Source organism: Solea senegalensis, linkage group LG20 (genome assembly GCF_019176455.1).
Source record: "Solea senegalensis isolate Sse05_10M linkage group LG20, IFAPA_SoseM_1, whole genome shotgun sequence".
NCBI classification, from domain to species: Eukaryota; Metazoa; Chordata; class Actinopteri; order Pleuronectiformes; family Soleidae; genus Solea; species Solea senegalensis.
In genome coordinates, this window is record NC_058039.1 from 12,771,296 (window position 1) to 12,840,620 (window position 69,325).

Genomic DNA, 69,325 nt, shown 5'->3' on the forward strand with positions numbered 1-69,325 from the left:
TGCATTTATGGAATTGAAGGCTGAAAAAGCTGCAAAATCTATAACTTTGGAAAAGGCACTGGGGGTGCTGGTGTGTTTTATTCTAAAGTGTGTTTTGTTGTCAGTGTGTGCTGAGATGTAGCAGCACTGACCACACGCAGTCGACAGTGGAGAGGATGAGCTTGTTGTGTCCCAGGCCGCTGTAGAACTTGCTGCAGCCTTTCCTCAGGAAGTGAAGAGTCATCTCAACTCCGTCTGAACCAAAGAGCTCCTGAGGCACAACATCGCAGACGGTAAGAGCATGACATCAAAAATGATTAAACAACACTGTAACTTTATCCTATTAGTTATTATTATAACATACATACACACATACATACATTATTAGTTTTTACCTTTCTGTGCATGTCGTTCTCACACAGCACAGATAGGATCAGCTGAATGTCTGACTTTATCTCCAGCGTGACAACGTCCTCCTCATCAGGACTAGCTTCCATCTGCATTAAAATTCCTGACACAGATTAAAAAAAAGAAAATAAACAAGTTTATTATAACGTGAACTCATGACTTTCTGAAATGATATCCATTACGTAATCTTAACTGAATGTACCCAGGAGCTGACTGATGGTTCCCTGATCGCAGAGATCCTGGTTGACGGACTCTTCACCCACAAACGTCACAGCTCTCAGAAGTCTGATACAGTGACGCATCTGTGGCTTCTTGTTGCCTCTGCGTCCAGAGTCGTGGCCCTGACCAAACAAAGGATCTGAAATATACATTTTACAAAATAAAATGAGTATACTTTCTGACTGTGTACTGAGTGTTTGACCCTTTTTATGACAAATAACAGTATGTAATTGTTGGTTATTTCTGCCTCTACTTGGACTTTGGGCTCTGTCAAGCAAAACTATCAGACCTGACTGAGGGAGCGTTTGGTTGTACACAGCAGCTGTGCAGGGGCGGGCGGGAACAAGAATTGTTAATCACATCAAACAACTAAACGAGTAGGTTTATTTTTTTACTTCAATTCTGAAACTTTTCTCTGTGTTTTTTAGCCAAACTCCAACCTCTTTGCAACCATCTCACTTCAGGAACTCAATGCTGCTGTCCTGACCAAGTGGCAACCTGTCATAACGCAGAATAAGAACTCTTATTTTGAAGCCCAGAGACTTATGATTTAATCTGTGTCAGAAGTTCACCTGCAAACAGGCTCCTACTGGATGATATCTGCTGTCAATCACACTGGTGTCCAGTCACAGGTGCCATGCTTTAACATCTATTTACCTCTAAGCGGGAATATGATTTACAGAACTGATATCATGTTCAAATTACAAATTAATATAAATAAACTTAGATTTAAATGTAAATCAAAACATCAGTGGTAGCTGACTGTAGCAACTAGTTTGACAAAGGTGGCCGATCCCGCACATCTTCCAGTGGGCAAGAAGCAGCAACATTTCATGAATGTTGGCGACTTTTCAGACACATCGTTTACCTCACCTTGCTTCACGCACCAGTCGAGCAGGAGCAGCAGGTGTGTGTTTCCCTGGCACACCATGTAGTCGTCCAGAATGAGTGGGGCAATGGTGGCGAGGGTGGCCAGCGCCTGCAGCTGTAGCTCCTCCTGCTGGACGGGGGACCAGTGGCGGGAAGCCGAGCGTCGCTCAGTTCTGGTGGCAGGCGGCTTCACAAGCACCAGCAGAGCCCGCATCACCTGTGCCTCTCTGTAGAGCTATGAGGGGAGAGGACAGAGGGAAAGTACAGAGGGTTAGATCGCCATGTTTCTGCAGCACACTAGGCAAACAAAGAATACAGCCGATAAGGAGAATATCAGCCGATACTGGTGTACGGCTGATAAATCGGTACATTCCGACTATAGACTGTGTCTGACCTGTAAGGCGGCGAAATCTCTCGACATTAAAACCAACAGGTTCAACATCAGCTTCTTCATTTTCAAGTCCTCGTTGTTGTAGCTGAGCTTGAGGTTGCGAACCAGAGGATTGTGACTTTTCACTGTAATATGAAACAAAGAAAGGTTGGCATTGAGAAAAATGCAACTGTCCCATATCGCAAATAAAATGAACAAACTGTGGATTTATGGGAAAAGAGTTGACTCACACTCTGGATATGTGATGAAAACCATGAGCTCTATGAGAAATAAACTCTCCTAAAAATTAAAAAACACCATATCAGAGTGTGGCAGCACATTTACAGTATTCACTCTTTATGTACTCACGAGGAGCTGAGAGTTTGGGTTTTCAGCGATGAGAGTTGTGATCACGAGCAGATCGTTTCTAAGTTGGAGGTCGGGCGGGAGGGAACTGTTCATCAGCTTGTGGAAAAAGGCGTCTTTTAGAGATCTAGGGCACAAAAATGAAATAGATATCTATTTGTGCAAAAACAGGAGCACAGACTTTTTAACGTCGATAAATGGCCGCCCACATTTAAATCTGTAGCACCTAACATTTGAATTGATAGGCGATGTCACACAGTGGTAATCAAGCCGATCAGCTCCACATGGGTCTGTCTATGTTTCTCAGTATTGCAGGGTTTAGATCTCATGTCTTCCCGTGACATTCCCACGCTGCACACGGCAACCATAGACATGTATACATAGCTGCTTCTTTGACTGTTTTTGCATGATGCAGCAATGCATCATCACATCCGACATCTTAGTTGTGGTTTTTCAGAACAAAATGTTGTCATTTTGATTGCTTTTATATTTAATGATTAATATTATACTTCATGTAAAGTATAACATGCTACTAATTTCCCAGGGTCTTGCTTGAAAAGTGCAGTGATGTGTTTGGCACCAGGCAGCACAGTAGTAAGACATTCAGCAGTCAGCACGGCGTCTGCTGCTGCATTCCGTTTACATCGGAACTCGGAACTGGGAGTTCACCACGTTCCATTTGAGAATAAGACAAACAACGTGGAACCTACATGACACACTCCATGCGGCTGAGCTGAGCAGTGACCTCGGCCTTGCTGCCGCTCTCCAGCAGGTTCCAGAGTATTTCTGACGAGTGGAACAGCACCTGACCCGACAGGTCGGGTTGGTTCATGCGAAGACATATGGCCTCTGCACCCCGCACATCCAGTATCAAGGCACAATTCAGATCTGTGGATGTAAAAATAAAGAAATAAGACGTGATTAATGACAGAACAGCTCGCTCACTCACTGACCTCCTGACTTTCATACAAGGACTCCTTAAATCACTGTTTTGAGTGTTTTGCCTTTTGTTATTTGGTAATGAGATGATTTGTGCTCTTGAGGTCTGGCTACTTCATCTAATGAAGGTTTGTTGAGTTTGACATGTCTGTCCTCCTCCTCCTCCTCTTTCTCAGAAGGTCCATAATAATAATAAAAACTAAACAAACAATGACTGACCAGAGGAGCCTGAGAGGAGCTGAAGTGTCTTCAAGAGCTGCACGTTGACGGCTGGCTGGTCCTCCAACAGGGTGATGGAGAGAAGGAGTGACCGTGTCAGGTCGCTGTGCTCCAGCAGCTGCAGCCTGTAACCGGGAGAAGTCGGCTGAAGACCTGCAGCGACAGAGAGGGAAATATTTACTGGTATATGAAACTGGAATTACTGGATATGACGTGAAAACAGTGATAAAGAAACAAACGAAAGACTGACTAAAAAAATAAAGGAAACGGAATTCCCTAATATTCACACATTATTCAACACTATCAAGAACATAAATAAGAACACCAATAACTAAGTGATAGAAAATTAATAAATATAGTGAGAAGCAATTTAAGAAGAAAATAACTCTCAATTTAGTTTCTTAACTCATTAACCCACTTCTTCTCCTTGATGTTCCCTGACTATCTTATTTATCTTGTATTGCATTTTGCTTCTAACGCTTGTATCAATCTTATCTTATCTTAAGCACCATTCAAGCTGAACATAAGAATATTGTAGTTTTGTCACCGTATAGTTTTATACTTCTGACTGATGTACTTTGGTTTTAACTGGTGAACATTCACATTAGGGACGGACATGAAAATTAGGAAAGAGATTATAATAAAAAAATAGACAAAACTGAAAATTCTTTAACTGCTACCAAATTTGCAGGGCATCTACTACCACAAGGTGGCAGCAGCAGTGAACATTTGGTTTGCGGACTGCATGTATGTTTGCAGAAGTAAGAGAATTTATGAGGTTTCTTGAATGCATCTTGAAGCTGCTCTTTTAAACTCAGCATGCTGTGAACTCCTCTGTAGGGATAACATTTACCAGGGTCATTGAATGCACCTTGAAGAATGAAGAATTGCCTTCTGAGGTACAGATATAATTTAGAGTCCGTCATGTAAGTTTGGTTCGAGCACTGAATATTATTTTTTTAAAAATGCTGCCTAAAATCTCTAATTTACATACATGAGCTGTGATTTTTCATCAGATTATAGCTGTTTGTCTAACAGTCAAATGAAGACTTTTACAATTACATTAACCATTAATTAGAAGCCAATATTGATAAATATTCAACCAGATTCTTCAAAAGAAAGAGAAGAAAAGAAACAGTGGAGAAAACAAAGAAGAAAAATCACAAGCATGCCACCACAGAAGCCATGAGAGAGCCTCACTTAGTGAAAGTATAGAAAATCTGTAAGGGGGTAAAGTCCGAGGCTTTGGCTTGGTGGCACAGTCCATACCGTCGCGCGGCTGTCCAGCTACATTGCTGAAGAATGACCTCACAGTTTCAAGAAGCTGCAGTCTCACATCAGCCTCGGAGACCCTCATGAGACAACCTGTCAACAGAGACACGTCAGTCACAGTCAGAGAACAATGCCCTCCAGAGCTTGTGGAGCCAAAATCTGACATATCTTACTATTATTATGCTAGCCCAAGAATGCTAACGGCAGCAACAGACATAAGGTTGGTTTAAGCAGCTTTAATTTTCAAGACTTCAAATTATGCTTTTGAAAGTTATCAGTATAGCAGTTTTTTCCCACCCAGGTGGGAGATGAACGCGATGACGTCCTGAGCATAGTTCAGCTCGTCCGATGCTCTCTCCTTCAGGAAGGGAAGCCTGAGGTGAAGCAGAGCGACATTCATTTGTTTTTTTTAACGTTCATATGTTCTCATTGGAGACAAATAGATTTAAGGTTGAAACATTTGTGATATCTCTCTTACCTACAAATTCTAAGTGCTTCACATACAATGGGCACGTACTCCGGATGATCTGCCACTTTCTCTGCGCAGATGTCGAGTATTCTGGCTATGCCCGTAAGCTCCCTCAGCAGCTTCAAATTAGCTCAATTAAGGGGTTTAACAGCGTCGTAACGTGACAAAGTACAAATACTGTACTTAAGTACAAAATTCACATATCAGTACTTTACTTTGTTATTTATATTTTTTAGCAACTTTTACTTTTACTCCACTACATTTCCTCTAACTATCTTTGTTACTCATTACTACAAAATAAAATCAGAAGAAGAATAGTTGGTAATAGTCTGTATTTATATAGAGTTTTTCTAGTCTTGTTGAGCTGCTTTACACTTTTTACTTTAGTTTTGCCATTCACCCATTCACACATCTTTCGTGTCTTGCTCATGGACACGTATAGACTAGCAGAACCATTAACCCACAGCCTTCCAGTTGAAAGAAAACTCGCCCTACCACTGAGCCACCATGGCATATCAGAAAATTACTTTTGATACTTAAGTACAGTAAATGCCATATACTTTAAGCCTTTTACTTACTGTAAGTAATATAATAAAACGTGACTTGAACTTCTACCAAAGTCATTTTCTTCAGTATCCCTACATTATACAATACTGGGTTTGGACATTTTGGCAGAGAGTTTCATCAAGCACAGAGGTAAAGAACAAGAAGTGATGGAGGCGGAAAAAAGAGAGTAATCGTGATAGCTGAGGTCATTTCTGAACAGGGAAAATGCTGACAGACTCAGTGTGTAAATGAGAGCCATGGGAACAATGTTTGGCTCCATGTTCAGGCAGCATGAGCGCAATTCATGCCAGCACCGGGGAGCATTAATGAGGAACATTTGACAATCTGCTGCAGTGTGTCACACCTGAGATAGAGGATATTATAAGACAGGGTCCCACTGTAGAGAGAAGTATGCGTAATCACATCAATTCACAGCGGTAAAAGGATACAAAGCCGATCTGGTTTCTCTTCAGCAGTTTCTTCAGGACAAAAATGTGCCTCTCCTTCAAGTTTGCCTTTAGTCAGAACAGAATGTTTGGTAAGATTTCACAGAGACAGACACTGCTGTCACATAATTGGAATGTCCAGTCTGGTTATAAGGAGAAAAACATTCAACTAAGGGCGAAATTTGAGATATGATGATGATGTTAAAAGTCTTTGTTATGATATAGAATTATTATTATTATTACAAGAATATTGCTCACTGTTTATGACAATAGCTAACAATCATGTTTAGTACTATATTCCGTCTATAATCTAGCTACAGGTTGTCATATACTCATATATTATGGGTGGGACGCATAGAATCGAGTGTGTGTGTGTGGGGCCATTTTGAGACCTCTTGTTTACAGATTATATCAATGGACACAATGATTAAGAAGAGCAACTATTAGATTTTCTTTTAACTTTAACATTAAAGTGACAATTCAGAGATTTAGAACTGGACTACAGAGTTCACCGAAAGGTCATGTGCTCATGTAGGCCCTTTAGTGGTCACGTGACACTGAATACTGCTCACTGCCGTGACATTCAGGGAACATGTGGAGTTTCAGTTTGTGTTTTGTCATTTAAAATTCTGGATAATGTCAATTTGTATATCAAGACAACATCTTAGATGTGAAGCATTTCATATTATTACAAGATATTTTCATGTTAAAATGATAGAAAACCTTTTGACAAATAATGACATAATTAATCTCATGGCATGGCAGCAATATGCTTCCATAAAGATGAAATAAAACAGCATTTAAGAGTTTTAACTTACCGTCAGAGGATCTTCAAGAAGATGAAGCACCTTAGTGACGTCAAGACTTTTACTCTGGACCTGTTGAGAAAGGAGAGTTTACATTGTCTGTCAAAGGCATCACTGTGTTTATAGTGATACTTTAAATTTAAACCATATTATGGAATCATTACTTTGTCAGTCTCCCTCTACAAACTCCCCCAATAAAACTGAGAATAAATAAATATAAATTACATAATATTAAACATGACAAAAACTGAGGTTAGAAAAAGTATCAAAACATACTTTTCCTAAAGTAAATGTTTAGTTAATTTCCAGTCCCGTGGTCCATTATATAAATGTAGCCCATAGGGTTATTAAATAATAAATGTGTATCTACAACAAAGTCCAATCTAATACTTTGCATTATTATAACTCTATTCATAGAATTACAATAATCTGCTCCATGTTGCCAGTTAGGGTTGATTTTAAATTCCTGTCATGTACAGTGGATGCCTCAGAGAAGATGTTTCATCTAACGATACAAAACCACAGTCCTGGTCATGTTTTTACTGAGGATAAACTAGTTTTATTTGAAGAAATATGATTAACTCTCATGCTAAAATCTGATTTTGATAAACTCCTTGTTTGATCCAAATATCGTTGCATAACATATGTAACATATTTGTTATTGTTAAATCCTTTAATGCCTGACTGAAATGTTGAGACAATTTCTTTTATGACATCTGTAATGTTTTTTTGTTCTACAATTTAACTCCTATGTATTTTGTAAAGACATTGACCTCGTCTCCCTCCTCCTCCTGAACCTCCTCGTTCTCTGCTGCTGTTTCTAAATTTGGAATATCCATTTTCCAACTTTGAACAAAAGATGGCGAACTTTAAACTCTTGTTCTTTTTCTTCTTTCGTGTTTTACAGCAGAGGGCATCTGTAATCTTACATTACTGCCCTCATCTGGATTTAATCATCCATGAGCTTCTCCCTCTCAAATAAAGATAAAAGGATAAAAGGTAAAACTTGCTGTTGACCTTGTATCATTTGACCTAAAAAGAACATGCATTTGCTTTTACTCCACATTCCCCTTGTTTCTGTCCCTGGGCTTCAAAATATAGGAAGCCACAAACTCCTCACTTGGTAACATTGTTTAGATACAGTAAATAATATAGAATTAGAATAGTGCTATTATTCTTTTTTATTAAACACAAATCTGTGCTGTGATGTAATGCTTGATGTTTTGTTCATACAGTATAAAATATGTGAGTCCAGATTTTGAAATGTATAATTTATCAGGTTTTTTCAGCAAAAGAAAAATAGAAAAACAGCCAAACAAATCTAAATAAATAAATTAGGATCATATTTGAGACATCAGCTCCCCTGATTTCCACATTATAATCATTATTATTGTTACAAAAAGCAGAAACTGTGTGTTTTACCTGTGGGACGTGTTGACTCTTTTCTGGAGCTCTTGGTCCAACAACATAAAAGTCCGGTTTCTTTCTCTGTAAAACTGCGGCTGAGTCCATTTGCAAGCAACAATCAGAGAACTTTGTTTGACTTTGCTTTTCACTTCGGCATCTTCCTTTCTCTCTTTTCTCTTAATAAACGTTTAAAACTGGCCCCAATTCACTTCACTACCTCCAAGGAATGACAACAAAAGGACTTCACAACGACGTTGACACGAGCCAAAGTTGTTTTTACGTCACGAAAGTCCGAATAAAACAATGAAATGACACATTATCACCGACAATCTCCCGTGTTTAGCCCAGAATCTGACAGCGTACACCTGTTGCTATGGCCACTGTGTAGTACGGCGAGCGGCGCGGCTCGAAATTCACCCCCACCACGGACACGCCCATTTCCTCTTTAAAACAGGAAGTGGTGTTCTGCTAACAACAACAGCGATTGACCACCTCCTCCTCCTCCTCCTCATTCTTCCTCTTGTTCTACAACAATAATAGGGATTGAAGTGTTTTTTAAAAATTCACATGAACGTGGAAATATCCCCGGGGTTTTAAATCCACACGCACCGTGGACAGCCATGCTGTCGGACGCAGGTCAGTGTTTATTAGATCGCGCTGCTGTTGCTCTGTGCTACATGCTAAACGTGACAGATTGACCCTGATTGTTTGGTTTAAAGGGCTCGAGAAGAATTCACGCGCTTGTTCCTGCGTGTCTTTTGCGTCCACGCACTCATTCACCTCACTGTTCCTTCCTTAGTTAGTGGCGTGAAACCAGAGAACATGTCCATAGCATGTTGTCCACACTGACGGTATCCACACACGATAATATCGCGCTTCTTGATAAAAGCACTCAAAATATATTTATGTCGTTATGTATTATTTTACATGAGTTGAGGAAGTAATCATTAAAGTATTCACATCTCACGCAATCAATTTGAAATGAATGTCCATTTCTTAAACATACATACAGCCTTTTGTTTTTTCAGGACCTTTCCCCAAAACTCATGTTTCTTGTTTTTCACTTAAATGTGTTTTGTTTTTTAAGATTAAAGCCAGAATTCTGAGAAAAATTTCTTTTTTATTTTTAAAATTTGATTTCATATGTGGCCTTAATTGGTAATAAGTTAGTCAGTAGTGAACCCACAGTCACTTCATTATCACTGTACACTCACTCCTTAGGGAATGCCTTGCCATAACTATATATAAAGAAACTATAAACTATAAAGAAAGTCTCCTTTTGTTATGGTTGTATTTTTGTTAATGATTAGACTATTCGGGGAACGCCTCCGGTTCTCGGCGAGCCAGGAAGAGAAGCTCTGGTGAGTCACCGGGCGACAGCCAGACCCTGCGTTCCTCTGGGCGGCAGATCAACGTCCGGGTGAAGCGCACCAACAATCCTCCACCTGGACAGGTAAACATGCACTGTGCACTTTCAACATCTGCTGATCACTGGATATTGTTTTTCAGTATATTTTGTTTTCCGTAAAAATACTTTTTGTCCCTCAGACTAACTCACGGTTTTACTTTATGTGAAAGGGAATGAAGAGGGGCAGCAGCTAGGTTATGATATTTTTTTTTATAATTGATTAATCTGGTGATTATTTTCAAGGTTAATTAATGAGTTCTGTGGTCCATCCTTTATATTCACATTTAAGAAGCTAAAGGAATATCAGAGAATTCAATTACTTGTGTTATTTGTTACTCTACATCCGATATTGCAATATTGATTTATATAAATAGATCAGTTGTGGTCTGTTGGGTCAAGATTTGAGGCTTTTACTACCGAGACTGAGAAAAATGTATCCAAATATGTCCAATTCTAAAATTTAATCGTCATCTCTTTCTTCCAGAGCAAAAGAAAAGCCACAGATACGGAGGAGGAAGACGATCAGTCTGAGAAGAAGTACAGGAAGTGTGAGAAGGCTGGGTGCTCGGCCACTTATCCCGTTTGTTTTGCAAGTGCATCAGAAAGGTAGCGGGGTCTCTTCGGTAAAACAGAATTAAGGACCCAGCTGTTGAACTATACAGTACATCACTGTATATATACTGATGGATTGACTGACAGATGGTTGTTCTCCTGATTCCTCTCAGGTGTGCTAAAAATGGATACACGTCTAGATGGTATCATCTGTCATGTGGCGAACATTTTTGCAACGAATGCTTTGACCATTATTACAGAAGGTAATGTTGACACTGAAGACAACTTGAATACAATATTGGCTATGTTTTCATCATAAAATAAAAGTTACATTTGCCATTACAGTTATGCTAGCCTCAAATGTAGCTAGCCTATCCTAGTATGTCACTACTACTAAACATGCTAACTCTAATAGCTGGTCACAAACGTCCATTTTAAGACAATGTTGTAATGTAAATGTTACTTTGAATTTGGAAAAAGGTGAAGATGTTAAATCATCCTCCCAAAACACTTCACACACAGCTGACTGACTGCTTGCACCACCTGCAAGGGGAGCTGTTGTATCGATTATGTGCTGTCACTGCCTAATAAATGACCATACTCTGTATATACTCATTGCTTTGTCCCCCCCTATTTCAGTCACAAAGATGGTTATGAGACTTTTGCATCATGGAAGAAAGTGTGGACTAGTAACGGGAAAAGTGAGCCCAGTCTCAAAGCATTCATGGCCGATCAGCAGCTGCCATTCTGGGTCAGTGTGAGCAGTTTTCCCGCTTCCTGTTTAACAGCTGATTGTGGTTGTTTTTTGCTTTACTATGTCATAAACACACGTGTTCATCTTTACAGGTTCAATGCACCAAACCGGAGTGTAGGAAGTGGCGTCAACTGACCAAGGAGATCCAGCTCACGGCTAACCTCGCAGCAACGTATCGCTGTGGAATGAAGTTCAACAACATCAAGGTAAAAACAACGACAACAACTGGAAGCTGCAAAACAGGACTTTTACTGAGTTATTTATTTTTTGGTTGTAATGTTATTGTGTGTTTGTCTACAGAGTGAGGGACCGGACCACTGCTCCCAACCAGAAGACCTGGTAAGATGGTGATGTTTGCTATAATCTGTCCCTGTAGTTATCGCAACACAACAAGGATTAACCATACATAACCATATGATTACACTTCAGCTTACTCAGACAAAGAAAATATAGAAAGTTTATTGGGTTTGGGTCGGGTTTGGTCAATATCGTCTCAGGTTCTCAGGTCCGGACATAAAAATGGATCCTGAGCTGCGCTCTAATCCATTAGAGGGGGTGGGATCAGCACATTCTTCCAGTTACTCACTGTGAGTCATCTGGATTTTGTCCTGCTGTGTTCTCATATGAGTTTACTTTGACTTTAACTGCAGCAATTTAATTAGGGAGCAGGTAGAAGCACAAAATGTCCAGAGCAAACCTCTGTGGACATTTTGTGTTCTCATATAGAGCCCCTCCAGACAAATTCAAGAAGAGTCTCCAGATCTCAGATTCTCAAATTAAACCAATCTGCATGTCTTTGGACTGTGGGAGGAAGCTGGAGAACATGGAGAACAACAAATGGACATGTGTAGTAGTTCTGGAACAGTCTAAAGTAAAACACAAATGATCACTGAACATCTTTTTCATTCTCACAGAGAGTGGCTGAGGTGTCCGACAGCTGGTGGCATTCAATGCTGATTTTGCCGCCTCTGTTTAAAGAAAGTCCGGCCGGCCCTTTCCTCGCAGCCTATTATCCCGACTGTGTGGGCATGAGTCCGTCAGGTTCACTCAGCAACATGGCCCAGTCTGACCTGAGGGCAGATCACTGTCGAGCCGTACCGCCACAAAGTAAGTCTGTGAGTACAGGAGAGTCAGCACAGTTCTTCAGCCTCTCTTTACTGTGCTGTCACTTACAGATACTGTTTATGTTTTTTTTCCTGTCTCGTCCTCTTGTTCAGATGAATGTGGTTTACTAACCATTACTCCATTCCTCAGTTCCAGGTCTGTGTCCGTACTTCCAGCCCTTCTACCAGCCTAACGAATGCGGCAAGGCTCTGTGTGTGCGGCCGGACATGATGGAGCTGGATGAGCTGTATGAGTTTCCAGAGTTTTCCCGTGATCCCACCATGTATTTGGCTTTGAGGAACCTTATTCTGGCTTCCTGGCACAAGAACTGCAAGGTACACTGTATATTGTGTATATGTAAATTACAGGGAGGCTGATTAATTGGGCCACTATTATTATACTATAATTGGCATGGCCAATTATTGTTTATTCATCTACAAATTATTACAAATTATGTATTTTTGTTTTCAGAAACATAATAAAAGTTGCTAAATCACTAAAACTTTATTTTGTCTTCTGTAAGTTTTTTTTTTAAGTATTCTTTATTTATTTTATACATTATTTTTTATGGAAAATACTGCATATAATTTCACTGCAGTACAGACTTAAAATGAAGATTGGAAAGACAGACCATTGGTGTTGTTCAATAACCACAGTAAGCACAGTAATATTATTTGTTATTAAAGGGAAAAAAATCTGCTAAATATGGGGGCCAAAAACAAATCAGCATCAAATATCAATATATTCTTATTTTAATCCCTTTTTATTGATACTTCTATCCCTATATTGTATTTTCTATGTTTAAATTCTTAATTCTATATTATTATGTTGACAGATCTATTCCAATTTTGTGCTTAATTTTTTTTTTCCTTGCTTATTTTTCATCCTTTTTCTATTGAATTTCCCAGGTGTGAGATCAATAAATTCTAGTCTAATCCAATAACATTTAAACCCCTTTTCCATGTTAAATCTGGAAGAAAAACACACCTTTTAGAATATAATCATAACTCAATGAAATGACACATATATTGAAGTATTAATCTATTTATTTTTTTCCCTAAAGGAGATGCTGACTCCTCAGAAATGTGCGGAGCACATCATTGTCCGTGGTTTGGTGCGTGTGCGCTGCGTGCAGGAGATGGAGCGTGTGCTCAACTTCATGACCAGGAAGGGTTTGATCAACACAGGTGTGCTAGCAGTCAAGCAGCCTCTCCTACCTGAGAGACTTCGCTCTGTGAGTTTCCTCAGTGCACATGTAGATGTTTCTGATCAGTTTAAATAATTAAAGCTCACAGTTTTGTAGCATTTTCTTGTTTTTTGTTGTTTATTTTTAATAGAAAAACGTCATCGTCATCGGAGCAGGAGCCTCAGGTCTGGCTGCTGCTCGACAGCTGCAGAACTTTGGCACTCAGGTTAAAAAATACTTCACTTAATCTGGCACCTTCTTCCCCAAAATTATACTTAAATTTGTGCTGCTTTCTGGTGGCAGAGCTACAGTCTTCTTTTCCATTGGTTCACAGGTGGTGGTGCTTGAAGCAAGGGAGAGAATCGGAGGTCGAGTGTGGGACGATGCGTCTCTGGGTGTCACTGTGGGTCGAGGAGCTCAAATTGTCAACGGCTGTGTCAACAACCCCATCGGCCTGATGTGTGAACAGGTCAGGATTTTACCGTACTTCCGTCTTTTTCTGTCTTTTTTCCATTTTCAGGGTCCATCAAATCCTTGTTTTCAAGGACCTTGAAAGTTTTTGAAAATTTTCCTCAATAGGCATGGGTCATTAAAAGTCCACTGTCTCTCTCCTCTGCTGCTGACGTGAGATTCCATGCAGAACAATGAGTAACATTAAACAAGAGAGAGCAAATTATGTCATTCCGGGGAAATAGAAATTCCAAGATCTCTGTCTCACCAAAGAAAATTACAAGGACTGACTTTGACCAAGATTACAGGACAATCACTTGTCCAGATGCAGAGCGTGCTGCAAATCAATAAAATCGGACAACATGGGAGAAGTGGCTCTTACAAGTTGCCCCATCTTTTAAGCCATGTCTGCACATTTGGTCCTTGAATTTGAGGAAGTTGGTCCTGGAAAGTCATTGAAAAGGTCATTGAATTTGATGTAAATCAAGGTGTGGGAACCCTGGTTTATTATTTTGTTGTTGGTTTTTAAAGCTTTTAAAGGCCTGGCACCATCTTATTTGTATGAGCTCCTCTATATTCACACCTCGTCTAGAGCACTAAGGTCAAATCATCCACTGATCTTTAGATTTGCTCAAACCTCGTGGCGATGGAGCTTTCTCAGTAGCTGCCCTCAAGTTATGGAACGGCTTACTCTTTTATATTAAACCTGCCTCCACTAGTGGACATTTTAAATTGCCTTTAAAGACCCATCTCTTCTCTCTGGACAGATCTTACTTAATTTTACCACTTTACTTCTTTACTGTTTTCCCATCCATCCATCTTGTACTGCTTGCAGCTTACATAGGGCCAGCATACAGAGAAAACTATTTACATTCACACTTACGCACAATTAACAGTTTCCAATTAACTGGGTTATTTAACAATTAACAAAATTTCCAAAGTGTGTTCATGTTTTTGGACTGTGGGAGGAAGCCGGGATCTGAACCTTCTTGCTATGAGGCAATAATCTTTGGTGGACCTATTTTAGTGTTTTAATATATTATATACTATTTGAATTTTTAATTTAATGATTAACTGTGTTCTTACTGTAGCATTTTACCATTTAAAGTACTTTTGGTCAATCCTGGTTTGTTTTAAAACATGCGACAAAGAACCTAACCTCTGCTTTTTTTTCTTTTTCTGGAATCTCTAATCCGTCTTCCGTCTTCACTCGTCGTTGTTGCAGATGAGCATCAAGATGCACAAGCTGGGAGAGCGGTGTGACCTCTTTCAGGAGGGAGGACAAGTCACAGACACTGCCATTGACAAGCGCATGGACTTCCATTTCAACGCCATCCTGGACGTGGTCTCAGAGTGGAGGAAGGACAAGTCACAGAACCAGGACATACCACTGGGAGGTGCTCAACCGTGATCATCCAATGCACTGCAACTGTTATATTCTAAAACAAAATTCCATCATGGAACTGTGTATTAGAACATTTAATGGTGAGACTGCAGCTTGCAACAAATGGAGGACTACTCCGCTGTGAACTACTGTGGCCTTCACATACCACAGACGTTGTTGCTGTACTTTGTTTGCAAAGTAGTTTCTGCTTTAAGATGTGACATTCTGGCTGTTTTTTCTGTTCAGCCACCATAAAGCAAGTCTAATTCTAATTTTAAATAAACCAAAAGATCTTTATTTTAATGTGGTTATATACTTATTCAAACATGCTTTCAAGTTTTACACCTTTAAGTCAGAGAAGATTTATTCCTGTTTCTTCCACGACCTTTGGACCTCAGTCATATGTTTGTATTTTTCTACAGAAAAAGTCCAGGAAGTGAAGAAGAACTTTCTGCAGGAGTCTGGGATCCAGTTCAGTGAGTTGGAGGAAAAAGTGCTTCAGTTTCATCTCAGCAACTTGGAATTTGCCTGCGGGAGCACGTTAGAACAGGTGTGGAAAACAATGATCAGTCATTTATTTATTACTAACAGTCTGGTGACACCAGATTTGTAGGTTTAAACATGATTTGTCTTTGTACTCGAACAAACTGTGTTTGACTTGTGAGAAAAAAAGAAACATTTTTGTGCACATGATTTTTGCAATTTTCTTCCTTTTTTTGATAATTTTATGTGTGGGCTAAAATACACTGTATACAAACAAGTGTTACACTCATACCGTTAAGCGAAATGAAATGTTTTGAAACATATGTGTCTGTAGGTATCAGCAAGATCCTGGGACCACAATGAGTTTTTTGCCCAGTTCTCAGGAGACCACACGTTACTCACTAAGGGCTACTCTGTTTTACTCCACAAACTGGCCGAGGGCCTCGACATCCGCACAAAGTGTCCGGTTTGTTTCCAGTTCCTTTTTTTTATCTCCTGTATACAAGTTGCATTTTGCCGTTACTTTCACTGAGTGACGTTGTAGGCAAATCTCACTATCATGGACTTTCTTTTATTTAAGATTCAGGCCATTGACTACTCAGGAGACGTTGTCAGAGTTACCTCCTCCAATGGAACCCAGTGGACAGCACAGAAGGTGATATTATTTATTTCTATTAATCTCTGGTAAAGCAACATTATGTGACCTTTACTGGACAATGAAAGCAAATGTTTGAAGTGTTTTTTAATCTGACATGACTTCAGCATTACTCTTGACTTGTCTTAAGGTGTGAGGGAGTGTGAGACTGTAGTCCACTGGTCAGCAACTGGCTGTGTCTTTTTTTCCTGAACCTCTTTTAGGTTCTCGTTACCATCCCGCTGACATTACTGCAGAAGAACATGATTCAGTTCAACCCTCCACTTTCTGAGAGGAAACTAAAAGCTATCCACAGTCTGGGAACTGGTATCATAGAAAAGGTAATGACTGAGCATCTATAAGTGCAGCCTTCACTTCTCTGTCAGATACTTGAGATGTGAAAATGTGTATCTTGGATGTGCAGATCGCTCTTCAGTTCCCGTACAAATTCTGGGACAAAAAAATCCAAGGGGCAGATTACTTTGGTCACATCCCGCCAAGTCCTGACAAGAGAGGCATGTTCAGTGTCTTTTATGACATGAATCCACAGGTTTGATTTTTCTTTTTTCTTCTCCTTCCACAAACAGTCCTACACTGATGATAAATACATTGTTACACTGTAATGTTAAAGACTTTTGAACTGCAACTATGATATAAACATACAAACAAAGCTTCAGTGTGTAATTTCTCTCACCACAGCACTGCTAGTGTCGCTAACGCCCCACAATTCTGGTTGAAAGGACGACTCCAGGTCCACGTTCTAACTGTTCTCTTGTAACCTTTGTTTCTGTACTTCACAGTCTCACTCATGCGTCAGAGAACTGGGGGTTAATTCCTTCACCTAAAGCTCACTGCCATCTACTAGCATAGCTGTTAGGTTTCCGCATTCTTTTTGGCATCACTCTGTGTCACCACAGACACAAGAACAAAACACTTACCGATGTTTTTGACTTACAGTCATGTGGAGCTGATAGGCTTCATGGTTTAAATGTAATTTGTTGATCGTGTCATTAAAGTCGGAAGTGGGAACTGGGAGTGACCGTCGGACCCACATGTCCGTGGCTTAAAATTGAACAGTGCTATGTGTACGACTGACTTAATGCGAGACAAAAGTAGCAACAAAAGTGTTTTTACTATTGACATTCCATCTTGGAATCGTGTGTTGGGATTTGTGGCGTTGCTCTGATTTTAAACATTTTACTTGAAGTTGAAAGTTGGAATTTTTTACTTGGAATTCGGAAATTCTTACTTCCAACTAAAACTGTAACACATATTATATTAAAAAGTTACATACTACAGCTTTAATCATTTTCTGATTTTACACTTTATTCATATATTACTTTTACATGTACAGTGTGATGTATGTTTTGTGTGTATATATTTGCAGGGAAAGCAAGCCGTCCTCATGTCCGTCATCACTGGTGATGCTGTGCGTGCTGTCCGGGACATGGAGGACAAGGAGGTGGTGGACGAGTGCATGAAGGTTCTTCGAGAACTCTTCAAAGAACAGGTAATGCTGTCACATTCTAGTATTAACAGTAACACATTTACATGCTGATGTTGCTGGAAACAAAAAACAACAACATGATTTTAATGCACTTTTAATTAAACGGAGAAAATCAAAACCTCAATCTATAAATATTGATGAATAATGGTGTTAGATATTCTTCTATAGATAATCTATATTGATTTAAGCTGCTGTTGTGTGTAGTGAAGACCATTAACTATAGATTAGGACTGAAACAATTACTCGATTATTAATCAACTGCTAAATTAATCAACTAAGCATTTGCCAGAAACACCATGTTCATTACTCTGATGTTCAGGAGGTCCCGGAGCCGGTGCATTTCTTTGTCACACATTGGAGCAAAGATATGTGGTCTCAGATGTCCTACAGCTTTGTAAAGACAGGGGGCAGCGGTGAGGCTTACGATATTCTCGCTGAAGACATACAAGGCAAAGTTTTCTTTGCAGGAGAGGTAACATCACCTTTTTTTTATTTTTTTTCATTTATTTTTTTAACATAACATGAAATTTCTCTGTGTATAGTTTATGGTGCTTTTCTGTTATACAGTTCTAGCACAACTCCACAAAATTACTGTGCAAAACTGCTGTCATTTTACATGCGACAAACACATAAACTAGTAACTTGTAAAGCAGTTGTATCATTAGAATCAGTTAATTAAAAAGATTCAATCAGTACTTCCTGCATGACCGGAACACAGACTCTGTCTCACATGGGTTGTGATTTGACTCACGATCGCCAACTTTTGGCAGTGCTGTCGATAAATACACCAATCTCTGTTGCATATTGAGACATTTCCTGTGCTTTCACTTTTTAACTGATCTACAGTTTGGCATTGTTCGCTTTGATTCTTGTGTTGGACGTCACGCTCATGACTCTTTCTGTGAAGATGCTCTCTGTGGCTGGCAGTCTGTCCACGTCACATTTTAGTATCAGCTCAGCTCGCTTGGAACCTCGCCAGAGCAGGTACTAAAAAGTATCAGGTACTCCCTTATGGAAAAAGAAGTCGCGTCGAGCCGAGCTGAGTAGTTCTAGAACTGTATAATGGAAAAGCACCAATAGAAAGTTTTGGGAAATAATTGTTTACTGGGTAAAATAATAATATCCCATTCTTCTTTTATTTTTAACCAGGCCACCAACAGGCACTTCCCCCAGACTGTGACAGGCGCATACCTCAGCGGGGTCCGAGAGGCCAGCAAGATGGCTGCTATGTAAACTGTCACTAACCACAGAACACTCAAAAACACCAGCATGGACGACACACAGAGGGGTCACAGGGAGAGACAGACCGTTCATATACTGTAACTCTTGACTGTGTTACCATCGTTCACTTAAAGTTCCACCACACTGTGATACTGTACGTCTGATCGCCACGATGCCCAGAGTCATTTTCCTAAAGGCAAAGTCATCACATAGCTGGCATCACATATTTAACAAAAGTGCGTTTATTTATTTGAGAGAGAAAAACAAAAATCCAGCCCCTGAAATGTTTTTTTGTTAAGAAGAGAAAAATAAATCCTTGTATCATGGGTTGTTTTGGAAAGCAGAATTAAGTTATCGTGCATTAGTTATGAGTTTAATGTTTGTTGTACTTGGAGGAAATGGTCATATTTTTCATTTCAATGGATTAGGCTGCATGAAACATTGGTTAGTTGTCTCAGTCTGTCTCTTGTCTTATCGACCAATGTTTTATTCAACTGTCATGCATTAGCATTGTATTGCATGTGATTAATGTGTTGGTACAAACAGACCTGGATAAAAGATTAGATCTTTATTAGCCCTTCTGTGATAGCACTTTTTATTTAGATCAACTGTTTGATTGAAAAAAAGAAAGAAGAAAAAAGTAGGAAAAAAATGAATAATCTACATGTAAAGATAAAATCCTCTTGTGGTTGAGAACGATCAGATGACACCAGGCGTTCCCTCATACTGTACTTTCTCAGGGTTTTGATCAGGTTTACATCGCCTCACTGCAAGAAGAGAAAAAAAAGGCAACACAAGCAACCAAAGGAGGGAAATGTAATCTTCCGTGTTGCTCCTGTATCATAAGTAACTGAAACTAAACCTTGGCTTCTGAGGGTTTCAAGGTCATCACAGCAATGTTCTCACTTTCTCTTATGACTGACGCTTTACATGCACACTCATATCTGTCAGTTCTGTTTGTCTGACATTTCACTGCCTGAGTATTTATCTCGTTAAACTTGTCTGTGTGTAATAAACTGAGCTCTGAACTGCCACCATCAGTTGATCGCCTTTACTTGTGGAAGAACATGTATATTATGTATAACATGAATATTGTTATACCCGAGCTATTATCTGAACTGAAATCTGAAAATCCTCAGAGGTCCACACCCAAACCCTAAACCAAGACTCTGATCAACACTTGCGACTAGGATCAATAATTCACACACATGTACTGTATATATATAGTATGTATATTTATATACATATATATCTGCTCTACATCATATTTGAAAGGTTTATCATTACAACAAAGTGCGTAATAATCCGTCACCAATTACAATTGTAATTAGCAAATACTGAAATGTTATATACACATATATATATGTATATGTGTGTATTAGGTCAGAAAAACTTTTCTTTTCTCATATGCTTATGGTTGAGCACTTTTTAATAGTTTTTTTTATACATTCTTCATTTAATTTTGGAGGGACAATTATTGTTTTGTGCTGCACGATCACAAAAGTCCAAATTCTGACTTTAATCTCAGAATGGATTTTACTTCCAATTTCTTTTCATATGTTTTCATATGGTCCTAATCTTCCGTATTAATGGCCTGTGAGATATTTTGTAATTTTGTATTTTTTGTATGCTAAATCAAAGAAAACAACAACTTGAAATGTTTCAATGGCACCTGCGAAATATTTTATTTTTGTATATGTTCAATAAAAAGAATTTCTTATAAAATGTGACATATGCAATGGCCACAGGAAAAATGTATTGTTCTCTCTATTGTTTGTATCTGATCGCTATTATTCAAAGTAACCTTAAAATTTATAAAAAAAAATCCTCCGCGAGCCTAATTTGTAATTTGTAATACCTGTTTTAAAAAATCCTTTTAAATAAAGTTTATTAAAAAAATAAAAAGACAACAAATCTTAGGTCAGTAAGCCAATCGCGTTGTGAGACGTCATCAACACGCGCCCTGGCGCCTTCCTCCAACAAGGGAACGAGACGGAAGAAAAACCCTACCAGACGGTGTTTACTTGGACCACAGCACACTTTAGACTGGAGAAACTGGTTTTATTTTATTTTAATGACGTCCCGTTTAGGTAACGTGAAGGAGGGTTGACAGACCAGCTCACTTGGTCTAAAAAAAACCCCGCCGTCAAGCGCAAACGAGGCTAACGTTTAATTTGAACGCGAAGCAAACAGAAACTACAGTAGAAGAAGAAGGAGACGAAGTTGGCGCGTTTTGGATGAAAATCTTATAAAGAAAACAAGATGGACGTCAGCTCAGGCGACCTGCCCTCTGACGCGGCACCGGACTCTCCAGGTAATCCAGATTATTATGATAATTCTTATTGTTTATGGTGTTATTTAACAAAGAAAATGTTTAGCCGCGCGTAGCCGCGTTAATTAACAGTGCAGCTAATGCTAAATTGTCAGCAGTCTACAGACAGTGTAGAGCTGGGAGACGTGGTAGTAATTTAAATCCATTGTTTCAGTTTTGCAATACAGAATTACCACTTATCGACGATCTGCAAATGAATCGTCATCTATTTTGATAAAAGATAAATCGTTTGTCAGTTTTAATGTTTTCTTTGTTATAGGGAGCAAGAAACGAGGATGTATTGACAGTTAGGAAGTTGAAAAAACAGGGAACATGTTCTTGTAATGGAGATATAATAAAAGAACAAAACATGTTAATTTTTCTGACGATTCATCAAGAAAATAATCGACAGCTTAATATATATGTGTGTGTATGTGTATGTGTATGTGTGACTATATAATAATAATAATCATATGATGTGATCATTTAAGACTTGTACTCCATGTAACAAGTGAATCATAAAAACAGAATAATTTTGGAGTTTGACAGTTTCAACATTGTCTGATATTCTCTGGACCAAACAACCAATCAATTCATCAAGAAAATAATACAGACAGATTTTTTGATTATTATTATTATTACAATAATATTGTTAGTAGAAGCCTGTCTACAGTTCTTCACTCTAAGTTCTGTACAATTATTATTATTATTTTTTTTTCTCCTTTATTTAACCAGATAAAAGACCCATTGAGATCAACATCTCTTTCACAAGGGTGAACTGGCCAAGAAAGGCAGCAGCACACATCATAGTTAAATAAAAAACAGGAAGGCAGCAACTACAATACAAACATGGAAATACAAAAGTACAACTAGACAAACAAAGTGCAAGAGTTGTGGTCACAGTTAATTAATTCAGGACATGAAGAGTAGAAAAAACATTTTCTTGTATTTTTTATGGGGTATTTCTCAGTATTTCTTTCTAATCTGATCTCATTATATCGCTAACTGATCAGGGAAGAACAGTGCCAGCTCTGATGAACTTGTACCGCTTTCGAAATTCCTGAAAAGGACAAACGGTGAGGAGAAACAATCATGCGAGAAATTAGTTAAACATGTGTGAAACGTCTTGCCCTCTTTACATTGTGTTAAATTTGGATAGATTTTGTTTTCTCCTTTAGAAGCTTCCAAACACTCCTCTGACGATGAGCCACTGAGCAACCTGAAAACAAACTTGGCAGCTGCGACTAAACCAGTGAAGAAAGAAAACACATCATCGAATGGCACAAAAAGGAAAGCAGGTAACGCCCTTACGTTACCAACTACAGCACATTTACCTGTGTCTACTGATCTTTGTCTTGAGTGAATAGCTAAATGTATTTGCTTTGTGCCTTTTTCAGCTTCAAACAATGACGACAGCTCCGACAACGAGCCTCTGGAGAAAAACACAAAAGCTTCTTCCAAGGTTGCAAAAAAGCGTTTCTCTGCACCTCCAAAGAAATCTGTGGATAAAAAGAAAAAAGGTAAAATAGATTTTTTTCACACATTAACCAGCACCATCAAAAGTAGTGAAAATAAGTGAGGAAACGGCAGAAATGTTTATGATCTACTCTTATGGAAGTCTTGCTTGACTTGAAAAACAAATATGTGTAGAGTGTAGTGGAACTTTTGAAAATCTGAGGTGATTAGGGGGCCTTCTAAGGCTCTCAAAGGGGGAAATTATTGTTTTGTCTTCTTATACTTATGACCTTTCTTGATACAAGTGTATGTTAATGAAATTCTGCAGATCATATAACATTGACACACTAAAAAATAGTAAATGGATAGCATCCAACAATAATTTGGCATTTTGATAAGAGGGCACACTAAAAAGTAAGTTAATGAGTAAAAGTAATTTTTTATAAAAACATTTTTTAGGAGGAATTCTGAGCCTTTATATATATATTATGTCTTTGAAGAAAAAAAAAACAATTTCATTGAGCTGGTTTATTAAAGTTCTGATATCATACAGAGACAGTGGCCTTGCTTGGAACTATGTAAGTGAGCACACATTTATTAAAGGTCTAGGACTAGGTCAGACAAACAGTAAAAGGGTATTATACTGTATAATGGTCTTTAATTTTTTCTTGTTCTCTGCTCCTGCTGTAGACTCTGATGACTCCTCAGATGATGAGCCGCTGATAAAGCTGAAAACAAAACTTGCGTCTTCTGAGAAATCTGCGAAAAAAGAAAACACATCCTCCAGATCAAATGTTTCACAGAAGAACGACACAGGTGGCTACACCACAATGCCCTCAGCAATTTGTTTTATGACTTGTGTATTTTTGATTCAATGTAACCACTGTTGTATATTTGACAGGCGACAGCTCTGATAATGAGCCTCTGATAGAGATTGCCAAAAGGTCTTCCAGGAATGCAAAGAAGCCTTTGTCTCCAAAAAAATCCGCTAACAGAAAGAAAAAAGGTAAAACAGTTTTCTTTCCTTCTTTCCTTTAAACCTACAGCCTCAATAGAAATATATTGTTCAGACAGTTTTATGTCATTACACACAGAAGCATCAGCTGACGAGGACAGTTGGGACAATGAGCCTCCTAGCAAAGTCGCCAGAAAACTTAGATCCAAACGTCAAACGAGGAAAGAGAGAAAGTCAAGTCCAGTCACGAAATCCAAAAGGACCGCAGCAAGAAAAGTGGGTGGGTGTGAGCTGTGGAAATTCTGAACATTAAACTTTTTGTTTTCCTCATCTGAACCTGGTCTAAAAACAATTGTTTCCTATTTGATCCAGTTAAATATGCAGAGTCTTCAGGAGACAGTTCAGACAATGAACCACTGGCAACAATCAAGAGGAAGAGCACTAGGTCTGCGAGTGTGAAAACAAAAGCCAAACTTGCAGGTAAAGCAGTGAAAGGTCGTCAGAATCTTTATTAGACTGACCTCATGGACTTTTGTAGTAATTATAAGTTGTTTAAGTCTGAAACTCTTGGATTTATTTTCCTCAGACAGCAACTCGGATGAAGATGAAGATGATGAGGATGATGACGATGATGAGCCCTTGGTGGCCAAAAACAAAAAAAAGGACGCAAAGAAGACAAGGGAACTAAGAGGTAGTTCCTCAAAAAAGACACAAGGTAAACATGAGCTTTATTTTCAACACTCACAGCTCCGGACTTTTACTCGCACTGCCATGTTGGCAGGAAAACTGCAAATAAGTTCACTTCACTTACTACACTTAAAATCAGTTGCCTGACTTGGTCCGGTATAAGTATACTGCATATACATTATATGCTGCTGGTTGTATAAGTCTGTGGACATGAACATTGTCGCTTCCTGCCAAAATGACCTCATAGTGTTGCATGATGAAATTTCATGACATTGTGCCGAAATTTACGGGGACATATTATACAAAATCAACTTTTTAACCATTTCAATACTTATATTTGGGACTCTGGAGGCCCTACCAGTCGCCAAAGTGTGGAAAAAGAATACTCTGATATGTTTTCGTGGTCCCCCTTAGTGTAAGTATAGGCGATAAAACACGCCATGTTGAATTCCCTCTGCTTATGACGGCAGCATGCGAATGTTACCGCCCCACCAGTAAGTTTACTTCGAGAGCTCCACCTTAGCTCCACCTTGTCCCTGCGAGAGTGCAGGCGAGGGAGGAAGAGCGGTATTATGTCAACGTGGATGGACAACTGTGCTGTTGGTGGCTGCACAGTGGAGCACAGTGTTTTACACAAACTTCCAGCCTCAGAGGATTTTATATATGAAGCTAATGTGCCGGATAAAGTCAGCAAACGTGTGTTCGCACCACTTCGCATCAGACTGTGGCCAGCAGTCGCCGTATTTAGTCAGCGAACGTATTTCACCGACGTACAAACACACACATTGTTAAGAAAAGGTCACATAGGCTCATAACTGACCATTCCGACACGTCCTAATTAAAAATATTTGTTTTGTCCTCCATGACCGCAGCACAGACTCAGTCTGATACAGTCACATACAGCAGCAGTTTATGCAGCTCGCCGCTGGCGATTAGCAGTGCTGCACTCTCTGTGAAAATCAGTTAAAAAGACATAGGGACAGCACCGCTGATCGCCAGGGGTGAGCTGCCTAAACTGGCGCTGTATGTGACAGTGGTCAGCGGTGGCGAGGTCTCCGGAGCACAGTCACCGGTCTGATACAGTCACATACAGTGGCAGTTTATTCAGCTCGTCGCGCGCCGCTGGCAATCAGTGGTGCTGTCCCTAAGTGTTTTTAACTGAACTTTAACAGTTTGGCACTGTTCGGCTCGATCCTTATGTAGGACGTCTCTTCCTGTGACGGCACTCTCGCTGTTTTCTGTGCACGCTGCCATGTTGATACTGTCAGAGAACTAGTGGAGAGAGGGGGAGATGAATGGAGCAGAGGGAACAGGATCTGAGCGAGTGAGCGCTGTAAAGAGGACAAATCAGAAACCCCCTGGAAGAAGTGGGTGTGTGTTTGCCTGTGTCTCATTTGCATATAAAGGGACCATGCACGAAAACCGAGCGTTCTGAAAGGGGCGGGTTTAGCAGGGTTATTGAACTGCTATGGTGCTTCATCCTTATGGTATTTTGACCAAAGCATGTCACTGACATGTTCATTAGGACACCAGGGAACTATTTTAATGGGGAAAATAGGGTATAATATGTCCCCTTTAATTCGTCATTGTTGCTGTGGTTGTCTTACAGGAGTGACCGATGAGAGCTCAGAGGATGAACCCTTGGTCAACCTTGTGAAAAAGAAGCACACAGACAAACAAACAAAGGCTTCACCTCCAAAAAAGAATATCGCTTCCAGAAGGACAAGAAAGACGCCCGTGTCAGATAAAGGTACAGATCATGTAGATCCTTCAGTGTTTTTCACTTCTTGCCATTTGAAAAAAAGCCAGTCCGTTGTTTACTCATGTGTGGCCTCTCACTCGGTCGGACTTTGGGTTGGTGGAGTGGGGATGGCCCAAATCTCCCCACAACAAGACATTTAACCATCACAATGTATCTGAAGCTGTTAGCTGAATGCCAAAAAGAAGATAATATTTTGGTATGTGATAGATGGTGCGTTTTATTTTTATTTTAACATATTTGTTCTCAGCATTGAAAAGTGGCAGCTCGGATGACGAACCCGTACTCGACACAGCCAGACACCCAGAAGTGACCAAACAAGTGAGAATAATACTGGAGAGGTGTGATGTTGAAGAGACAAGGCCAACAGGAAGCCTGATCAAAACAACTACAGCAGGTACTGATCACGTGACACCTTCATTACCGCTGCTGCAACTGAAAATCTCACATTCTAAAATGACATTATTCTTATTCAGAGACGACGATCACCGGAGATGCCACTGTGGAAGAATCTGAGGTTTCGGTGGAATCGTCAGAAGAAGAAGAATCGTAAAGTTGTCACACAGTAAAATATAATTGTTAATTTTTAGCTTTCAACCTCTGAACTAGTGACTAGTGGCTCCACATTTAATGGACGTTACGATGTTTTTAAACGACACGGAGAGACACCTCCCAAACATCAGTGTTCATACAGAGTAAAGTTACTGTATGTTTTATATTTCATATATATACATGTTAAACTAAGTCTTTTTACTCCGATTTTGAGGTTTGGGAACATATTCTGTAAGATTAAAAAAAAAAAAAAGGCACAGTGTTTTAATGTTGTTGTACTATTTGTGCCTATTGTTCAATTTGACTGTTTTTTTAAGAATATGATTTTACTGTTGGTGATGTAACTTACATTTCTGCCTTTAAATGTTCGCTCTGCATGCAGCAGTGACAATCTCCCATGTTGGATTAAACTGCTTTCCCACGGAGAAGTTTGTGTATTTTTCAGTCGCCCAATGAGGTTTTGTACCTTTTTAGTAGTAATTAAACAAGGTTATATGAATACAAGAAGACATTTTTATACAAAGTGGTCCCTTTTTTTTAATTATTTAGTTTGTTTTTAAACAACTGGAATACAAAAAATGATCTCTACCTAGGATATAGATTATGTTTGTTTTTTTTTGATTTGGTGAATTCTTAGAATGTGTTGGTGCTTTGGACATGGATCTGGATACAGAATATTTTTAAAAAAAAAACGAACAAAAATTTCATTCAGTTATTTCAATGTTACCTCAAAACACTGGTTTGGATATTGGACAGATGAAAACATTAAATCGCATGCTTCACTATGCACAGATTGTGAAAATGTAAATACAAATCATCAAATGCATCTTAGCTGAGTGATGTTTGGGCTGTTTGTCTTTTTGAACATTTGTTACACAGTTGGAGAATTGTCTTTGAAATGACTCAAATTAACAGCTTCATAGTTCATAAATGGTCTAAAATGTATATGTAATGTATCGGACTAATATCGGTATCAGTGGCATGCACAGCTAGACACTAGGTGATGCTATAGCACCTGCCCTTTGCCCTCTGGACCAAGTTTTGAAAGTTCTATGTGGCTCATGCTGACATGATCATACGGACGAGGATTAGGGCCACAGAGGAAAAAAACATTTGAGTTCTGACTTTATTATTTATTCTATTTAAAGTCAGAATTCTGAGATTAAAGTCAGAGTCTAGGGCATTTTAAAGCTCAGATTTTAAAGTTGAACAACACAATTTTAACTGCACAAAGGGGTTTGGTGGCACTAAATCATTAGCTAATTATATTATTTGTCCATAATACAGATTACAGTGCCTGTAATGTTTAAATCTCCCACTGCTATAATACGACACCCGATCCACATGCCGCACAAGAGGCCCTTATTTTTCACTCAGCACCTTCCCCCCAAAATGTCTGTGCATGCCACTGATCAGTATGAGGACATTGTGATATCAGACACAAAAAGGGGTATCATCCCATCTCTAGTATTATACATTCATCCATTTTCTACCACATGACGGTCGCGGGGGAACTGTGCCAATCTAAGTTGACATGGGGCGATAGGCGGGGTACATTCTGGACAGTTCGCTAGTCCATCGCAGGGCCACATAGACAAACAACCTTTTACTCTCACATTCACACCTACGGTCAATTTGGAGTGACCATATGAGAACATGCAAACTCCATTAAGAAAGGCCCTTGTTCCAACAGGGGCTCGAAGCAAGAATGCTATCCCTAGTATTACTGTAGTCTAATTTTTCGAAAAAGAAAAAAGTAATGTGTAATTTTATCTGAAATGTGTTGACGGTCCCTAAAAGAAACACGTGGAAACTAATTTCGCCGCGGTGCCTTCGGCAATTTCCGCCCTGTTCCGGCCACTCCTCCAGTTGAACAATCACACGGAACTGAACAAAACTCATTCAACCACCGCTTTATTATAAGTGTATGTACTCATGCTGGAAAAGTCAACCCGAAGTAGATGAGCTTGTAGCCCGGCTTGTGTTGTCTCCACCTGCCGGGGACGCGCCGCTGAAGACGAGCACTGGTTGACATCTTTCTGTGGCCAGCTAACGGCTAGCTAGCATGCCGCTGTCGGAACACTTTTGAAAACTCTTCTGCGCTTCCCGTGCTTCATCTCGCCATGACTGAGGTAAGATGTCGGAAAACAGACACTCTGGAGGGAGACGATGAAGAAGGCGAGAAGCGTCAAACTGAGCCGGAGTTGCAGACTCAAAGTAAGCGGAGTTAATTGTTTAGCAGTTCGCTAACTCAACACCGGCTATCTTAAAAGTCCAGATATGTGTTCCAGAGTAAAGTGTGGTGTCTGGTCTGAACTAAGCGCTAATGTCTGCTCTGTTTGGACCCTGTTTGTGTCAGTTGTGAGTGAGCCCAGCGGTGGATCAGGTGATGATCTGGGGCAAAAAGATGGAGGTGAAGGAGATAATGGTGACCATAAGGAAGAGGAACCAACTGAAACAACTGAAATACCTGTCCAAAGACCCAAAACTACTGCTACATCATGTGAGTTTACCTCTATGTTTACCCACACTTTGTGTCAGTAAATGTCCTCCCATTTTTTATGTAAGCCAAGGACTCCCCACAACATGGTTTATTAATTTATAATTCAGATATTCAGTAAATACCTTCATGCACTGCATCTGTTCTTCTATACTGGTTTCTGTGCTGTATATTAAGATACACAATTGTGTTGTTTTCATGACTTAATCCAATTTAAAACAAATGTATTTAGTTAAAATGTAAACTGCATTTATACCATAATATCCACACTGGGGCTGCAATGATTAATCGATTACTAAATTAATCATCAGCTATCTTAATCGGTTAATCGGTTTGAGTGTCTTTTTTAAAGAGTTAAAGTTTTCTGATTTTCTTAAATGTCAAAAAAAACTGGTTTCTTTGCTCCAAAGACTGTCAGATCTGTCAAATTGAATTATTTTGGTTTGTAAAGAAAAATGAGACATTTAAGAACGTCATCATTTCCAAATAAGCGAATAACTAATCAAGAAAATAGTTGACAGAAACTTATAAAGACAAATGTCAGATAATGAAATGGTGAGGGAAGTTCTTAAGTGAAAAGTAAAGTTTCCTCTATTTCTTGGAGAATTCAGATATTCTGAAGCTTCAAAGCCAGCTTCATTAAAGAAAGTCATTGTGTTATTGATTATTTCCTGATGAAGGTTTCTGTCTGTATGGTATCATTAAAATAATTTCCTGCTGCTTTGATCATTTCGGGTGTTCTTTTTAATAACTAAACCAAGTTCTGACTTTTCAGCTTCTTAAATGGGAATATTTGACCAACATCCCCAATTAATTGATAAAATTATCAACAGCTAAGCAAGTTTTTTGGTCAAAGAAATGTTGAAGTATTTCCCAGACCTTGAAATAACCATGTTCTCAAATGTTTTTAATAATTTCTTTGTTTCTTGTAATTAAATTGAATGTTTTCTGGTTTCTTTGCTCCAAATAACAAAACACTGCAACTGATATGGATTATCAGAAAAAAATGGTGATTCATTCAACCATGTATAAGCATTATTGGACACTGTCATTTTGAAAGACAACACCTGTTTCTTAAATGTTTGAACATAATCTATTTTACAGGGATGACACAAAATGATACCCAGTATCGGTTTCTTGATACTGGCAAAAATCACTGCAGCGCATAATGTGTCGTAAAAATCACATGAATGCTTCACTGAGCACAGGCTGTGAAAATATCTAAATGCTTATCGCTGTAGCTAACACGTATTGTATTGTTGTGATGTTGACTGGTGTCTTTCTGCTCCTCAGCCGGTTTCCTGCAGCGCCTGTTGAGGGTGTTCTTTGGATGTTTGGCGGCCGTTGCCTGTGGCATGCTTTACGCTGTTTATCTCTCAACATATCATGACAGGAAGTTCTGGTTTTCAGCTAGACAGGTGTGTGTGTGTGTGACTTAACTCTGCTTTCTCCACATCCCCTCATTATATTACAGTATTTTAAAGAAAATTAACTTTGATGTATTGCAGGAGCTGGAGCGTGAACTGACTTTCCAAGCAGGCAGTGGGCTCTATTACTACTACTATAAACACATGCTGGCAGCGCCATCCTTTGAGAGAGGTACACTGCTTTTCATTATGTCTCTAACGTCTCATTGACTGTCATTGTTTTTACTGTAATCACATGTCTTTCTGTGTGTTTTGGTTTCTTCAGGGTTTTATGAGCTGATGGTAGATAACAGGACCATTTCAGGCCAGACCATCAATGCAGTGGAGCGTCTGTCTCTGTATCCAGAGCTCATGACAAGCTTTTTATACAGAGTCACAGGGAGTCAGGTAAGTTCCGACCACATTTCTATCAATGATCAATGTCTGTTTTTGTCAGTGACGATGATAATTGTGGGAAATAATACTTCATAGTCAGTCAGACTAAACCTCAAAATAAGTTAAGTACTGTGCTTGTATAGAAGAAATTGATATTCCTATTTACACTGTCATTGAATTAACACTTTATCCTGATGTCTGCCACTACAACAAGATCGCCTTAACATTTAACTGTTAGATTTCTTTATAATCTGCATTGCATACAGCATATTATGAGTTTGGACAGACCTGGATGTGAACTGTCATGTGACCTCTTTGTGGAGGTTTTCATCTGTCTGAGTTTAATTCAAGTAGCTTTTGAAATACTTTCCTCAGCTGTGATTTTGCCTTCAGGACGTTGTTGAGCCGATCTACTTCTACATCGGAGCGGTTTTCGGGCTGCAGGCGGTTTACGTCACCGCGTTGTTTGTGTGCAGCTGGGTGATGAGCGGGACGTGGGTTGCCGGCATGTTAGCCGTGGCCTGGTATGTGATTGACAGGTGAGAGGATTTTTTTCTTAGAGGTCTTTTCTTATTCCTGTGAAAGTCAAATACGTAGAGAGTTGTTACAGAGCTGAAAATTGTTATTGATGAAGCATAAAAATTCCCCTCCTGCATCATATCTGGATATTCTGGTCCTTTACCAGTCATCTGACATGAATAATGTAACTTGATGCCCACAAAACTCAAGTATGTGGAACGAGTAAAAAGCTGAACGTTTTGAAGTTCAAACCAACTTTCTATGTTGAAGTATGTGGAACTAGTAAATAGAATGTTGGTTGCCACAGAACAACCTATAGTGGGGATTGTTTGCAGCAATAACAAAATACCATAACAAACAAATAGCTCCTACAACTGCATTACTGTGACTTTATCATTCTTCCATGTTTTCTACTTCAGAGCAGACACAACTAAAATGGATCATGCTATTCCTCTGAGGGAAAACTGGGCTCTCCCTTACTTCTCGTGTCAGGTGGCAGCTCTGACTGGATTCTTGAGTAACAATATCTCCTCTGCCACTGAGGTGAGCCACTCCATTATACTTATTTTTTATATTTATTTACTGCAGAATCAGTTTGATGAAACTGTTTCTACACACACAGAGGTCATTTGTATGTGTCTGCAGATGTTCTGCTATCTTAGCATGAGTGCCACCACTTTCACCTTCCTCCTGGTGTGGGAACACAGCCATTATGTGCTCTTCATCCAAGGCCTCTGTCTTTTCCTGCTCGACTCCTTTGACCTGGTGCCGTCACGCAAGGTAACTCAGCCATGTCCTGAGACATTAGCATACATTAGCTTATAGACTGAAAACTTGTATAAACAGAACAGAAGGTTTTTTCACCAGCTTCTTTTTTGGTGTGTATACAGTTTAAAACCCCTGTTTATGCTGTGTTTTCAAATTCTGCAATAGACTCATAATTTCCTTTTCTGCTTCTCTACTCGCCTCATCTTTTCATCCCGTACACATTAAGATGGCCGACATCCACAAAGTGTACTTGAGCTCTCTGTTCCTGGCCTACGTGTTCCAGTTCCAGAACCAGACTCTGCTCAGCTCACCGCTGCTCAGTCTCCTGATTGGCTCCATGCTCGCGAGGTACTTCCAGGTAGAGATAGCAACTCGCCCCTCTTCTCCCTCTTGCTCGCTCTTTCTTTATTTCTTTTTTTTTTTTACTTGTTAAGATTTTCAATTTTTTATTTCTATTCTTAGCAAAGGATGAAGATGGGCCCCATTGTGGCCAGAGTGATGAAGCTGTTCCTGCATTTCCACCTGGTCTTTTCCACAGGAATCACCTTCAGTTACTTGGTTAAGGTAATGCCGTGAGCTTTGTCAGACTTTTCCACTTTGAAAGAAGTAAAGATCATGTGTAGTGGTGGCTGTGAAGGGTTTAAATGATAATCATTGTTTTCCATTCACAGAAACTTTTACCTGTAAGTGACGGCGACTTCATATTGAAGTTCCTTGAAGTGAAATTTGGGCTCAACACAACGACGTAGGTTATAACACTAATAGCCAAGTACCTTGTTATTATACAGGCATTTGCACCATGTTATCTAATGTAAACTAACATGTCTTATTCTTCTGTGTCAGTGACTTTGTCACCAACCTCCTCCTGTGCCAAGAGCGTTTCCAGAGACCTGGAGAGGATTTATTCCTGAGACTGACGCAGGCCTCTGTCCTTCCCTTTTACTTCCTGGTGCTGACTGTCTGCCTGCTGTCCACGCTGCAGACCATTTACAGAAGACTCAGGTCAGATGCTTGTACTACAAAACACGAGTTAACAGATAGTACGGTCCTATTTGTTTTCTTTCCTCAATAGTATTTATCGTAGCCTTTGATATCGTGATCCTGAGGTGACATTCTCTTCTCTTCTCTGCAGTGGTCAGCCAATGAAAACCACTCACAGACTTGACGATGGACGAATAGGAGAGCAGCCCGAGGTTGTCTATCACGTTTTTCACACGCTGATTTTTGGAGGCTTGACTTTGCTCTTTGATGGGTAAGTCACATTTCCTCAGCATGTGTCATTTCCTCAATGTTTATGACGCATTGAGATGTTTATCATGTTCTGTCTTTTTGTAGGGTGAAGTATTTATGGACGCCGTACGTCTGCATGTTCACAGCCTTCGGCGTTTGCTCTCCAAATCTCTGGATGACTGTGTTCAGGTGGCTCAAACTGAAGTCTGTTCATCCTGTGGTGCTGGTGAGTGTTTCTAAAGAAACATTTAGCTCTATCAGCTGTAGAAACCTGCTCAGAATATTGATAAATAAAAATGAACTCCTTTATGGATGAACATTCTTACTTACATCCCTAAAATGAGCTCAAAAATAGCTTATAGCTGAAATGTACTGTGCCTTCCCTGTCGTATTGTTATATATTAACGTACCGAATCATCTAATCTCAATCTTTAAAAAAAAAAAAATTTATTGTTTTTTTTTTATTTTTTATTTGCAGTCTCTGATCCTGAGCACAGCCATTCCCACTATCATTGGTTTCAGTTTATGGAGAGAGGTGAGATTTTCAGCTCTTAATCTTCCAATGTTCAGGCTCTGAGCAAGTCTTATTTATAATATTCACTCTTGTGTGTGTGTGTGTGTGTGTGTGTGCTGCCTCACAGTACTGCCCTCGAGTCTTAGCTGAACTGTCCGATCTGCAGGAGTTCTACGACTCCGACACAGTGGAGCTGATCAGCTGGATCAGGTGGGATGTCAGAGTGTTTGAAATTCTGGACAAAGGTGTTTTTAAAGGTGTGTGTGTGAACTCTGAACTGACCGCGTTCTCTCCTCTCTTCCAGGTCACAGACTCCAGTGGCAGCCGTGTTTGCTGGAAGCCCACAGCTGTTGGGCACAGTGAAGCTATGTTCGGGTTCGGCAGTGACCAGTTTACCGCTGTACTCTGACATGAACCTGCTGAGGCGCAGTGAAGATGTGAGTGACGGGGACACAGATGTGAAAACTTGTGGAGGCTGGAGTGAGAATGAGAATAAATGGCAAAAAGGGACACAGACAAAAAAAATACGACTTACATTTGGGGAAGTTTAACCCTCTTATGACCATCATGATAATCAGGCTGTCTGAATTTATTTAGATTTTATGGCAGTTATTCAACTGTTAAGAAATTACTGGACTGAGAAGCTTGTGATGCGCTGGTGAATCTTGTCTGTGATTGAACGGTCGTCATGTTACTGTTGTCTTGTTTTGTCCAGATACCATTTCTGTTCATGAGCAAATATTGAGTTTTCAGCCTCAGTTTCCTCTCTGCCTCTCCCTGTAGACGTATCAGGTGTATGCAATGAGATCTGCAGAGGAAGTCTATAAGATTCTGACGTCCCAGAAGACGAGCTACGTGATCATTGAGGAGTCAATTTGTACCGAGCTGAAGGGCTGTAGCATCAAAGACCTGCTTGACGTCTCTAACGGACATGTGAGATTATTTTATTTACTCATACCACAACAAAGATGATTCCAACTACTGTATCTGTAAAAATACATTGGGTTTATTTTTTTATTTGAGAAAAATCCTAAAAGTAATACTTAATATGAAAATATTGTGAGTGCAGTTGTCTTATTGTAACATAAACATAACCACTTGTTAGTTGTTTTAGTGACATAATATTAATCCTTTGGGCCAAAATAATTTAAAACCTAGCATTTATGTATAAAAACAAAAGGGACTAAAACTAGAAAGCAAATACTGTTGCTAAGGCTAACACTCTTTCTTACAATGTTTTTTTTTTTTTTTTTAAAGAAAAAAATGTATCTGCTCTAAAATATAATTTCTTCCAGGGGTCAGGGGTCAGGGGTCATGGGTCACCTCTTTTCAAGATTCATGTTTGAACTGAATGTCCCTCACCACCAAAGGATCTTAAGTTTGTCCATTATGGGCTACTGTAAAAAACATAGTTATATAAATATGAGGCCCATTCTGGGGTAATGAAAAAACTTCACTTTTTAGTAAGTAAAATGATTGAATTTACAGTTTTTGCCCAAAGTAAAAAAGTAAAAATAATTTCACCAAAATGTTACGCACTAGCCCTTTTACGTAGTTTTTCAGCAGGCCTTCCCTTTCCTTCTTGTAAAAAGAAATTTATGTTCTCTGTCAATCTTTTTTTCCCCCTTCAGGTTGTGTATGACAGAGGAGAGGTGTATTCATTCTCCAAGCACGGCCGATTCTGCCATGAAATAAAGATGAACTACTCACCGTACACCAACTACTTCACCAGAGTTTTCTGGAACCGCTCATACCACGTGTACAAAGTGAACTCTGTCATCTCTTTCCAGTACTGACAGCAGCTCCTATCTCCCTGCTGACACTCCTCTGAGCCTGACTCTGTCCCTCTGCAGTGTTTTTACACCACGTCCACTCTCCGACACTGCGGGTGGCAGCGTTTCTCTCTGCACCAGTTTGGACCTGGGTAGTGAAGGTCCATGTGTTGTCTGTGGCTGTTGTTTTGTTTACGTTAAATGGACACAGTTGAAGATTTGAATGTGCCATGTTTATCACTTTTAATGTGTGTTTTTTTTTTTTTATATATATAAGCCATGTGAAGTTCACAAGTGAGATACGAGTGTCCAGGGACCAGAGAGCAGCTTCAGTTACTGACCTATTTTTATGGTCTGGACAACTTCTGTTGTTATCGGGAGAACATAAATTCAGCTTATTCTTTCATTTTTTAGGACTGTCAATTTGATTTTACTGTTATTTTGTCTTAAATGTCTTTCAGATAACCATAGTCTGTCCGACTTGGTTTACTCATAAGGTTTGCCTTGTTGCCTCAATAGAAAAAGGTTAAAACTACAAACCACGTAGACCTCAGCTTAATTAGGTCCTGCTTAAGAAAATGTGATATTTATGTCACAAAATGATGTATCATATTAATATATTGCTAAAATGACTAGTAATTCGGACGTAAATAACATTAAGTGTTATCACAGCTGCGTTACTTCACTTTTCTTTCTTTGTTTTTTTTTTTAACCCCTCAACAAATACTCATGCAGGACATGTGTATACTCTGTGTCCTTAACTCACTGCTGCTTTTTCCATATCCTTAGCTTTTGACTTAATGTGTTCTGTAAAAAAGGGAAGTTTTCAAGTAGGAGCACAGCTCTACTGTCAACGGAGCACCGGAGATCAGATACAATTCTACAATTATTCCTGGAGTCTAGTTTTCAGCCAGTGAATACATTTTTAATAAAGGATAAACTTTTGACACTGAAAGATGCAGAAAACACGTAATATCACATGGTGTTTGGCACAACGGGAGAGTTTAGTTAACCTACAACAATCGCAATGATGTCTGTATCTGTGAGTGGAGGTCGGTTATGAAGCTCCTCTTCAACTCTGTGTCTGGTTGTCTCATGTTCAGAGGAAATAACTGACATTTTTCACTCTCAAGACTGTTCTCATTACCTTTACCTTTGTCATTTCCCACAACCTGGCTGTTACTTGAAGTATTCATCAGTTTATACTGGTGCTATTGTCTCACCAGTAACTGTTCCTTTTCCAAAAGGCCATGTAATGAATTTTAAGTTTTATTAAATTACGGATGGAAATCAAACTTTTCTGTGTGTATGTGTGAGTGAGAGTTGGTAAATATTTAAAGGAGTTCTCTAAGGTGTCTATATGTATCTGTTGTTTTGGAAATTTATTTTACAGAGTACAACATGTGCTGCTTTGACTACTTTAATACAAAACGTCTCTTGAACCCCTGTTGTCCCGAAGTTGCTTTACATGCTTAAAAAAGGTTAAGGGTGGCAAGAAAACAGAAAAAGTAAAATCACCAAACAAAATGAGTAGAAACACAGCATTGGAAACGGCACATAAAAATAGATAATGATTAAAAATAGAAATAGAATAATTGTAGAATACAAATATAACACCATTTACATTTTACTTTTGTATTACATTAAACATAACACGTTAACCAAAATCAAACACTAAGGTAGTGACTATCAGGTTTGTGTGCTGGTAATTATTTTTATTCCCCCCGAACAGTGTATAAATATGCGCAAATGTAGCGCACTGTGTTTCCCCGCTGGTGACACAGAGGAACCGGAAGTGCGCCGGAGATGGCGAAGCGCAGAATGAATTATGTGAGCACCAAACAGTCTGCCCGGCTGTTCCAGCACTTTATTTTGGAAATTTTCGTCCCCATTTAGCACTTTTATCGTCTGATTTTTCATTTCGGCCTGTTCAGGTGAGTTAACCCGTCACTGTGTGAGCGGACCAGGCTGTAGAGTTTGGCCAGTTAGCAGGAATATTAGCTTAAACTGTGTTAGCGTCAAACACAACAGAGAGCGAGTGGAAGGGTGCGCTCGATTTAACTTCCGTGGCTGACCGGGCCGCCGGGATTTAGTTAGTCTGATAGAGCAAGGATGAAATCCCCGCCCACTCGGCAACGCTTTTCAATAACGTTAAAGCTCCTTTTGACATGTCAGAAAATTAAAGATTTATCCATGTCAGTCAATGTATCTTTCAAAGATTTATGCGTGTAATGTTTATATTTCATCTTAATTAACTTGATTAAAAGTGAAATAGAAGTGTTTTTGTTATTCATATGCATTCTTTTGTCATTTTAATGTGTTAATCATACGTCTATGATAACTATGACGTGATATGAATATGTTACTGAGTGAAGAACCGTTTCTATAGTCTCAGTATGACTTACTACCTTACCTTCTACATGTACTGACCAAAATCCATCTTCAGTCATAATTGTAATCGTGCAGAACCCATATTTAAGGCTTTTATGTGACTCCACATCACGTTGTGTATCCTTTCTCTTGGCAGGACTGTGTTATGGCATGCAGAAGCAGCTCTTATGTTCAATTTCTACAGAAATCTCTTTCATTTCTTATCCAAACACATCAAAGCCAGCATTGCACAAACACTGGAACCGTTATTTACCTGCCAAGTTTGAAGACAAACTGTTTGACAGATATCTGATTAACAGACAGACGTCTTCTGCATTTGTTCTCCAAAGTTAAAGCCACACTGTAACACTGATCAGTCTGTGTACAGATCAAAGGCAGTAGGAGAGGGTAGTATTTTACCTCTTAGTGTACAGCTTGCTGGAATGTACTGGAAGAAGAAGAAGAAGAGTACCTCCATGTGAGATGGGGTGGAAACGTAATAATAGAGCGATTATAACACTAATGTAATCTGTCTCACTGTTCTCCAGGGGAGGATGAGTGCTGAGGCAGCTGATCGCGTGGCTGTTGTGGCTACTGGTCGGCCCAGCACGCCTCTTCAGACGTCATGGTTCGAGTTCCTGCTGGATGGAAGCCTGCTGGAGACACACCTTCGCAAGTCAGACCCAGGTCAGCTCGCAGTTACTACAGGTTCTGTTATTCAGCTCCTCGTTTGAGCTGCTAATTAACTGGCCGATATTTGCAGATTGTTATGGTACATGAGCGTCGGTGTGTAATCTCTCTTCATAGACCCGTTACCGCTGCAGCTGATTATCCAGTTCCTGGAGCAGGCGTCAAAGCCCTCAGTGAATGAGCAGAATCAAGTGCAGCCTCCAGCAGATAATCGCAGGAACCGCACTCTGAAGCTCCTGGCGCTGAAAGTAGCTGCACACATGAAGTGGGATCTGGACGTATTAGAGAAAGGGTCTGTGTTTGGTGCAGTTTATTTATATGAAAACTTTATTCTTGCTTCATCTGAAAACAGAATAAAACGGATCTTTCTGTTTCTCGTTTCCTCGCAGTTTGACCATCCCAGTGTTAAATATGTTGCTGAACGAGCTGCTGTGTGTGAGCAAAGTTCCACCTGGAGTGAAACATGTGGATCTGGATCTCTCTACTCTGCCTCCAACCACCGCCATGGCTGTTATCATCTACAACCGCTGGTGAGAGAGAAAACACAAACGCCTATTCAGTCTATTCAGGGTTGAATTACCATTCTGCTGTTCTGTATTGTTATTTTAATTCCCGTTTCAGACTCATTATTATATTACTGTATTTACTCCACACAGTTCACTGCTACTTTGGCATGAAATGAATGTGATGTTTGTATATTTTTCCCGAACCCTTCTCAAAGGGCCATCAGAACCATTGTGCTGAGCAGTTTTCCAGAGAAACAGACCAAACCAGGACCTCACCAGATGAACATGTACGTTCTCACGACTCCCTCTGATTTTGTACAAGCTGTAGTATTTAGCCACCATGTGGCAACTCTCTTTATTCCTCACTTGATTTATAACATCTGTAAACATTTTCCTGAGGAGTTCATGGTCTCGTTCACCAGTTTCACGTCTTCTTCAATAGTAAATGCTGTTGGTTTTTGTAAATTATAGACAATAACATGTGTCACATATGAGTGGACTTTAAAAGAGAAATTTTTAATTCTTGTAATTCATCTTTTTTATTGTTCTCTGTTGAACTAGGTTGAGTGTCGTGCAACAGGAGAAAGAAATGACTGAAAACATTCTTGCTGTGGTGAGTTTGCGCTTGCTTTTTTTCTCATTTATTCATTCATTGGAAATCTTTTCAAACACCGGCATGAAATATACTTTTGCGAACTGTAACTAATAAATTTTTATTATGTCAGTGTTTCTCAAACTTTCTTTTGACTTACTTTTTAAATATGGCAAACGCCCATGACCAAAATCATGACGAGAGCAAATTTGTGCATAACAGCTCTTTGTGTGCAAAATAATGCGTCATTTACCATAAATCGGCGATGAATCGATTATAAAATTAATCTAAAATTATTTTGATAATCGATTAGATCTTTTTTCTTCTTTTCTCCGTATTTCAAAAATCATTATATTCATAAAAATCAATTTGATTGATCGTTTTGGTTTGTGGACAAAATTACATATTTGAAAACATCAACGGTTTGAGACATATTGGGGACTAAACTTGACTTGATTGAAAATAATATTTACTTCTTGACTAAAAGGTTAGGAAAAATCCACAAATGTGTCTGGGCTCCCAAAAAAAAAATCACCCGTGACCCATCTGTGGATCCCGACCCACTCTTTGGGACACACCGCATTTGTCACACTCACCTTTTCAAGTAACAGCTGGAGCATGTTAAATGAAACTTAATCTTCTACCATCATATGTTCAGCTGAAGGAGCAGGCGGCCGACTCGATCAGCGTCCTTGAAGGAGCTCTGTGTCTGAAGAAAGACTTCTACGTCCACACGCTGAGGACTCTGGACCTGCTGGCTGCTGACGCCGCCGCGAACGGAGAGACAGAGTCCTCGACCGCGGGGCTTTGCATCAGTGCTGACGAGCTGCACTGTCAGGTCAGAGGACGACACTGTTGCATGTGTTAAATACTCGGAACTCACGGGATGATTGTGAAGAAAAACTTGTGGGTGTGATTGTTTCATGTTGTACTAAATTTTGTGTTTTAGGTTCATTATGACTTGGGAGGCATTTTCTTCCAGCGAGGCTGCACAGACCAGTCGGCCTTTCAGAAAGCGAAGGGACACTTCAGACAGACGAAGGAGCTGCTGAAGAAGGTAGACACTTTGACGTCACCATGTCCAGATTTGTGGAATTTAATTACACTGTATATAATCGTACACACGTGAAAACATTGTGAAAAGGCAACCAAAATTAATGGAAAGTGGTCCATATTTCTTCTTTATGCAGACTTAATGACACACATTTTTATCTGACTTTGCAGCAATACTTTTTTTTTTTCAAGCAGGAACAGGAAAACAATTGGATAATTCACAATAATAGTACGACAATAAATAAAAAATAATAATACATAGAAAATAGATTAAAGAATGAAAAAATAGTAATTTATATATACCTACACACATAATGGCCCATATTTGAATAATTCCTGTATTTTGTTTATTGTTCTTTTAGCTGGACTTGACTGTTCACGTTCATCTGGATGAGAAGCGTTTGGCTGGATACTGGAACGCCTGCAAAGCTCTGACCGGAGACTGTGACCCGTCTGACTCTCAAACGTCACCGTACGATCAGATCAACAGTCTGATCAGAGTCAACAACTACCAGGTCTAACACACACACATGCACTTAAACAGATTTAGATCTCCACAACATGAGTGACACCTACAACACACACACACACACACACCTACTGCCATCTCAGTTAAAACTGAAGCTTATAAGGAAATGAGTCACTGAAGTGATTTATTTCCACGTCCACTCTCACAGGCCGTCATCAACGCCTTCATCAGAGACAATGTGACGCGCAATTTACCAAACAACTTCAGGAGATCTGTCCTCAGGGAATTCCTGTACAAGGTCCAACAAGGGTGAGACCACAATCCAGTCCATGACCACAGCTCATAAACCTATAATCCACTGTACACAGTAGTCCCCTCTTTTAAATAAATGAAGCTCTTTTGTGGTGATGAAGATATTTACCTCTACAACTGTGCAGGGAGACTGGACTGGACGAGTTTTGCCAGAAGCTGTGCATCTGTAACGCCGTCCGAGACGCCCTAGAAGGAGAAATCCACAGCGTGCGTTTCCAGCAGCTGCTCCACCGACCCAGTAAACGAGTGGTGGACTTCATTTTAGAGGTAATGAGTACAGACAATCATTTTGCATTTCATTATCCCATGTTCAAGTTTAAGGGAATCACAGTAAATTTGCTCTTTTTTGGACCAGTGAAATTCTGTCATGGTGGTAAAAGTAGATGCCTGAGTTCTGATTTCTTTGTCCTGCAGGTGGCGACGCGTTCGCTGGAAAAGGACCGTTCGACGGAGACTTCCAGAAGAAACATGGCCAATTTCATTAAGTGAGTGAATGAGTCCAGATTTAAAGGTCCAGAGAGAGTACATTGGTGACATCTAATGGTGAGATTGAAGACTGTAGCAAACAGAGGACTCCTCCATTCACTCCTCATTTCCCCTTGTGTGTCAGAGAACTATAGTGGCCTTTGCAGACCAAAAAGGATGACATATTGACTCTAAAACTAAAGCCTTCTTCTTGTTGTGCTGCAGGACTCTGTGTGAAAGCTTTGATGACCAGACTCTGGTGTTTGTGGTGGTGTCTCATAAGCTCTTCATGGAGCTGCTGAGGGAGGAGGAGAAGAAGGTGCTGGTGGAGCAGATGAGGAAGAAGTCGGGCACCATCAACCTCATTGCCAAACCACTGCCGTCCTTCTACGACATTCCAGGTAAAAAAAAAAAGATTTCTCCTGCTCTGTGTGCTCAAATCAGCTGTGTTTTCTTCCTGTTTTTTATTTTTTTTTATCTTTGTTGGCTCTTTGACAGCTTCTCCGAGTGTGAACATCGGGCAGCTGGAGCAGCAGCTGATTCTGTCACTGGAGCCGCGCAGGATCCGGCAGATTCTGATTGAGCTCCATGGCATCGCTGAACGACCCTACTGGAGAGTTAACAGCAAGGTAATTACACTTGTCCAGTGTGTAAGAATTTAATGGGTGAGATCGCAGATGGTCCCTTTCAGAAGCTCGTCGGCTAACTATGATGGCCATCAGCAAACATACTTATGAGTTATGGATTACATTTCTGACAATAAAAGCTTTTAAATGTTACACACTCGACCTTTTAATTGCTCAAAAGAAGCTTTTTAAGGATCCTTTCACTCTTAAGCCTAACTAAACCCCCAGCTCTGAGGCTAACTCCGCACGGAGTTGTCTTCAGATCTGTGTGTTTAGTTGCGCTTTAATAAGAGACTCTACATAGAAAGTTTAAATTTTCAATTCAACTTTATTTGTAAATCACTTTAAAACAACCACAGTTAAACAGTGCTGTACAGACTAATAAATAAAAGACATAAAAGCTTACACGAGGCAATAAAATAAATGTGGGTCAAAGTAGCAGTTAAAACAATAAAAACTAATAGATTGAATTCTAAATACATTGACTCACGTGTACTTTTCATGTGCTGACAGTGGGAGGTTCCTCCAGACTACATCAATGTCATCCTCGCTATTAAAGACAACCTGACCAAGGACCTTCTCTACATCCTGTTGTCCAAAGGACTCCACTGCATTTCAATAAAGGTGGGACCACACACTGTACGATTTGAAATGGAGCGCAGCGAGCATTGTTTCAGAGATCCTTTTTAGCACTTGAATCATATTTAATTTTCTTTGCGTCATCCCAGGACTTTGCCCACGCGCGGCAGCTTTTCTCAGCCTGCCTGGAGTTGGTGACCGAGTTCTCGCCGAAGCTGCGGCAGGTGATGCTGAACGAGATGCTGCTGCTGGAGGTTCGAGCGCACGAGACGATGGCAGCCGAGGGCAGCAAGGAGCGACCACCCCCTGACCTGGTCAGCAGGGTCAGAGGTTACCTGGAGATGAGGATTCACGGTGAGAGGATTTTGACTTAATCTGATTTAAACCAACCTGCGATTATTCCCTCACACGAGACATGACTTCACGTACATGTTTTTTCTCTCTCTCCAGATCTGCCGTTACGTCAGGTGGTTGGAGAAGAGTGTGTGGCCTTCATGTTGAACTGGAGGGAGAACGACTACCTGACTCTGCAGGTGCCACCGTCTCTGGTCATGAACAACCCGTACATTAAGGTTAGATTAAAGCTGGGATTCTTTCTTACTTTTTACAAATGTTGATTTAAACACAATCACTCTTTTTTTGTTTTGTTTGTTTTTCCATTAGCTGGGTCAGCTGCTGGCGTCCACGTGTAAAGAGCTTCCCGGTCCTAAAGAGTGTCGACGCACCGCCAAGGAGCTGTGGGAGGTGGTGGTGCAGATCTGCAGCGTATCCATCCAACACAAGAGGAACAACGACGGCAGAGTGGGACTCATCAAACACAGGGAGTCCTCCATGGGCATCTTACCCAGGTACACACACCTGCTAACCTCACCAGCGCTTGCTTTCCACGTGTTTTACTGTGTCTGATTCTGGTGTTTTTTATATTCTTAAATCCAATTAGGAGCAAATTCATCACATTCGTCAAGAAACTTCGAGTAAGTATCAAAATTTAAACGGTAGAAATAGTAAATTTTGGAGGAGGTTAAAGACGAGTTTTTCCTCTTATTTCTTACAGGAGCCGTTGGTGCTGACGACCCTGATCTCACTGTTTGTGAGGCTCCACAGTTTAGTGCGGGTACGTCTCACACTGCGGTTTTCCTACAATTGTTGGTTTAAAAATGTGGTTTAGCACGCTGCCCCACAAATCCCAACCCCCGACCTTTGACCTGGAAATAATAATAGAAAAAGATGAGTGAGAAAAAAAATGGAGAAATCTTGACACTTTATGGTCTGCCAGTTCATAATTTTAATATAAGGTTTATAAGCACAGTACGTAATATGCAGTCTATCTCTCCAGTCACTATGAACAGTATGATTCGAATCTCAGTTCTTAGTTTCAAAAATGCAATACGTCCTGTACCCGTTTCAAAGTAAAAGTACTAGTAGCATTTCAATTCCCTTCCCTTTTTCTTTAGTCTTATAAACAAGGCTTTTATTTTGAAATATGTGCAAGCCCAGTTAATCTGTGGCTTTTTTATTGAGTACATTTTGTGCTTTTTAAGTCTTTATAAATACACATGTCTATGGATTTAAAGAGTGTTTTGGCAAATGTAATAATTTTAATGCAGAAATGTTGCATATTATATCTTTAATGGATGGTGGATATTGTACCAACCAGCTGCCAGCTAAAGTTGTTATGGTCTTTGATGTTATAGGTCAACTGTTGCTCGTCTAAACTGTGTATGTTACTGTACCATCACTGTAGGGACGTCTATCTAAACTATCCTTTGTTTTTTCTTCAGGATGATATTGTGAATGAAGTGACAGCAGAACATCTCTCCATCTGGCCTTCTTCTCTTCCAAAGTAAGAACTCCCTTCCCCCCCAGTATAAAAGAGTTTTTATTATCTACAACCATGAAGGACATGACGGTGTTGTGTGTGTTGAACAGCATTCAGGCGGTGGATGTAGAAGCGGTAGCTGTGACGGTCAAAGAGCTGGTGTCCTACGCTCTCATACTGAACCACAACAACCAGTCGTGGCTCATCACACAGGCTGACATCTACTTTGGTAAGAGCGTGTCGGGAAAGACACTCATGGTGGCACCAATCAAAGATTATTTTGTGCATTTAAAGCACATTTAGAACCGTTGTTGTTAGATCTCCATCCTAAAAAAACTCCTTCCTTGGACCCTTTACACAGCAGCCATTTTGACACATCACTGTTGGGTCTAAATCATCAAATGAAGTGTGTAAAAATCTACGCTTTTTTTTTCCCATAAACAAACATAAAACACACAAAACCTTCTCAAGTTACAGCCATATCTGTAACACCTAATGTTTTAATTTGGTCAATGAATCATTTTCCAGTCATCGTTTGTAAATTGAAACTTTTTATTTACAACTTATTCAGTTAATTTGTTTATCCCCATGACTTATCCATGAGTCTTGAGCCCGTCCTTTGAGAAACAGTGCATTAGAACACAACGTTTAAGTCACATTTTCTATCTTCGGTCTCTGCAGTGACCAATCAGTACTCCGCTGCACTGAACCTCTACCTCCAGGCTGGAGCCGTTTGCTCCGACTTCTTCACCAAAGCTGTGGCCCCTGACGTTTACACTGACCAGGTACGTCACATCAGTTTTTATGCAACTAATACCAAAATTATGCAGTAATAATTACAATAACGACAGGTTTCTTTTAACACTTTCACTCACTAAACTGTTGTGTTCAGGTTCTGAAGAGGATGATCAAGTGCTGCTCCATGATGAACTGTCACACACAGGTAAGACCACACATTACATCATAGTGACATTCACCATTTCTCTGTGGTAGCACCTGATTCTCAGTATTAACGAGCAAGTTCAGGTGACTTTAAGTGTCCCTTTTTAAAATGTTGCATCTCATTTTCAGGTGGCCGTCCTCTGCCAGTTCCTCAGAGAAGTCGACTACATGACGGCGTTTAAAGCTCTTCAAGAACAGACCAGGTACGACACATCACAACAACAACAAAAAGCCACAGTGGTTTGTGAACATCTGTAACGTGGTCTTGTGTCTCCGCAGTCACGACGCCATGGACTCTCTCTACGACTACATCTGGGACGTCACCATCCTGGAATATCTCACATGTATCCTTGTTCTGTCTCCACAGTGAGACGCGTAGATTTGTCCTTCCTCTTGTCTTTTAATAAACAAAAATCATCTTCAGATTCTCCTTAACATGCGTTCAGATATTCACCAAAAACGGGGCGAGGCGGAGAAGAGACAAATAGCGGTAAGACTTTCACACCCACAGTCATAAATTGTTTTTGGTAAAAAGTTATGATGAGGATTAACTGATTATTAGAATAAAACGTTTTCAATTTAAATCAACCAAGGCCACAAACAGGAAGCTAGAGGAAAGGGCCTTGATGAGTGTTTGCTAGTGTAGTCCTTCTGCTTCTATACTAGCTAAAATCTGCTGGGGCTGTACCTGACTTGAAACACCTGAAACCAATCAGTGGGTGAAACTCTCGGCGGGCGGTCTCAGCTGGATGCAGTCAGTAAAACCAAGAACAGCCGTGTCCAATTACTGTTGTAGTATAGAAGCGGAGGTTAAGCCTGAAGCGTCAGCCCTTCTTGTGTGAAGACATTATCGGATAAAGACAGGCATGTCCCCCAAACAAAGGTAAATCCCTCGGCATCGTAACCCTGCAAACCTCCACTCTTTAAAACACACCTCACTCAAAGGCAGTACCTTTTCTGTAGGGCAGTGGACAAGGCTGACTTCATCGCTGCCTAAGCTGACCACTTATCAGTCGACATCCTGGATTAAACGTGAAAACATGATACTCTCTGTCATTCCCAGCTGACGACCACGCGGTCTCAACACGAATCTCAGATTGTGTCTCTGACATATCTGCATGGATGAAAGCCCATCGCCTCCAGCTAAACCAACAATACATCATGATATCTGCATTAATATCGATTCCCTATCTCTGGCTCCGTCCAAGATGGAAGGAGAAAGTTGGGTGTCATGATTGATGACCAGTTAACCTTTACAGATCATGTTTCTTCTGTTGCCCGGTCATGTCGCTTTGCACAATTCAATATAAGAAAAATCAGACTACCTAACTCAACAAGCTCCGAGTGCAGGCTCTAATGGTCTGAAACCATTACAGAGGGTCCAGAAACAGCAGTGTGCCTGGTCTCTAATCAGTCTAAAAGGGCACATGTCTCCCCTCTGTTCATTGCGCTCCACTGGCTAACAGAGAAACACTGCCTACTTTTTTTTTTGTCTTCAGATTAAAGCGATTGGACAGACCGAGCTGAACACCAGCAATCCAGAGGAAGTGCTGCAGCTCGCCGCTCAAAAGAGGAAGAAGAGATTCCTGCAGGCCATGGCTAAACTCTATTTCTAAGAAACACACAAGTCAGGCTTTAGGGAGGCGGAGTTTAAATGTGTACTTTTTTTTTCTTATTTTGTGGTAGAAAATAAACTTCTGAAAAAATACAGTTGCTCTTTTGTAATCATTTCAATCATGTTTACTACTGACATAATCCCCTGAGATACACAAACAAATGCCAAAAGTCATCTTTTTGCCTATGAACATATTTCATAAGCTAAAAAAGGTAAACAATTGCAAATTCAGTATTAAAATTAGCTGCAGCAAACACCTTTTTGAAAAGGGTGCTCAAGTTATATAAAGATCATATAATTATAACTATATAGGGGTGGCATGCTCACTGCTTCTGAACATCTGATTTTACAAAGAATTTCTTTGTTTTCTAATTCATGCTATATAGCATATTTTGATGGAGGGTGCTGTTCTATTCCGGCGGGAAGGTCCTAGGTCGGGAAGAAGCCACCGCCCATCTCTCACTCTCTCCTCACTTCACGTCGTTTACATCAATAGAGGGAAAATTGAATTTGGATTACAAAATTAAACTGAGTGACACAGTCTCTGTCTATCGATCGAGCTGCGACCGACTACACAAGCACTGATGTGCATATCATGCCCACACAACGATGGGACTTACACGTGTTTATTCCCCATACACACAGAGCTGTAATACTTTTCATTGGATAATGTGATTCCGATAGGTGCATTTCATTTTAAAGATGCAGTTTTATTTATTTATTTAGTTTGTTTTTTAATTTTTTTTGATGGCTATCCCCCAGTGGGTGCTCGAGCACCGGAGCACCCACGGGATCAGCGCCTATGAATGGATCACACATTTAGGATAATTTGTTTAAATTGGATGACATAGCTACGACAACACAGTGAAACTGTAAATATAATCACACTCCAACAAGGAGTTAATTAACGTTAAGGAGAAATATTTTTAATCAGGACGACAGACGTGGGTTTTTCTTTGGCTGATGCAGAGGACAAATTTTAGAAAATTAGCACAGCCAGTTGATGCCCATATATTTGTCTAATTTTCTTCCAAATTGTCGTCCAATTGTCGACACCAAAAAGTAAAATTATACTATAGTATAGTATCATTATATACAGTAGTATCATTTTGAACAACATTATATAGTATAACTTTTTTTGTATCATTTTGGATGACATACTATAGTATGACTTTTTTGCATCATTTTAGATGATGATGACATCATACTATAGTATGTCGTCAAAAATCACCCAAAAACAACATGCTGAAAATCACTCAAAAAAGTCATACTATAATATGTTGTCCAAAATCACTCAAAAAAGTCATACTGGAGTATGTCGTCCAAAATCACTCAAAAAAGTCATACAATAGTATGTGGTCCAAAATCACTCAAAAAGTCATACTATAGTATGTCATCCAAAATCACCCAAAAAAGTCATACTATAGTATGTGCTCCAAAATGATTCAAAAAAGTCATACTATAGTATGTGGTCCAAAATCACTCAAATATGTCACACTATAGTATGTGGTCCAAAATGACTCAAAAAAGTCATACTATAGTTTGTGGTCCAAAACGACACCAAAAAAGTCATACTATAGTATGTGGTCCAAAATACTCAAAAAAGTCATACTATAGTATGTCTTCCAAAATCACTCAAAAACATCATGCCGAAAATCACTCAAAAAAAAAATAAAAAATCATACTATAGTATGTGGTCCAAAATGACACCAAAAAAGTTATACTATAATATGTTGTCCAAAATGACACCAAAAAAGTCACACTATAGTTTGTGGTCCAAAATGACACCAAAAAAGTCATACTATAATATTTTGTCCAGAATCACTCAAAAAAGTCATACTAGAGTATGTTGTCCAAAATCACTCAAAGGTCATACTAGAATGACACCAAAAGTCATATTATATAGTATGTGGTCCAAAATGACACCAAAAAAGTCATACTATAATATGTTGTCCAAAATCACTCAAAAACGTCATACTATAGTGTAGTGGCTAAGCCCCAGCTTAAAGCCACTGAGGGGCTGCAGGACAGGCTAAACTTGATAACGCGCTTGATACGCTTTCTTGTACGTCCAATGAAATCCAGTCCAAACGCTTGTTTTGCTTAATATGCGACCTTTTATTTCTCAGGTTTTAGGCGCAAGATCAAGTCCAATAAACAGCAGTAAATCAGTAAGTGACGGAGACCACCGTGCCAAAAGCATATCGTTTTAGCGGTTGAAAACTGTGCACTCTTTCGTCCGGCAACACCTGCCCAGTGACACAAAGTTCCCACCTTTATAGCAACAAAAAAGAACACACCCACCACCTGTCGGCATAAATTGGTAGTGCAGCAGCTACACAAAGAAATGGCTCCTACATATAGTATGTGGTCCAAAATGACACCAAAAAAGTTACACTATAGTACGTGTTCCAAAATCACTCAAAAAAGTCATACTATAGTATGTGGTCCAAAATGACTCAAAAAAGTCATACTATAGTATGTGGTCCAAAATGACTCAAAAAAGTCATACTATAGTATGTGGACCAAAATTATTCAAAAAAGTCATACTATAGTATGTGGTCCAAAATCACCCAAAAAAGTCATGCTATAGTATGTCATCCAAAATCACTAAAAAAAGTCATACTATAGTATGTCTCCCAATATCACTCAAAAACATCATGCCGAAAATCACTCAAAAAAGTCATACTATAGTATGTGGTCCAAAATGACTCAAAAAAGTCATACTATAATATTTTGTCCAAAATCACTCAAAAAAGTCATACTATAGTATGTGGTCCAAAATCACCCAAAAAAGTCATATTATATTATGTCTTCCAAAATCACTCAAAAAAGTCATACTATAGTATGTCTTCCAAAATCACTCAAAAACATCATGCCGAAAATCACTCAAAAAAGTCATACTATAGTATGTGGTCCAAAATGACTCAAAAAAGTCATATTATATTATGTTGTCCAAAATCACCCAAAAAAGACATACTGTAGTATGTCTTCCAAAATCACTCAAAAACATCATGCCGAAAATCACTCAAAAATGTCATACTATATAGTATGTCATCCAAAATCAATCAAAAAAGTCATACTATAGTATGTGGTCCAAAATGACTCAAAAAAGTCATACTATAGTATGTGGTCCAAAATGACTCAAAAAAGTCATACTACAGTATGTGGTTCAAAATGACTCAAAAAAGTCATACTATAGTATGTGGTCCAAAATCACCCAAAAAAGTCATATTATATTATGTCTTCCAAATCACTCAAAAAGTCATACTATAGTATGTCTTCAAAATCACTCAAAACATCATGCGAAAATCACTCAAAAAGTCATACTATAGTATGTGGTCCAAAATCACCCAAAAAGTCATAATATATTATGTCTTCCAAAATCACTCAAAAAAGTCATACTATAGTATGTGGTCCAAAATGACTCAAAAAAGTCATATTATATTATGTTGACCAAAATCACCCAAAAAAGACATACTATAGTATGTCTTCCAAAATCACTCAAAAACATCATGCCGAAAATCACTCAAAAAAGTCATACTATAGTATGTGGTCCAAAATCACCCAAAAAAGTCATATTATATTATGTCTTCCAAAATCACTCAAAAAAGTCATACTATAGTATGTCTTCCAAAATCACTCAAAAACATCATGCCGAAAATCACTCAAAAAAGTCATACTATAGTATGTGGTCCAAAATGACTCAAAAAAGTCATATTATATTATGTTGTCCAAAATCACCCAAAAAAGACATACTGTAGTATGTCTTCCAAAATCACTCAAAAACATCATGCTATATAGTATGTCATCCAAAATCAATCAAAAAAGTCATACTATAGTATGTGGTCCAAAATGACTCAAAAAAGTCATACTATAGTATGTGGTCCAAAATGACTCAAAAAAGTCATAGGTACTTACAGTAAGGTGGTTCAAAAATGACTAAAAAGCTGAGGCCAAGTAGGCGTGGTCCAAAATGATCAAAAAGTCATACTATAGTATGTGGGTCCAAATAACCAAAAAGTCATACTATAGTATATGGTCCAGAATGACACCAAAAAAGTCATACTATAATATGTTGTCCAAAATTACACCAAAAAAGTCATACTATAATATGTTGTCCAAAATCCCTCAAAAAATTCATACCAGAGTATGTGGTCCAAAATCACTCAAAAACATCATGCCGAAAATCACTCAAAAAAGTCATACTATAGTATGTGGTCCAAAATGACACCAAAAAAGTCACACTATAGCAGGGGTAGGGAACCTATGGCTCGCGAGCCAGGTGTGGCTCTTTTGATGATTGCATCTGGCTCGCAGATTCTGGCTTTTCAGATAAAACATAAAATATTATCACTTGTTTTAATCCATCCATCGATTTTGGAAGTGGAGGAAATGCAAGTGAATGACATAAATGCAGCACCGTTCTATTCCCTGGCTTTGGATGAGTCAACAGACGTAAGTCATTTGTCGCAGTTCAGTGTGATTGCAAGATATGCTGCTGGTGACACACTGCGCGAAGAGTATTATAACGACATTATTTAAAAGAATAAATTCAGAGGTTTATTATACTCACATTTAGTTAAATTCAGTCTTAAAATATATTATATGGCTCTCACTGAAATAAATTTGCAAATATTTTGCTTTCATGGCTCTCTGAGTCAAAAAGGTTCCCGACCCCTGCACTATAGTATGTGGTCCAAAATGACACCAAAAACGTCATACTATAGTATGTCTTCCAAAATCACTCAAAAACATCATGCCGAAAATCACTCAAAAAAGTCATACTATAATATGTGGTCCAAAATGACACCAAAAAAGTCATACTATAATATTTTGTCCAGAATCACTCAAAAAAGTCATACTAGAGTATGTTGTCCAAAATCACCCTAAAACGACATACTATGTATAGTATGTCGTCCAAAAAAGTCATACTATAGTATGTGGTCCAAAATGATTCAAAAAAGTCATACTATACTATGTGGTCCAAAATCACCCAAAAAAGTCATACTAAAGTATGTCATCCAACATCACTCAAAGGTCATACTAGAATGACACCAAAAGCCATATTATATAGTATGTGGTCCAAAATGACACCAAAAAAGTCATACTATAATATGTTGTCCAAAATCACTCAAAAAAGTCATACTAGAGTATGTGGTCCAAAATCACCCAAAAACGTCATACTATAGTGTAGTGGCTAAGCCCCAGCTTAAAGCCACTGAGGGGCTGCAGGACAGGCTAAACTTGATAACGCGCTTGATACGCTTTCTTGTACGTCCAATGAAATCCAGTCCAAACGCTTGTTTTGCTTAATATGCGACCTTTTATTTCTCAGGTTTTAGGCGCAAGATCAAGTCCAATAAACAGCAGTAAATCAGTAAGTGACGGAGACCACCGTGCCAAAAGCATATCGTTTTAGCGGTTGAAAACTGTGCACTCTTCCGTCCGGCAACACCTGCCCAGTGACACAAAGTTCCCACCTTTATAGCAACAAAAAAGAACACACCCACCACCTGTCAGCATAAATTGGTAGTGCAGCAGCTACACAAAGAAATGGCTCCTACATATAGTATGTGGTCCAAAATGACACCAAAAAAGTCACACTATAGTACGTGGTCCAAAATCACTCAAAAAAGTCATACTATAGTATGTGGTCCAAAATCACCCAAAAAAGTCATGCTATAGTATGTGGTCCAAAATCACTAAAAAAAGTCATACTATAGTACAGGGGTCGGGAACCTTTTTGACTCAGAGAGCCATGAAAGCAAAATATTTGCAAATTTATTTCAGTGAGAGCCATATAATATATTTTAAGACTGAATTTAACTAAATGTGAGTATAATAAACCTCTGAATTTATTCTTTTAAATAATGTTGTTATAATACTCACCATTAATGCGACTTCTGGTTCTTGTGGACCCTTTTATTGGCAGAACAGCAAGACTTTCTTCGCGCAGTGTGTCACCAGCAGCATATCTTGCAATCACACTGAACTGCGACAAATGACTTACGTCTGTTGACTCATCCAAAGCCAGGGAATAGAATGGTGCTGCATTTATGTCATTCACTTGCATTTCCTCCACTTCCAAAATCGATGGATGGATTAAAACAAGTGATAATATTTTATGTTTTATCTGAAAAGCCGAAATCTGCGAGCCAGATGCAATCATCAAAAGAGCCACACCTGGCTCGCGAGCCATAGGTTCCCTACCCCTGCTATAGTATGTCTTCCAAAATCACTCAAAAACATCATGCCGAAAATCACTCAAAAAAGTCATACTATAGTGTGTCATCCAAAATGACTCAAAAAAGTCATACTATAGCATGTTGTCAAAAATGACACAAAAAAGGTCATACTATACTATGTCATCCAAAATCACTAAAAAAAAGTCATATTATACTATGTAGTCCAAAATCACTCAAAAAAGTCATACTATAGTATGTGGTCCAAAATTACACCAAAAAAAGTCACACTATACTATGTGGTCCAAAATCACTCAAAGGTCATACTAGAATGACACCAAAAGTCATACTATAGTATGTGGTCCAAAATGACGAAAGGAGTCATCCAGCTGACATAGGCTGGACCTCGTCTTTACACAAACCTGAAAACACGGTGGAGACACTGCACATGGTTTTATTGCTGCATAAGTCTGTGCAACATCAGTCAGAGCAAATATTTATAGTGACATGCTGTTGTGTGTCGGGGATTCTATATCATATTCTTTATTTTTATAGTATCCTGATCTAGTGAACATGTTTTTTACTTTTTTGTATCTTGTTAATTTATCACAGTAACTGATCAACTTTTTAACAATCAAGCCAAAAGTCAAACACTCATGCCGGTCCCCAATTAATCTCATCTCAATGAAGGTCAGTTTTGAGGCCGAGATTTGTGTCTCGGCCTCAAATAAATAAATAAAAGACACCGAACCAATCACATACCCGTGTCATTTGTATGTAAATGTCCTGTGGAAACAGTGGCTCCAGCAGGTCAGAGCCGGCGTTCATCCACAACATCTGGAGGTAAAGATTCAGCCACGAGATGGCTGTTTCAGGACAGAGCTTCCAATGCAGAGCCTGAAAAACACCGAAAATAAAGAGTGAATACTCAGTTAAGACGATCCTGTAAAAAAAAAAGTCTTACCTTCAAAATGATTCTCTCCATTTGAAGAATCTCTTCTCGTAGTATGTCCCTGCAGTCACATAAGCCATCTGTGACAGCTTTGGAGGACATGCTTCCTGCACATTCCATACAAAAAACATTTGTGCTTTTATTTAAAAAAAAGGTCCAGTGTGTACATTTTAGGAGAGATTATTGGCAGAAACCATAACAACGTATAATTGTTATAAAATAATAACAATTACACATTCTGAAGTGAAAGATTACTACACAATCAAAGAAAGACATGAAGGCCACCGTAGTAAATGGAGGTGTTAAAGTGAGATCCTATCAAACAAAAACCTATTATTAAATGATTAAATTTAAATCTAACTTATTTCCTGATTTTATTTAGTTTCTTAAATGTGAATATTTTCTGGTTTCTTTGCTCTATCCAACAAAGAAATCATTAAAAATTAATCATTTTGGTTTGTGGACAAAACAAGACTTTTTTTGAGGTTTGGGAACAATTAATAGAGAAAATAATCAACAGATTAATTTATTTTTTAAAATAATCATAAATTCCAGTCCTAAACACAATTTAAATCTGTTGCGTGTCCAAACTTCAAACAAAAACACATGCGTCAATTGCATCATGGACTCTTCTGAAACCAACCAGGAAATTATAATTTATAGAGCCAATAGGGGGCAACTCTTGCAAAAGAAGTCTTTTCTTCTCACTTCATTTATAATGTCAGTTAACATTTTACTTTAATAGTTAATAGCCTAAATCACAAGTTTCAGGTCTTCCTAAACAGAACATATCATCATATCAGGAAGTGAGATTAAAAATCCGGTCAGGTTCATCAGGTTTCTTCCTTACCTCCATTTTAGATGCAATAAAAAGACAGGTGGTGCCTATGAGCTGCAGCTCATCCTTTTCCACATTGTTCTGGGTCAACATGAAGCGATCAAAGTAGTCCTGTGCCAAGTAGAGCGTCTGCCACTGAAGGGTGTACGCCTCACTCACCTACGGAAACCAGTCATAACATTCTTTAGGAAAAGACACACATAAACATTTTTAAAACCATTACATTTCAGATAAAACTTTGGAATTTAAAATCAGTGAATAAAAACTTGCCTCAATCAACCAGTCAAGCACAATTGACCTCATTCTGGGTTGTAAGCTGGGATGTTTCTGCATGAAGCTCTTACGGTGTCTGTCATTCTGCTCTTTACCAACCATTTTCACCAAGATGTCCTCATGAGAAACACTGTGACATAACACACATTTGTTTAAGTGGCCAGCATAAATAAATCAGCTAAGTAACATATGATGATGAAAACCTGAGATGAGGCGACAGTCGAATTAAAGACAGACAGACAGACAGACGACTTTATTGATCCCTTCGGGTGCCTCACATTGGATAGGGGCTCCCTTCACCGGAGACTCAAAGACAATAGGAAGCTTGGCAACACCTTCAAGAACACGGTGGTTCTGAAAGAGAACAGAAAATTAGAGTTAGGTTATTAGAGCAGTATTTCTCATTTTTTGTTATATAATAAACTGATTAAACTAACTAAAAATTACCCAAACATAAAATAGAGGTACTGAGAGACCAAATGTTCACATTTGTCTCTGGCTATTACATTCAATTCATTTGAGATATTAAATCATAACTCCTTTCTACGCATGTGATATTTTGTAAATCCAAATTTAAGGCTGTAAAAAAAATCTGCATATTTAGGTGTTGACCCCCCCAAAAAGAAACCTCCTGTAACCCATTTATGGATCCTGACCTGGTATTTGAGAATTAAGGAACACTGATCGACATTAATCGGTCAACAAGGTCGATTAATCGAGAAAATAATCAACAGATTAATTGACTATGAAAATAATAGTTGCAGCTTTATTTTTGAGTGTATACCGATTGTTTTTTGGTTCTTGGAATTATTTCATCACAGCTCACTCTTTTTCCAAACAGATTATGCTCACTAACTTTAGAAAACATCAAAGATTACATTATTTATCATTAAGTTGACTTGGCTATGCTTATATAAAAAACAAAACAACAAAAGTAAAAAAAAAAAAAAAGGAATAAAAATAAAATGAATCTTTTCTGCAGACAACCACTGCAGAGACAGTAAAACTGAATTAAATATCAAGCTTGATTCAATTCAATTCAATTTTATTTGTATAGCGCCAAATCATAACATACATTATCTCAAGGCACTGTACATAGACAACATCAAGGAGAGCAGAGAACCCCAACAGTTCACACAATGAGCAAGCACTAGGCATCAGTGGAGAGAAAAAACTCCCTCTTAACAGGAAGAAATCTCTGACAGAACCAGGCTCAGAGATGTGCAGTCATCTGCCTCGACCGGTTGGGGTGAAAGGAAAAATGGGGGACAGCGGAGAGGTGGGGGACAGAAAGGGGGGAGAGAAGAGACAAGAGGGAGATGAGGTAGAGAGAGAGAGACCAGGAGCAGATACACAACAACTGTATCAGGTTACAAGTTTATACAGTTAATGATATCGACTTTTTTTGATATTTGGCAAAAGCCCAACACTCAACAAAATGGTGCCTTGGGGTTATTATTACCTTTGTCTGGTCATGGCTGTGGCTGCTGCAGTCTGTAAAAACAGGAAATGTATTACAAGCAAAGTTAAAGCAGGAAGTCTAAAAAAGAAACACAAATATACCTGAGTTCTCATTCTAACAGCCATATCGAATGTCAAGGTACTGTCCCATAAGTTGCAGCATTTTCCATTAAAACACAACCCTGCCTCTAAAAGCTCAGAGGCATGAGACAGAATAAACAAAGGCCTAAACAAGCATTTCCTCAGTGCAGAAGCAGCAATAAGGTTCAGCGACAGGGACAATTAAAGGCATAGGCTACATATACTTGTGGTGGTGGGTTATGGGTTAGCCTTAATCTAAAACAGAAGATTGGAAAAACTGTTGCCATAATCTGACGAGTCTCAATTTCTGCAGCAAAATTCAAATGATACAGCTAGAATTTGGCATAAACAAGATAAAACTCATACATTCTGTCCAAGACCAACAGTTCACGACAATAAATTTACAATCTATTTATTAATATCTGTCATTTTCTCTGTACTGGTTGGATTAGAGCTAAATTATTCAAACAAGTTTCCACTGACTGTAAGCAAGTCACTCCAATGGCTGGGGTCACCCCCTCCCAAGGGAAGTGTAGACTAATAACTTTCAAATTAACATAATTAAAATAATTAAAAACACAAGCAACTAAAATTCTCGCCACCCGCTACTTTAAACACAAATGAAGTCACTTTAACTCGCTTTTTAAAACCCACAGACTGACTTAACAGCTCCTCCTCAATAACACAACTTTGTGCTGACTAATGCGACTGTTAGCTAACTTTACACACAATGTTTAAAAGGCCATTTCAGGGTAATCATATAAGTAAAAAGACAGTAAAAACGTGTTTCCACTGAGAGTACATAAATGGGTCTCCAACACATTGTGGTGAATTTTTTGGGGGGCCCTCAAAATGGCTAGGGTCGCCCCTGCAAGGAGTACATTTTGTCCTGGGGAGTGTGGATTAATATCTTTGAGTTTAACACAATTTAAAGGATTAAAACACGAAGAGGAACTACACACTTGTTCTCTAATGGTTTGTTTTCACTCGTGTGTCGCCAACAGCGAGTTTAAACACGAAATTAAGTCACTTTAACTCGTTCTTTAAAACCCAGAGACTGACTTTTAACGTTTCCTCCTTAAAAAACACAATTCTGTGCCGACTAACGCTACTGTTGCAGTAGTCAGATAAAGTTAACTTTAGCTAACCATAGCTAACAGTAGTCGTCGCTTTAGTTAGCGACAACAAACAAACATGAAAATAAAATACACGCACAAAAACAAAGGTACGACAATAAGACTTCGCTGCTGCTGCTAACACATCACTTACACGTGTTCAAAAGGCCGTTTCAGGTTAAATATATAAGTAAAAAGATGACATTTTTAGTGTCTTTAAACAGCTTACCCTCCTGTGGTTCAGTTCAAGTCAAACTTGCCTCCAACACTGCAGCCACTGGCGCCAACTAATGTACAATGCGCATGTGTATTAAAAACCCACCCAACAATTTACGCATTAAAACACGTTTAAGATTAAGATATAATCGTGTTTCCCTATTAATTAAAATATAATGAAATAAAGTAACATCGATTAGTTTTCAATGCCACAAACTCACTCAGCAAACATCTAAACTGCAAAACGGTGCTTTCAGGAAGATATATTTAGTCTGCCCGCATCTTATTTTTAGTTCAAGTTTTTATAAAAGTTTTATTAAATCGTTAAATCATTGTGCGTTTAACTTTTCTTTTTTTGTAGGATTTGTGGGAGAAGCCCGTATTGGGCGGGGCTACAGAGCAGGACAGCCAATAGGAGAGAGAGTTGAATTGAGCGCGTGCTGCCGCAGCTGGACGTAAATAAAGCAGGAATGTTGTATATATTAGATTAGATTAGCTCTACAGATAGATAATATTTCGATATCATATATGTTTGTGTGTGTGTGCGTGTATATATATTTATATATGTATATATATATATATATATATGAACCTAATAATTATATATGATGACACGTATTAAATATGTATATGCATTATGTGGTTATTTTTTTTATCTATTTAATTGTTAGGCAATTATAAAACAGTTATCCTTTTCAGAATAAACTAGTGGTGATGAACTGACACTTTTCGACACTAGATGTCCCCATACTCTTCAATCAGAGGAAAACAAAGGCCTTATGTGAGAAATTACCAATAAAACACCTAAAAGTGTGGGGGGAAAAGTTGTTTAACAGAAACCAAAAACCAAAAAAAAAACATTAAAAAAATCTAGATGTCTTCTGATATATTTAGATACGTAAATAGTGTTGCGCTTAAATTGTTTGGTTTTATTTTGGAGTTGAAGAATTGTTGTTCAAAATTAAAAAAAAAAGAAAAAGTAATTAAAAGTTTGATAATATGGTGTATATCGGAATTTAAATTTCAGATTGATTTTGAGACGAATTGTTAATGGACTGATGCCAATTCATGGGTAATGTTCTTGCACGCAAACACTGAGAAATGACTTCCTGTCATGACGACACTGTTAAAAAAAGTGACGATCTGTCAATTGATATATAAATGAACCTAAGAAAGGAAGTGAGTTTGTTAGAGTTTGAGCAGAGACAACAGAAGCCGTTTTCTCCCAGAGAACAAACATGAAGCTGGTGAAATACATTGTGATCGTCCACCTGAGCTGTTTTTGTCTAGGTAAAGTTAACACTTTTCATGTCACACTTTAGTCACCAACTTTGGTTTTATGAAATTGGAATGTAAATAAGAGAATTTCATACTTTTGTGATGTGAAGTTGTCTATATTTCTACGTTTTTTATTTCTGTTTTAAAAAAAAAAATAGCGTCAACGAATTCAGTGAGAAATGTGAAATAAAAAATGTTCTATATTGTCTATTTTTTTTTCTGAACAAGGTCTTTTTATTTAAGATTTTCACAACACACAGAACACAAACACAATACATACAATAACTAATCCCTAGTCCTATATTGTCTATTTTTATAATGATATTAATACATTTTAGAAGAAATACATGAGTTGCTCCTTTAGGAGAAAGTAAAAATTTCCTGTGGTCCAGTTAGTTTGTCTTCGTTTTTGTTCAGATTTATTGTTTACATTTACTTTTTTTTTTCCAGACGATTCCATTTGAGTTTAAAAGTAATGTAATGGCTGAAAACAGACATAACTGTGCTCAGGAATTACATTCAATTACAATCTTTGTTTTTAATCTTGAGCTATTTAATATCTAAATGTCATTTTGTTCAGAAATACTTTATTGATCCCCAGGGGAGAAAGCGCTTTCATTACAGCTACTACAACCAAGAAGATAGATGAACAGCCTATATACTAAGATAATAACTAGGAAAATGTAAATATGACAAAAAGAATAAAGAAAAAAAAACACTCTTTCTGGTATAAGATTAATTCTCAGGGAATTGAAAACAACGTTGGTTCTAAAGAAATACAGACACATTTTCCAGAGGAAAATAGAAGTATATAAAATGACTGAGGTTGAGTCATTTCTCCCCACATATGCACAACTTTGATCACATTGTTATGCTTCAACAGTCCTGTTGTGATTGCATTGGACGTGGTTTTACTGGTGAGGAGAAACCAGTATTCAACTGAAATGTCATTAAACAAGATTTTTCTCTGCTTAATTTACAGCTTCCCACAACACATCCAAACAAACTGACCAATCGGAGGGCCCCAGGAAAGCAGAGAGCAATGACACTAAAGGAGTAATGCTGGAGAAATTCAACAGTAAATTAGACATTTAGTTGTCCACACTAGTGGTTCTCAAAGTCGTTATACCAAGTACCGCCTGAGGAAATGTTCAGCACTATTATCACCAACGTTAAAATACAGTGGTGTAAACAGGCCGAGCAAAGTTAGCTGCAGACTTTTCAAAAGCGGCAGATTTAATCCAAACAAGATAATTTGCTCTCTCATCATCCTCCTCTTCCTCACATATACTTTACACATTTGTATAGTGAAATTGCATTAAGGTCGAGCGAGAGATAAGCTGACTCTAGTTATTATTTAATTTAAAATTTTGTTGTTTAAATCTCACTGTTTTTTGACAAAAACAACTCATCTTGTGGGGGGGCTGTAGAATCCGGATAAAAGACGTAACATGTAGACTTTTAGAATACTCTTGCTCATATTGTCACAGGATGTGGGCTGACCTCTGTGTCAAATACAGCCTGGTGAATTCTGCAGGTGCAGAGCTGCAGCTCACCCACCCCCACGTACGCATGCACACGCACACTGTTCATGCTCTGCAAGCGACCTTTGTTGCCGCTTGTTTCCGTGTGGCAATGTCGCACCCCAAACATTAAACCTCCACAGCTCAGTTTGCCCCAGAAAATCTCGAACTGTTCAGAAGCTTTTTTATCACTTTACTACCACAATTTACTCTGTGGAGCCAGACCGTTTTTCTACACCTGCTGGTTTGATTGATTGGTGTTTTTACTGTGTTTGATGATCATAAGAATGTTGTTTTTTTATGAGCTATGGAGTTGACTTTCTGACCTTCTGTTGGTCTGCATTTTTAAAAGTTAGACAGGGCTTCATGACGTGTTTGTTGCTACATGCTACAATGGCCCCCGGGCTCGGGAGCCTCAGGGAAGAACAGGTTATTGCCATTTAAAGTGTTACATTGCTATCAATAATAGTCAAGCACTGCCCACTCTGAGTTGGTGGGAGGGCAAATCAAATTCAGCTCAGGGCACTACAAAAGTTTGGGCTGGCCCTGGTCAAAGTTAAATTAGACACCTCAAATCAAATTCAAAACACAATGCATACATTAAATAGCCATAATGTATGTTTAATTTAATAAATATTTATATGTGATATTAAACATACATATCTGATGTGTGTCCTCAGGTGACCCTTACATTCACCACCTCACAGCTAAATGTTCCTGGACTCTGTCTCTGCCTGGAAACATGAGCAGTGACATGGTGCCACTCACGCCCAGGTCCATGGACATGCTGGCGGAAAAGATCTGTCGGGATCTAAACTGTGGCGGCGTCCATCATGTGACTAAAGCCAGCTCCCCTCCTAACGCCACATGCTTTCATGACTGTTCATACAGAGACCGCAGATTACAGAACTGTTCGCAGAGTGTGAGAAGCGACTGTGTGGTGATCACCAGAGCGGTCTGTGGTAAGGTTTGTTTTTGTTCACCTGTGAAGTGCACCCGAGTTGGTGAGGTTTGCACACATGTAGCGACAAGAAGAAACAGTGGGGCATTAAAAGGTGCAGGGTGTAAAATTTGGCAACATTGTCTCACATCACTTGATTTAAAATTTGTGAATTAATTAAGGCAGAGCATTATTGATTTCTTAACTGGTCACATTAACAATAGCTCTGTTCAGTTCATACAAGGCAGGACTGTGAACCCGCATGTACTTTGAATCCAATGGTGGTTGCTGGTCTTTGAAACAGGATAAGCTATTTATACAAAAATTGTAAAACTGAAATGCTATAATAGTGTTTTATTTACAGTGTATATGTACAAATGAAAATGGTCTATATCGCTGAGCTATTTGTCTACAGACTTCCCTCACAAAACTCACACAGGACTGAGGCAGAAAAGTCTCAATTTTCTTGTATGGTTCTGCAACGCTGTCAATCAAAAACTGGTTCTGCCTTTTAGACAGTTCCTCTAATCATCACGCAGAAGCCCAGCGTCCGCAACCCGGCATTTGTCCAATCAGTGTCGAACTCACCGCAGTGAAAAAAAACTATTATGTGTTGTCCCATAGAGAACAGTTGAAGCTTGAAATTGTTTTAATAAAGTTTAGTAATACTAATGCAGCACAGATAATATTTGACATTTTAGAGGACACTGAGCTACTCTTGCTATCTTAGAGGAATCGCCACTGTTTTCAAAATGGCAGCTGTGTTAAAAGGGCCCATCCAGTTTAAAATGTCACCAGATAATGAACTATATGTCATGATAGAAGTGATAAACATACTGGAAGTTGACAGTATGATGATGTCACACTCAGGCCACCAGGCTGTGCGGCTGGCAGGAGGGCCTGACCGCTGCACTGGACGTGTTGAGCTGTGGAGCAGAGGCACATGGGGGACTGTGTGTGACGACCAGTGGGACATGAAAGACGCAGACGTGGTCTGTGCGCAGCTCGGCTGTGGTTACGCCCTCAATGTGACGGGACAGGGCGGCTTGTTTCCCGCAGGCCGAGGCCCAATTCACCTAGACGAGCTGAACTGCACCGGAAAAGAGGAGAACCTGTGGGACTGTCTGGCTGCAGAGGACGAGTCTGACTGTGGACACAAAGAAGACGCTGGTGTCATATGCTCAGGTCACACAGTCTATTTGATAATTTGATTAGATTTTTTTTTTCCATTCTTTCAGCCTATCCACCTCTAGGGGTCACCACAGAGTGGCAGGGGTCAATTTAAAGTGTCCAATAAAAAAATGACACATTGATCCTCCTTGCTGCATGATCTGGTGGGGATTTGAACTGATCAATTGTTGAATACTTTCTCAGTTAATCGGTTAGTTGTTTTGTTTAAAAAATGACAGAAAATAGAAAAAAGTTTCTCAAACCTTAATATTATGAGGTTTTATTCAGATTATGGTCAAATGGAAGTAAACAAAGCTCAAACATTCAAGCCAATAATGAAATTTTAGTTTTTTAGTTGATGATAAATATTGAAATTTGAAAATATTGCATTTTCTGTGCAGAGATGCGAGCGATCAGACTGAGTGGAGGTTTGGACCGCTGCGCCGGTAAACTAGAGGTTCACCGTAACGGCACGTGGGGGACAGTGTGCGACAACTGCTGGAACAAACACATGGCGTCGATGGTGTGCTCCATGCTGCAGTGTGGAGCCGAGCCACTCAACTTCACCCAGTTTGCTCCTCCTCTCGCCCACAACGACGCGCCGCTCTGGTTCTATCAGTGCAGCCCCGCAGAGCAGAGCCTGTGGCAGTGCAGGGAAATTGTAAACAAAGCCTTCGTGTGCAGAGACTCCAAGGCATCTGGCGTCATCTGTAACGGTGAGTATTTGGTTATTTGTCCACAGAGCTGTGGTAGCTCTGATGTCACACAATCCCATCATGCAACACTGAGAATCAAAAACGACGCCATTTTGGCAGGAAGCCACGCTGTTCAAATTTATAGATGTACATAGATACCGGGCACCATGTCACTTCACAGGCTTTTTTCATAAAAAATTTAATTAGTAGGAACGCAATAAAAGATTATTTTCATCAGTTCAATCAGTTTTAATTATTTATTTGTTATATGGAGAAAAGAAACTGGAAAATATTCACATTTAAGATGAAAAAACTGAAGATCGTGTCATTCAGTGTTAGCGTTCAGTTTTAGTTTTCCTATATGGAGCAAAGAAACCAGAAAAGGTCCACATTCAAGAAGCTGGAAAATCTGAAAACTTGCTTTAACTCTTTAAAAAACAAAATTGTTGACGATTAATTTAGTAAGAAATAAATTGTTCCCAATTCAATATCTAATTTTTCTTAAGTGATCCTTATTAAAATCTGTTTAGTCTCACAGAAGTATAAATGTATTGTTGTTAAATAATATATATATATAATTTTTGTTCTCCTGCAGGTTCTCTTGGGTTTCTCAAAGACACCACAGCTAATCCAACTGAAATGACCAGTTGGACGACAGGTAATTTTAAGGTTATCTTTGTTCATATCAGATTGTATTTATAAATGTTAACTTATTGACACAATGAAGAAAACAATCCTTTAATGAAATGTCAGAAAGTGAGACTCACATGTATTCTTCTGTATTGTTATTTCCAGCATCCACGCCTTCAGTCGCCAACAACACTCCTTTCATCTCAGCTTCTACACTTTTTCTCGGCAGCGTCACTGTGTCTCTTCTGCTTCTCCTGTTTCTGATCATCAACACTGTTCTCTGCTGCCACTACAGGAGACGACACGGTGGGTTTTCTCCTCAATTCAGCCTGGACTAAAAAAAGAAAGATCTTTAATCTGAAGGGTAATGCAGCAGTCCAAGGTTGTATTATTGGGTTCCAGGGTCTAAATTAGAATTGGAGACTAAAATGATTTCCTCAATGAAGCAGAAAGTCATGACATCTTTATTTAAAAACGAAAACAAAAAAAACCCCTCAAAACCACAAACTAACTGCAAAGTAAAGATGTGATCACATCACTGTTTAAGCTAAGCTTTGATGGATAGAGGCAGTCTTAAACTAAAAAACTTTTTTTCTTACATAACTTGAAGGAAACATTTGTTTGAATTTTGTGAAAATGCAGGAACAAAGAAACACATACGCTGACATTTTGTTGAAACATTGGATTGGAAAATCACAGCTGCTGGGACAAATAACTTCTGGTATCTATGGATGAGTTAAGTACATTTTTTAAGCAGTTTTATATTAATAATCTTAACCTTGTTTAAATGTGTTCACAGCCTTCTTGGTCCAGCAGACACACACCAACACTCGTCTTCCCTCTGGACATCATCAAAACAATTATGAGGACACGGTCGACCTCGTCAAAGTCACCACCAACCAGCTGCACACAAACGGTCAGTGGCTGCAACTCAGGATTATTTGGATAATTAATTAAATGAAATCTGTTGATTCATTTCTTGATTAATTGATTATTTGTTTGGCTCATAAAATGTTAAATGTCTTCTTTTTGTCCATAAAACAAAAATGTGGAGCAAAAAAGGAAAAATATTCACATGTAAGAAGCGGAGAAATCAGAAAATGAAAATCCCATAACTTGAATAAAATGGAGCACAAATTAGCTAATACTGCTCCTATTTAACAAGACACGAAATATCAAAACACAGTTAAATATATCAAAATAATAAACAATATATTTAGTAATTCAGTAATTTTAGTAATTCAAACCTGGTTTTTACATATACAGAATAAATGCATCATGGTGGCAGCGTTGCAGCCGACATCTCACGGTTGTTGTTTTTTTTTGTGTGTGTTTGTCTCAAATAGTCCCCCCCAATCCCAGGTATCTTTGGACGCAGCATAGTAGTGTTGACAGCACGTCAGTAGATACAGACTATGAGCAGTTTGACCCAAGCAATGACCCGTGTTTCCCTTTATCAACCTTTCAGAGTGAGACACATTCTTTCATTCCCTCTTTATCTTTGTCTGTGAATTGTCTCAGTGTGTACTCTTCTCCTTGTTGCGGTTGAAGCTGCTCTGCAGAACGTGTGTGTGCACTGAATATTTGCAGAATGCTTTGTGATTAAAATATTGCATCGTATGCATCTTTTTTTTTTTTTAATTCAGATTCTCAGCGCTACAAAAACAACACAGACCCTTTGATGAGGCCTTCACTTCTCAACAGCCTTTATGAGGAGGGTGAGTTATTGTTGACTAATGATCACAGAACTTCAAAGGTCATAGATGTGTTGGAAATAAATAGCTTTATAAATTAATATTATTATATACTGTTTTACAATTGCCCCCTGGTAGCATAATGGCTAACTACAATGTCAACATTTCCACTTTAAATAAACTAAAAAAATACCAAAAATAATTAAACATAGAGCAGCATTTTTCCTTAAATGGGTGATAAATGTAATGTTTCTTAACTATAAAAGCCAGTTTTTGATGGTAAAAGACACAATTAGCTTATAAACTTAGCCTTGCAATTCACGTTAGCTTTAGCAGCTAGCTGTTCTTTCTTAGTCCTTTCATCGAAGCGCATTTACATCCACATCCAGAATATTAATTCTGTTACAATTCAATCAGTTTTTATACCGTTATTTGTCTATAATCTTTCATTGTAAATTTTCAGGCCCTGAACCTATAACAAACGAGACGACAGCTTTTACGTTTCACAACAGTGACCCTCAAGACGCCAGGGCGTCAAAGATCTCAGAGGACTCGTTCGAAACCACCAGCACTTCATCTGGAGAATGTTACGAAAACGTAAACAAGAGCGGCTACATCATGGTCACTCCTGGTCAGTTTACTTCACTAACTCACCACTCAAATATATAGATATAGTGGCATTGTAATGTTGGGTTCCAGACAGGAGAACAATCAAAAGTCAACGCCTTTCAGTTCAAATATCTGTCATTTAGAGAGCTTACCCGAAATGCCACGAAAAGATAACATAAATTGAACATCAAGGCAAAATTTTTTACTTATCTGTGTCATCCAACCGAGAGCTCAGTCACTGAATCCAATACAGAAGTTTACAGAATAATTATAAATCATATTCTATAGTGTACAGTATCTTGTCTTATCAAAAACGATGTTACAACAAAGTTAGGAAAACCTCAGGAACACGAACAGGAACCTGCAAAGAACAGTAAATACAACAGAAGTGTGGATAATTGTGCACAGGTGAAAAAAATTAAGGCAAAGTAGGAAACCAGACAGGAAGAACATGAGATAAAACAGGAACAGACGCATGAGGTAAGTATTTTCAAAGTAAAACAGGAAATAGTGTGTTTAAAATCCATTCAAATGAAAGACAAATCCAGTTTGAGTCCAAACAGACAAAGTCATTCTGAAGTGGGATGGAAATTGTGTTCTTTTCTTCTCTTATTTCTTCCCCCTCCCACCTTTACATTAAATATAAGATTAATTCCTGTTTTGTCCTCCCAATGCTTTTGGGACAGCCCCTAAACCAAATATGTGGGTGAATGTAGATAAGATTCAGGAGGACAATGCATAAATTAAAACTGTGTGTTTCACTTTCATATGACTAATTACAGATCCAGCTCCGTCACCTGCTGTCAACGGCACTTTAGATCTTTCAAGACCCAACAACAATTATCAGCTAAACTGTGGACAAACATCAGACCTGAGTAATTGTCACCAAACAAATATAAGTTTTAATCTGAAAATAACACAATGTAAAATGTTTTGGTGATTTTGTTTTTATATATCTTTTGATTCTCAGGTGATGAAGACGATGACTCCGATTACTCACCTGTGAGTCCTGAATGAAACCCAATAGAGTGACGGGCTAATGAGAAGATACTGAGACAATATTTCACTGAAAAACACTGTCCATTCACATTTATTGTAAAACCAAAGGCATATTCAGACACAGCAGTAGCAAATTTTTTTTCAGGTTATTTTAGCAGCCGACAAACTAAGAAGCTAAACGACAAACTAAGAAGCTAAAGTCTGTTTTATATAGTGGGACTAATTCTGACTATGTTTATTTTGTACATCATGTATGTGTATTGTGTTTATAAAAAGGTTGTGCCACAAGGTGGCACCACAAGCTTCAGGATCAAGTCCCATACTGTGAAGTGAAGCATTTTCATGTAAAGGAGGGAAAAAAATAAAAACCTGTTTGCCACAGCAATGTTTTCCAGGCGGTAACACTTTGTAACACATACGTGTTTGTGCTGAGGGAGAAGTCATACCAATGCACTGTGAAAATGTTTGAGACGGGAACTCTGGCTCCTGATCGGGGGCCAACATAAACCATGAGTGTGGCCTGAAACCAGACCTGGCACGGCTCTTCCTGGTCCATTACATCTGCAGCAGCTGCAGAGCATCAACACTTCCTCCTGATTGCGCTGAATCAAAGCGATGGTTTGTTTTGTAGAAGTAAATATGATAAAGTGCGTCAAAGCGGCTATAAAACTTGCAAATGGGAGGGGAAGCGCTGAATAAACAAGGCTTAACTTCTGCTCAGTTAACAGGAGAAGTCGGGGCATTGATGCATTTGGCTGATAACCAGCAGAATATGGTGTGCTTTTTTAAATAAAAAATTATTTGG

At 38.9% G+C, this 69,325-nt stretch overlaps 7 protein-coding genes across 12 annotated transcripts in view; 5 read left to right on the forward strand and 2 right to left on the reverse strand.

Annotated features, from left to right (window-relative positions):
- Positions 1-8,685, reverse strand: part of LOC122786412 (cilia- and flagella-associated protein 69-like) — a 14,678-nt gene extending 5,993 nt beyond the window's left edge. Inside the window, exons 1-15 of one of the 4 annotated variants that reach the window (XM_044052701.1) lie at positions 8,332-8,685; positions 6,922-6,981; positions 6,107-6,172; positions 5,121-5,230; positions 4,940-5,016; positions 4,640-4,735; positions 3,371-3,523; positions 2,923-3,100; positions 2,216-2,339; positions 2,098-2,146; positions 1,871-1,992; positions 1,480-1,711; positions 590-745; positions 375-490; positions 132-250 (exon numbers count right to left, since the gene is read on the reverse strand). In XM_044052701.1, the coding sequence (XP_043908636.1) occupies positions 132-250; positions 375-490; positions 590-745; positions 1,480-1,711; positions 1,871-1,992; positions 2,098-2,146; positions 2,216-2,339; positions 2,923-3,100; positions 3,371-3,523; positions 4,640-4,735; positions 4,940-5,016; positions 5,121-5,230; positions 6,107-6,172; positions 6,922-6,981; positions 8,332-8,421 (1,748 nt within the window). In that variant the 5' untranslated portion in view covers positions 8,422-8,685. Of the gene's footprint in view, positions 1-131; positions 251-359; positions 491-589; positions 746-1,479; positions 1,712-1,870; positions 1,993-2,097; positions 2,147-2,215; positions 2,340-2,922; positions 3,101-3,370; positions 3,524-4,570; positions 4,736-4,939; positions 5,017-5,120; positions 5,231-6,106; positions 6,173-6,921; positions 6,982-8,331 lie in introns of all 4 variants that reach the window. The other 3 variants (XM_044052700.1, XM_044052699.1, XM_044052698.1) reach the window with 3 other exon arrangements.
- A 93-nt stretch (positions 8,686-8,778) lies between these two features.
- Positions 8,779-20,033, forward strand: LOC122786413 (lysine-specific histone demethylase 1B). Its single transcript, XM_044052702.1, has 21 exons — positions 8,779-8,952; positions 9,627-9,769; positions 10,209-10,330; positions 10,450-10,539; positions 10,916-11,027; positions 11,123-11,236; positions 11,331-11,369; positions 11,945-12,137; positions 12,285-12,469; positions 13,198-13,368; positions 13,472-13,546; positions 13,655-13,789; positions 14,996-15,167; positions 15,577-15,704; positions 15,972-16,103; positions 16,218-16,292; positions 16,496-16,612; positions 16,696-16,821; positions 17,659-17,781; positions 18,098-18,250; positions 18,928-20,033. Exons 1-21 carry the CDS (start codon positions 8,937-8,939, stop codon positions 19,009-19,011), a joined length of 2,505 nt encoding a protein of 834 aa, XP_043908637.1. The 5' UTR covers positions 8,779-8,936; the 3' UTR covers positions 19,012-20,033.
- Positions 20,034-20,959: 926 nt separating this feature from the next.
- On the forward strand, positions 20,960-27,143 carry LOC122785984 (nucleolar protein dao-5-like). Of its 2 annotated transcripts, XM_044051957.1 has the most exons (12): positions 20,960-21,313; positions 22,324-22,386; positions 22,489-22,608; positions 22,708-22,830; positions 23,456-23,581; positions 23,667-23,771; positions 23,860-24,000; positions 24,093-24,200; positions 24,307-24,435; positions 26,017-26,157; positions 26,417-26,563; positions 26,643-27,143. In XM_044051957.1, exons 1-12 carry the CDS (start codon positions 21,262-21,264, stop codon positions 26,717-26,719), a joined length of 1,332 nt encoding a protein of 443 aa, XP_043907892.1. In that variant the 5' UTR covers positions 20,960-21,261; the 3' UTR covers positions 26,720-27,143. The 2 variants fall into 2 exon arrangements, with proteins under 2 accessions (XP_043907892.1, XP_043907893.1); XM_044051958.1 differs by lacking the exon at positions 22,324-22,386 and having other exon boundaries at positions 20,961-21,313.
- Positions 27,144-28,563: 1,420 nt separating this feature from the next.
- On the forward strand, positions 28,564-37,118 carry LOC122786896 (probable C-mannosyltransferase DPY19L4). The gene is made up of 19 exons (XM_044053414.1): positions 28,564-28,935; positions 29,078-29,221; positions 30,512-30,636; positions 30,727-30,817; positions 30,911-31,032; positions 31,414-31,559; positions 31,959-32,082; positions 32,185-32,319; positions 32,534-32,665; positions 32,770-32,871; positions 32,979-33,052; positions 33,151-33,309; positions 33,440-33,559; positions 33,643-33,763; positions 34,016-34,072; positions 34,179-34,261; positions 34,356-34,488; positions 34,835-34,984; positions 35,683-37,118. The coding sequence occupies exons 1-19, from the start codon at positions 28,842-28,844 to the stop codon at positions 35,845-35,847; spliced, it is 2,277 nt and encodes a 758-aa protein (XP_043909349.1). The 5' UTR covers positions 28,564-28,841; the 3' UTR covers positions 35,848-37,118.
- Positions 37,119-37,622: 504 nt separating this feature from the next.
- On the forward strand, positions 37,623-47,954 carry ints8 (integrator complex subunit 8). Its single transcript, XM_044053187.1, has 28 exons — positions 37,623-37,757; positions 38,742-38,880; positions 39,001-39,175; positions 39,273-39,413; positions 39,605-39,676; positions 39,951-40,002; positions 40,640-40,819; positions 40,931-41,038; positions 41,397-41,549; positions 41,712-41,812; positions 41,941-42,082; positions 42,230-42,300; positions 42,506-42,681; positions 42,779-42,909; positions 43,420-43,530; positions 43,635-43,839; positions 43,936-44,057; positions 44,149-44,333; positions 44,426-44,459; positions 44,540-44,599; positions 45,267-45,328; positions 45,415-45,533; positions 45,986-46,089; positions 46,197-46,247; positions 46,376-46,449; positions 46,526-46,590; positions 46,693-46,736; positions 47,746-47,954. The coding sequence occupies exons 2-28, from the start codon at positions 38,748-38,750 to the stop codon at positions 47,860-47,862; spliced, it is 2,988 nt and encodes a 995-aa protein (XP_043909122.1). The 5' UTR covers positions 37,623-37,757; positions 38,742-38,747; the 3' UTR covers positions 47,863-47,954.
- Positions 47,955-54,638: 6,684 nt separating this feature from the next.
- On the reverse strand, positions 54,639-59,073 carry LOC122786747 (G1/S-specific cyclin-E1-like). The gene is given in 8 exon segments (XM_044053213.1): positions 54,639-54,943; positions 55,011-55,045; positions 55,048-55,105; positions 55,849-55,995; positions 56,107-56,239; positions 56,388-56,463; positions 57,572-57,603; positions 58,996-59,073. Coding segments are annotated over 5 exon segments (519 nt in total). The 5' UTR covers positions 56,212-56,239; positions 56,388-56,463; positions 57,572-57,603; positions 58,996-59,073; the 3' UTR covers positions 54,639-54,769.
- Positions 59,074-60,180: 1,107 nt separating this feature from the next.
- Positions 60,181-69,325, forward strand: part of LOC122786056 (deleted in malignant brain tumors 1 protein-like) — a 9,152-nt gene continuing 7 nt past the window's right edge. The window contains exons 1-13 of one of the 2 annotated variants that reach the window (XM_044052071.1): positions 60,181-60,272; positions 61,243-61,338; positions 62,464-62,745; positions 63,594-63,908; positions 64,295-64,609; positions 65,184-65,246; positions 65,384-65,524; positions 66,018-66,134; positions 66,565-66,687; positions 66,865-66,936; positions 67,376-67,543; positions 68,304-68,396; positions 68,492-69,325. The exon at positions 68,492-69,325 is cut by the window's right edge and continues 7 nt beyond it. In XM_044052071.1, coding sequence (XP_043908006.1) covers positions 60,221-60,272; positions 61,243-61,338; positions 62,464-62,745; positions 63,594-63,908; positions 64,295-64,609; positions 65,184-65,246; positions 65,384-65,524; positions 66,018-66,134; positions 66,565-66,687; positions 66,865-66,936; positions 67,376-67,543; positions 68,304-68,396; positions 68,492-68,538 — 1,884 coding nt within the window. In that variant the 5' untranslated portion in view covers positions 60,181-60,220 and the 3' untranslated portion in view covers positions 68,539-69,325. The remainder of the gene's footprint in view (positions 60,273-61,242; positions 61,339-62,463; positions 62,746-63,593; positions 63,909-64,294; positions 64,610-65,183; positions 65,247-65,383; positions 65,525-66,017; positions 66,135-66,564; positions 66,688-66,864; positions 66,937-67,375; positions 67,544-68,303; positions 68,397-68,491) is intronic. The other variant, XM_044052072.1, reaches the window with a different exon arrangement.

Coding starts and splice junctions, on each gene's coding strand:
- LOC122786413 (XM_044052702.1), top strand. Junction 13,369..13,471: donor TACCTGAGAGACTTCGCTCT/GTGAGTTTCCTC, acceptor TATTTTTAATAG/AAAAACGTCATCGTCATCGG. Junction 13,790..14,995: donor TCGGCCTGATGTGTGAACAG/GTCAGGATTTTA, acceptor TCGTTGTTGCAG/ATGAGCATCAAGATGCACAA.
- LOC122785984 (XM_044051957.1), top strand. CDS start 21,262: ATGGACGTCAGCTCAGGCGACCTGCCCTCTGACGCGGCACCGGACTCT. Junction 24,201..24,306: donor AACAAAAGCCAAACTTGCAG/GTAAAGCAGTGA, acceptor TATTTTCCTCAG/ACAGCAACTCGGATGAAGAT. Junction 26,564..26,642: donor GATCAAAACAACTACAGCAG/GTACTGATCACG, acceptor ATTCTTATTCAG/AGACGACGATCACCGGAGAT.
- LOC122786896 (XM_044053414.1), top strand. CDS start 28,842: ATGACTGAGGTAAGATGTCGGAAAACAGACACTCTGGAGGGAGACGAT. Junction 32,083..32,184: donor ATATCTCCTCTGCCACTGAG/GTGAGCCACTCC, acceptor ATGTGTCTGCAG/ATGTTCTGCTATCTTAGCAT. Junction 33,764..34,015: donor CTGTTCATCCTGTGGTGCTG/GTGAGTGTTTCT, acceptor TTTTATTTGCAG/TCTCTGATCCTGAGCACAGC.
- ints8 (XM_044053187.1), top strand. CDS start 38,748: ATGAGTGCTGAGGCAGCTGATCGCGTGGCTGTTGTGGCTACTGGTCGG. Junction 38,881..39,000: donor CCTTCGCAAGTCAGACCCAG/GTCAGCTCGCAG, acceptor CTCTCTTCATAG/ACCCGTTACCGCTGCAGCTG. Junction 46,248..46,375: donor TGATGAACTGTCACACACAG/GTAAGACCACAC, acceptor TCTCATTTTCAG/GTGGCCGTCCTCTGCCAGTT.